Source organism: Mytilus galloprovincialis, chromosome 4 (genome assembly GCF_965363235.1).
Source record: "Mytilus galloprovincialis chromosome 4, xbMytGall1.hap1.1, whole genome shotgun sequence".
In the NCBI taxonomy this organism is placed as follows: Eukaryota; Metazoa; Mollusca; class Bivalvia; order Mytilida; family Mytilidae; genus Mytilus; species Mytilus galloprovincialis.
The window spans coordinates 104,259,898-104,331,986 of NC_134841.1; the positions used below are offsets into that span (position 1 = coordinate 104,259,898).

At 31.5% G+C, this 72,089-nt stretch overlaps 1 protein-coding gene across 2 annotated transcripts; it reads left to right on the forward strand.

Moving 5' to 3' along the window:
* Positions 1-7,182: 7,182 nt before the first annotated feature.
* Positions 7,183-40,901, forward strand: LOC143073718 (uncharacterized). 2 transcript variants are annotated; one of them, XM_076249484.1, is made up of 23 exons: positions 7,183-7,330; positions 11,079-11,234; positions 11,775-11,919; positions 13,112-13,246; positions 13,757-13,838; positions 14,139-14,214; positions 14,743-14,810; positions 15,711-15,789; positions 16,383-16,504; positions 16,990-17,120; positions 19,105-19,151; positions 19,398-19,576; positions 20,039-20,154; positions 20,718-20,862; positions 22,320-22,400; positions 23,182-23,274; positions 25,392-25,499; positions 26,302-26,454; positions 29,435-29,560; positions 30,379-30,574; positions 32,034-32,138; positions 35,115-35,205; positions 40,728-40,901. In XM_076249484.1, exons 1-23 carry the CDS (start codon positions 7,291-7,293, stop codon positions 40,783-40,785), a joined length of 2,532 nt encoding a protein of 843 aa, XP_076105599.1. In that variant the 5' UTR covers positions 7,183-7,290; the 3' UTR covers positions 40,786-40,901. The 2 variants fall into 2 exon arrangements, with proteins under 2 accessions (XP_076105599.1, XP_076105600.1); XM_076249485.1 differs by lacking the exon at positions 40,728-40,901 and adding an exon at positions 35,970-36,066.
* The last annotated feature ends 31,188 nt before the right edge of the window (positions 40,902-72,089 follow it).

Sequence of the window (72,089 nt, forward strand, 5' to 3'; positions counted from 1 at the left end):
TCTTTCTAAGAAACTTTCCCAAAGAGCTATACAATGTACACCTTTCTGGTATTATATGATCAAAACATGTCCAGCATTTTGTACTTATATCTTCTTTATTATTAGTGAGTGGCCCCCTCGTTTAGAAAAGTTGTTCAAAATATAATAAATTTTCCCCCTTTTAATTTGGTTCTTCTTTTTAAAACTAAATGTTTAGTGTTTATTCATTACAATGTAGACTCTAAGATAAGTTTCAGAGAATAACCATAGACAACAATGAGGCAACACTAATCTTATTTAAGGGGTGGGTGGGGGCGGGGTAGAAAAAAAACGAAACTAAAAAATATGTGCATGTCAATTGGCGAAAAAAATAATAAAGAGGCGAAAAATATATTGTTTTGGCCAAACTGGTGGCGAAAAAAATAATTGACCCAAGGGAAACCCTGAGCCAAATAAAATTTTTAATGTAAGTCTGTGCCAAATTGATATTCTGGTTTTGCATTAATAATTAATTTTGCAGCTTATTTTAAGGTTATACCAATATATATAATCCATACTGAACATGCTGAACAGTCAGGTTAAATGCAGTGGATTTAAACAGTTATAGGCAACAGTACAGCCTTCAACACTGAGAAAAACCCATACTGAACATGCTGAATAGTCAGGTTAAATGCAGTGGATTTAAACAGTTATAGGCAACAAAACAGCCTTCAACACTGAGAAAAACCTATACTGAACATGCTGAATAGTCAGGTTAAATGCAGTGGATTTAAACAGTTGTAGGCAACAAAACAGCCTTCAACACTGAGAAAAACCTATACTGAACATGCTGAATAGTCAGGTTAAATGCAGTGGATTTAAACAGTTATAGGCAACAAAACAGCCTTCAACACTGAGAAAAACCTATACTGAACATGCTGAATAGTCAGGTTAAATGCAGTGGATTTAAACAGTTATAGGCAACAAAACAGCCTTCAACACTGAGAAAAACCTATACTGAACATGCTGAATAGTCAGGTTAAATGCAGTGGATTTAAACAGTTATAGGCAACAGTACAGCCTTCAACACTGAGAAAAACCTATACTGAACATGCTGAATAGTCAGGTTAAATGCAGTGGATTTAAACAGTTATAGGCAACAAAACAGCCTTCAACACTGAGAAAAACCTATACTGAACATGCTGAATAGTCAGGTTAAATGCAGTGGATTTAAACAGTTGTAGGCAACAAAACAGCCTTCAACAATGAGAAAACCCATACTGAACATGCTGAATAGTCAGGTTAAATGCAGTGGATTTAAACAGTTGTAGGCAACAATACAGCCTTCAACAATGAGAAAACCCTTTAATGTATAGTTGGCATATATATGTCGTGTACAAGTTGCGATTTTGTACAGGTTATAACATGTACAAAAATATTGTACATGTTATAACTTGTATAATGCAAAAATACAAGTTCTAACATGTACAAAAGTACCCCATACATGTTATAACCTGTACAAAATATTGCTTAAAAATGGGTTTAACTTGTACAAAATAGAAAAATAAGGATATTTTTCTATTATCGCAACAGATAATATTGACCTCAATAACATTTTCATAACTTTTTTATTATTCCTTCATGTTAGTGTGTTTGTCCCTTTTTGCTACAGTTGGGTCAATATCTTTAATTGTTTTTACATAAGCGATAATGGTAACGTTTTTTCCTGTAGCTCAGTCCATATCGTAAACTTGGATAGCTCGTTAGTAAGCTGTGACATTTTCACAAATGTGGTTAAATTTTCGGGGTACAAAGTGAGATTACTTTTTCCGTAAATTAGCATACCCCGAACATTTTTTTGTGATGCGGCTCCTTGTGTTAAAATATCCACTTTTTAACACTATAAGTTCTTTAAAAATTTAATACTTTGAACACATTTAATAGCTCCATTATAGTTTTTACACATTTATTCTATGTTCCTCTACTTTCCTAATCACCACAAATGGTTAAGTTCAGTCATTTGTAAAAAATAGAAACATGTCCAATATCATTACACAGAGATTTTTTCTTTACACGTGACTTTTGAGTTCCTCATTTTGAGGCGCATTAGGGATGTTGTCCCAGTTTATAATGTCCAGGGGTTGGTATTACGAAGCATTCCTAAGACCTGTCATAAGATATATCTTAGGACATGTCTTATGATCCTCTTATGACTATCTATGGACATATCTTTATTTGATGAATTATAATTGTGAGTGTCCACTTTGAAGGCAATAGTAAAATACTTTCATTCTAGTTTACAAATAAAATTGGGAATTGAAATGGGGTATGTGTCTAAAAAAAACCTGCCCATGGAGCAGACAACATCCAAAGGCCACAAATACATGCTTTCAAAGTAGAGGATATATATTTAAAACATATCAAAATGACATTCGCCTCATGCAATGATCTTATAGTTTATAAACAAAAATTGAGTTATAAATTTACATAAGTCATGTTGTAGGCCAAAAATGTTGAAGAGTAGATCCAAAGATATTGATAATGAAGCGTGGTCCAATGAAAACTATTTCAGCTCTCTCTTACTTTTACAGAGTAAGCATATAAGACATTGTTTTAGTCTTTGCATGCTATAAAATCGAGAGGCAGGAGTATAATAATTTTCCAAAATTAATTTATTAGGAAACGTTCTTAAATGTTTTGGAAGAATTTAGTTACTAGTATCTAATGTAATTGTCATTGAGGAATGCAAGCTTTTAGTAAATAGTTTCACACAAAAAGTCTTATTTAAGCCATGATGTTTGCATAAAACATACAATTACATGAAAACACATTTTGCCAACATAAGTCATGAAACATATATTTCTGAAACTTTGTGATCATTGTCCTCTACAGAAAAAGACACGTTCTGGTCTATTAATTGTTGTTCTTTATGCATTGGTGAATTTAAATGTATATTTTACTTTATTTTAAATTTTGTACAAGTTAAAACCATCTTAAAGCAATATTTTGTACAGGTTATAACATGTATGAGGTACTTTTGTACATGTTATAACTTGTATTTTTGCATTATACAAGTTATAACATGTACAATATTTTTGTACATGTTATAACCTGTACAAAATCGCAACTGGTACACGACATATATATATCAAGATTTACAAAAATATAACTGAAACAAATTTACTTCTTTTGAGAGTTGATGTCATTTATTGAATATTTTACCAATATCAGGATTTTTTTTTGAAAGTTAAAGATAAAAAGAACTTGTAAAATAATGAAGAAATAAGAACTGCCTATTCTTCAATGATTGCTTAACCTACAATGATTCTTCATAGAAGTAGATTTTTTACCAATGGTTCAATCTGTTTAAAATACACATCCTGTGTCCAAACTTTTAAAAAGGATCACACTGTTTTATCTTCTGTTCTGGTAATTATTACATCAGCAAATTAAATTGCAGCTTCAAAATTTTAAAAGTGTATTAATCTGACAAAACACAAGGATCTTGGAGATTTAAAAAAAAAGAAAATAGTAAGGAGCATTTTCAGATTGTTGTAAGCAACGCATGACTAGAGGATCTTAATCTTAAGCAGATACTGATAGCCAGAGTTGCAATTTGCATATTTCTTGAAAAAACCTGTTATAGACAGTAGAAGGATCAACAATGCAAAGTACCAAATCACTGAATACATCTTTTGAAGCCATATAGAAGTTGTTGCCCATAAATTATTAGAACATCTATAGTAAAAATCTTTCTACAGCAAAAAAATGTTCAGCAATAAAAGATCTTCAAAAATACCAGTAAAGCTGAAACCATCAACTGACCATTTACATGCCCACTTGCCCAGAAATTGCAATGTTGACTGGTCTTTATAACAGTTTAGGAGCAGATACTTGTGATTCACTAATCATAGTCTCATCATGAGAGCAGAATAATTACAAATATCCCTACAAACTTAAAATAAAACACAATGAATTACTTCAATAACTGAGTAGATAAGATGCTGTTTTTTTTCTGGAAATCATGGAAAATTATTAAATATGAATTATTGTATTTTAAAATAAATGTGCCTGGAACCTGGGACCTAATATATTCCCAGCTGGAAGAGGGAATATATTACTTAAAGACTGAAAACAAGTTTGTTTAATATATTAAGTTGCCAATATCTAATAATTTAATTTTGATGTTGCATAAATAAAATAATAATAAATAGCTTTATTTAGACAAATAAGGACTTGTCATTAGCTCTAATGAGCTTTAAACTGACATTGCAAGACATAAACAAAATAACACATTATACAGAATAAAAATATGTTTATTTCCATTAAATGGGCTCACAAGGAGCATAGAACAATACAAGATATAAATAAGACAATAACAAAAAGATTTCCATTAAATGGGCTCACAAGGAGCATAGAACAATACAAGATAGAAATAAGACAATAACAAAAAGATTTCCATTAAATGGGCTCACAAGGAGCATAGAACAATACAAGATATAAATAAGACAATAACAAAAAGATTTCCATTTAATGGGCTCACAAGGAGCATAGAACAATACAAGATATAAATAAGACAATAACAAAAAGATTTCCATTAAATGGGCTCACAAGGAGCATAGAACAATACAAGATATAAATAAGACAATAACAAAAAGATTTCCATTAAATGGGCTCACAAGGAGCATAGAACAATACAAGATAGAAATAAGACAATAACAAAAAGATTTCCATTAAATGGGCTCACAAGGAGCATAGAACAATACAAGATATAAATAAGACAATAACAAAAAGATTTCCATTTAATGGGCTCACAAGGAGCATAGAACAATACAAGATATAAATAAGACAATAACAAAAAGATTTCCATTAAATGGGCTCACAAGGAGCATAGAACAATACAAGATATAAATAAGACAATAACAAAAAGATTTCCATTTAATGGGCTCACAAGGAGCATAGAACAATACAAGATATAAATAAGACAATAACAAAAAGATTTCCATTAAATGGGCTCACAAGGAGCATAGAACAATACAAGATATAAATAAGACAATAACAAAAAGATTTCCATTTAATGGGCTCACAAGGAGCATAGAACAATACAAGATATAAATAAGACAATAACAAAAAGATTTCCATTTAATGGGCTCACAAGGAGCATAGAACAATACAAGATATAAATAAGACAATAACAAAAAGATTTCCATTTAATGGGCTCACAAGGAGCATAGAACAATACAAGATATAAATAAGACAATAACAAAAAGATTTCCATTAAATGGGCTCACAAGGAGCATAGAACAATACAAGATAGAAATAAGACAATAACAAAAAGATTTCCATTAAATGGGCTCACAAGGAGCATAGAACAATACAAGATATAAATAAGACAATAACAAAAAGATTTCCATTAAATGGGCTCACAAGGAGCATAGAACAATACAAGATAGAAATAAGACAATAACAAAAAGATTTCCATTTAATGGGCTCACAAGGAGCATAGAACAATACAAGATATAAATAAGACAATAACAAAAAGATTTCCATTTAATGGGCTCACAAGGAGCATAGAACAATACAAGATATAAATAAGACAATAACAAAAAGATTTCCATTTAATGGGCTCACAAGGAGCATAGAACAATACAAGATATAAATAAGACAATAACAAAAAGATTTCCATTAAATGGGCTCACAAGGAGCATAGAACAATACAAGATAGAAATAAGACAATAACAAAAAGATTTCCATTAAATGGGCTCACAAGGAGCATAGAACAATACAAGATATAAATAAGACAATAACAAAAAGATTTCCATTAAATGGGCTCACAAGGAGCATAGAACAATACAAGATATAAATAAGACAATAACAAAAAGATTTCCATTTAATGGGCTCACAAGGAGCATAGAACAATACAAGATAGAAATAAGACAATAACAAAAAGATTTCCATTTAATGGGCTCACAAGGAGCATAGAACAATACAAGATATAAATAAGACAATAACAAAAAGATTTCCATTTAATGGGCTCACAAGGAGCATAGAACAATACAAGATATAAATAAGACAATAACAAAAAGATTTCCATTTAATGGGCTCACAAGGAGCATAGAACAATACAAGATAGAAATAAGACAATAACAAAAAGAAACAACAATAGTCTAGTTTACATACAGTTTGAACTTCATCATGTTCATGAACTACACAATACAAATATATATTTTTCTTCCTTCTCAGGTACACCTCTATCTGAAAAATTTCTAAAATAAATTGTCAATGTAATTGATGTTTAGCTTAACTGCAAAAGCCACCAAGGGACAGTGATGCATGGTATATACACATGCAATTACTAGTAGTTACATTACTCAAAAGTTATGAAGCACTATAAGCATGGTGGTAATAAGCAAATTATTAGCACAATATTTAAAGCTAGGTATTAAAGCTGAAAAGCATACTGGGTATTAAAGCTTAAAGTTACAGATATATCTTCTGATTGTCTGAAAGGTTTGTCTCTTAGCTAATAGACATAATTTTGTCATGTGACCTTGACTTCATCAATACTTTTATTCAACCACAAACATTTTTTGTGGTTCGTTACAATGTCGTCATCTGAAGACGCAGTTGGTTGATGGACCATAACTTAGTTTACATGTATGGATCTCTATAAAATTTAAATATAAGGTTCAATATCACAAAAAGGAAGGTTGGTGTAGTTTTAGGGGATATGGTCCCAAGGTTTATGAATTAAGGGACAAAATGGGTCCAAAACAATCACAAGTATTTTGATTGCTCTGAAATTGTACCAGAAGTTCAATATCACAAGTAGAAAGTTTGGCTTCATTTGGAGGTTTATTGACAAAAAAAAAATCATAAAAGGGGGGGGGGGGGATTTTATCCTCAAGATTTTGAGCAATAAATTTAATTGAATGCAAGTTCAAATCAATTAACCAATTTCAAGTTCTTTGACTATATTTATTCTGTGTCAGAAAACTATCATGTGTCAGTTATTTAATTACAATCCAAATTCCTTATATAGAGATTTCATTGTAACAAACAAGGATTTGTATAGTAATACTATACAAATCCTTGTAACAAACAACAGACTGGACTTGCATATTTAATTTTTATACACAATTCCGGAATTAACACTTGTTTATTTCCGATATGTTTTTTTATAATAAAAAAAACGGACTGGTACCTGCGTTATTACTATCCTTACCCTCATTCATTCTTTATGATACCAGATTTAAACACCGATGAGACGCAGACGAGCAAGTGCTTGGTAACGAAAGACGCTTTCTGATTTTCTGTTTTTATCTCAGAAAAATGGAGCAACAAAACAAGATGAAAGGGGGTTATTCTCACGGTATTAGACAATAATTTTAATGATACATAGAAACATAATATCTTACATTGAGCTCGATCATAAGAAATGGACAAACAACGCTGAGTTTACAAGGTATCGGGACCGTTCGCCCTGATTACATGTTCGCCCTAGGTTCGTTCGCACTGAGTTTGTTCGCCCTGGTAATCCGTTCGCCCTATTTTCATTTATGATATGTACGTACAATGTATACGTTACATTAATGAAAGAAATATATATTTATATATATTAAAATTTATGTATATCTATTAAAAGTTAAATACAGAATATTAAATTCTTGGCTGCATTGTTACACTTTATTTTATAATTACTTTTAATTACTGTTGATTGAATTTTGATTGCTGATAATTTGAAATCTTTGATATCACTGATTGTTATATGAATTGTCTTTGATGGATTAATAATGAAAATAACATTTTTCTCAAATAAATTTTTTACAAAGTGATTGCCAAACTGTACAAGCCGTCCGACAACCCACTAGACAATGTTCAGCCGCTGCAGTAAAGAATTTTACATTAGATCAATTAACACTTTGAACTTTGAACACTTTCTTATATATAACTTTAGTGCTCCTAATGTATCATTTTTATTGATCAAATCATGTGTGGAAATGTAAAGTAAAAGGATGTGTGATAGTGATTTCCTAGTAACGTAATTACATACAGATACTAACTTAGTTCTCAATAGTTCGTAAATATTCGGCGAAATTATAGACTGACTTCAACATATTCAATTAAATACACACAACACAACACTATAATAAAAAATAAAAATCAGAGCGAACAGGTATCAGGGCGAACGGTCTCAGGGCGAAGCGGAACTAGGGCGAACAGTAACTAGGGCGGACTGACCCCGATTCAGTTTACAACTGTAGACACTATCCTGTACAACACCGATCCATTTAAGAACTCTTTCTTTGTCAAGAGCATACTACATTGCCAATTTGGAACCAATTAGAAGACAGTATTGTATGCACTAATACAGCTGAGAGCCTCAAGGCTGCTTTCCAACACAATCAATAGGTCTTGATCTCTCCATTTGAGTAAAAGCCATAATAATGGTACATGTACCTTTAACTTATCTGTATGTGTACCTTACACATACAGATACAACTGGATATTTTGAAAGGCATTTTTACGACAATGTCGATGATAAACCTTATCGCTAATCCTGGCTGCTTGAACTGCTTTCATACAACAATCACTTTCCCAATGTGGCGTCAGATATTTTGTTTTATGATGTCAAAATTTTACAGGAACCTGTGTTTTTATGCATTAATGGTGGACAAACAGGTAACTAGAGATATCGGCACCACGACAAATCGGCACCCAAGTCCGAAGACATTTCGGCAACATTTTTGGACATTTCGGGACCAAGACAATCCGGCACCTCGTTTTTAAAAATAAAATTATTATGAAAAATTAAAGAATTGTTGCATAGATATTATAATTTGTATATAAAATATGCATTACAAAAAGAATACTCATCATTTAATTAAACTCTTAATGATTATGTATGTATGAATAAACATTATTTAATTGAATCATAATTAAATCATAATTCTATAAAGTCAACAGCAATCTGAGTGCTATAAAAAAGAAAAAAAAAATTGTGTTAAGTGCCAAAATGTTGTGCACCCTAGACAAGAAGCTTTGCTATGCGATGAATGTCAAAAGTGGCAACATAGAACATGCAACAGTGGTAAGTGGCTTTTAAATATTTTTTTAATTATTATAAATTATTATAACTAAAATTCTCCTTGCATACTTTTCATTTCCATACTACTGGAGCCAATCTCTGATAGAGCTAATAGCATTTGTACATAAGGGAGTAAAGGGAAACTAGCCAAATAAACAGTAATAAAGAAATACCCTTATAAATGCAATTAAAACCCATTATCCATATTGTAACCTGCTTGACTCAAACTTTAAACTTGAAAGACTCATTTTGAACAAAACTTTGATTTTGTGAAAAACTAAGGCTTTTCTACCTCAGGAATAGAATACCTTAGCAAGCTGTATTTCGCAAAACGTATAGGAATTTTTGGTCCTCAATGCTCTTGAACTTCTTACTTTATTTGGCCTTTTAAACATTTTTTGATTCGAGCGTCACTCAGGTGAGTCTTTTGTAGACAAAACGCGTGTCTTGCTTAAATATAAAATTTTAATCCTGGTATCTATGATGAGTTTCTATGCAGCTTCCTACATGTACCTCACCAAAGTCTTGTGATGTCTTACTTAATTGTATATGAATGGTGCTAAAAATATATTTCGATTTGACTGTTGTAATGTTCTTCTTGACATGTTGTCTCTTGAAGTATGTGAAATACTTATTTCCAGGTGTAAAAAATATTGATCCCCCCACTTTGAATTTATAAAACAATTTGAAGCCCCCTTTTCCACATACAGAAAAAAAACTTGACCCCCCCCCCCCCCCCCCCCCCCCCCTGTATTTTGACCAGCCCACCCTCCCAGATAAAAAAGTCCCTAAAGTACTATTTACAATACATAATATGTAGTTTGATTGACGATGATTTTAGGACTAAACCACTTAATAAGATACCTCTTCGAAGATACAATTACAATAGTGACAACAATGTTATAAATAGTGCAGGAGACAAATCATAATTGCTATATATTCACACTAAACATGCTAATTGAGTTCATGCCCTCATACATAAACAGTGCCAGGAAATTTTATAATTTTTGGTTCACTATATTTAGATCAAAGATAAATAATTTATAAGGTGCCAATTTGTCTATGTTAGGTGCCGATTTGTCTGGGTGCCGAACTGTCTAGAATTCCGACAAACAGAGATAAGGTGTATTGTATAATATATCTAGTAGATGTATGCTGGGCCTTAAAACTTTTCCAGTTGCACTGTACTCAAAGCAGACTTTTGTCTATTTGTTATGATATAGTTTAAATTTAAGAGCAATTCATGTGACAAGAATCCACTATAATTCTGCATGTTACAATGCACAGCCATAGCTTGAATAATAGGAGAAATTGGCTGAAAGTAACTGCTTTCCAATGATTTTGTTGTGTCAAAGAAAACAGTAATTTTTTCCCAAAATTGCAGCGATATGAATTTTTACATGTAGTTGCTCTTACTTGACCAATATTATTTAAAGACACTACATAAGTGTACTAAAATTAAAATCTTTTTTTCTGTAGACATAGAAGTGCCAGTAAAATTTTGTATGCAAAACTATGAAATTTTATGTAGTTTTATTTCAAAATAAAAGATATTCCTGAAAATGTCTGATTTGCTTTATATGTTTGCACCATTGTAAATCTCATCTAAAATTCTAAGAAATCACTTTATTCTATAGTATTGGTTACAGATGAATAAAACAATAATACATATCAGGGGTGGATCTACATGTAGCCATTTTTAAAAGGAGGAGCCCGGGGAGGGGGTCCAAAGAGACATTCAAAAGCATTGATCGTCAAAAAAGGGGATTCCAACCCCCTGGATCTACCACTGCATCTGATATAGTATATCAATCCTTGATGTAAACTTTTTTAATTTTTATTAAGCTTTTATTCAATGTTTTTAAAGGCAGAAGTTGCTGCTGAGGTTTTTTATTTTTTAAGTTTTTTTGTCCCAAATGTTAACCCTAAATATCAAATTTCCTTGAAAAAATATATTTTAGTTTATTTCACTTTACGAGCAACATGTGTATTAAATTTCAATTAATCTCGTTGTTTCTTTAATTTTGTACAGTGAATAAGTATGAATTGATGTGTTTGGAGAATCAAGGAAAAGATGGATATCAAAGTTCAGAGAGAATCCTGATGGCATTTAAAGTGTTAGATGACATTGTACCCAAACTTGGAGTGTATGCCAGACTGATGGGTCGTATTAAAGATGATTTACATGGTAACTATGATTAGATTAGGGAAAAAAATAGCTAACCCTATACCAGACTGATGGGTCATATTAAGGATGATAAACATGATTACTATGATTACTGTGGATTCATTTATTTTCATGGGTACCAATTTTCGTGGTTTGAGGAAAACTTACATATTTGTGGATATTTAATTTCATGATTTTGGCAAAGTCAACCGTCATTCCTTTAGAAAATATGTAATTTGTTAAACATTGGAATTCCTGGTTCTCCTGTACCCACGAAATCCATGAAAATTGGTATCCAATGAATATTAATGAATCCACAGTAGATAAGAGAGAAATCTATCTAACCTAACAGGTCTGTCCAGTTAAGACAACTTCCAATAGGAACTCAGTTCACACAGTTTTATTCACTAATGTTAATTGTTCAGTCTTCACAAGTCATGGGAAAACCATATTTACTTCAATAATGTTTGTCTTTTTATAAAAAATAATAAGAGAGCAAAGTTGTGCTGGAATTATTTTCTAGATTTTAATTAAGAAGTGATTTGATTGTATTTTTTTCAGCTTCAGTTTATAGTTCAGAGTTAACAACAGGGCCTGATGGTGTAGTTGTGAACCAGCCATATTTTACTTTAGTTCAGAGGACATCAACAAAGGAAGCTGATAAGATAGATATGTTAAATGAACAGCTAGATACAGTGAAAAGAAGGTGGGTTGTTTATTGATTAAAAGGACTTTTAAATACTCCTCACAGGGGCCCTGATGGTCTAGTGTTGTAAATAGCCAATCTACCATGCATTGACTCTGAACTTAACTGATTAGGGTTGCCATTCAAAAGTCGATGGTTCTATCTAGGTACTGAAACTTCAGAAATTATTGTGTGCATTTATTATTGTGATTTTAGATTTTAAAATGCAATTTTGATTTTTGTGCTTTTGAGTATAATAATGTTTAATTCTTATAAAAAAAAATCAAAATGCAAGTTTTGTTGCGATTATAACCCTGTCACATTTTTCGCAATAATAAAAACATCACAATAATTTCAGAATTTACAGTACTGTGGCTAACTTCACTAAGAAAAAAAGCTGTCAACTGTGCTGAGTGGCATTAAACACAAACAATCAATAAATCATTCAGGACTCCTGGTATTTAACTGTAACAAATTCATACAAAGTTAATATTAAGATACAAATGTATGTCTTATGTACAGTCTTCAACCATTACAATTAGTGATAAGATTATATCTTTTGACAAATATATGCCATGGACAAATATTCATGAACCTCTCTTAAACTATTAGGCAATAGTTCATTTGCCAATTGCTATGAAACAATAATATAGGGTTATTGCATGAATATTGGGGAATATTGTCCCGAGTAAAATTTTATATTGCACGAGCTTGCGAGTGCAATATATGTTCTACGAGGGACAATATTCCACAATATTCATGCAATAACCCTTTTATTGTATAGCAATGTAATATTTGAAAGTAAAAATTGGTTTAAACTAAGATTTTGTCGTTGATGAAGTCATGAATTTTGAAGATTTATTGCACTAGTGCAATATTGGAATTTATTGCACGCTAACTTTTGGTTACTTTCTGTGGGAAATATTATATTGCTATGCAATAATACAAATTATGTAGTGCGGTTCAATACTGGAATTATCTCCAGTCATTTTCATTTGGATTTCATTAATACCTCCCGAAAAAAATGCAGTTAAATTGAAACAATTTGAATAACTCAAGTTAAAGCTATTTTAATCTAAAAATAGATGTGTTTAAATCAGAAAGTTTGACTACGGCCATTGTGAATGTAACAATTTGCGTTCATATATATAAATACATGTTATATTACATAAAGAGCTGCATTTATTTCTATTTTTACTTTCCTTTTGTAAAGATTATTTGAAAAACACAAACAGTTTGAGGAAAGTCAACAGAAAATTGAAGAATTTGAAGAAAATATGGACAATTTAGAGGAAAAATCTCTTGGATTGGAAAAGCTTGTAGCTAATCAAAAGGCTGAAATTCACAAGTATGTATACCATGTTGAAGCTAAGATGTTTGATGCTGAACCTATTTGCAATAAAAAAAAAAAGCAAAAGTTTTGGCTAAACTGTGAAAGACTTTAATAAAGCAGAGTTCAGATTTTATAAAAGTTTCTCTAATTCTTAGCCAATTTATCCTTTTCCTGACCTATTAGTTATTTTATTCAATAAATATTTGTTTCTTTTGATCTCAGTTCTCCATTGGTAAAAATTCAATTATCATGCCAAATTTCCTTGGTTTCTCTGAATTTCCTAAAATATGAAGTTACTAAAAAGGTGTCTGATGATGGCCACGATTTTTATAACTATCTAAAATTATATCAGATGCATTTCACAGCTTTAGAATTTAACTTAACAAACTTAAAATTTTGCATGTTGGATCATATTTGGTTGCGTTAAAATCTTATTCAAATCAATATTACTTTTATGATAAGTATTAGAAACTCTTTTGAATTTGTGCTTGATTGGCTAACAAATCATTCATCGTTTTTATGTAGGCTTGAAGAGGAACTTCGAGATGAGAAAGACAGAGCTGCGGACATGGAGCACAGACTACAGGGAGATATACATGACTTACAGGTTAACTTCTCACAAGATGACGTTGTTTCAGAATAACAATCTGTCTTTTTTTATGTATCAATTTTTAATTTTGTTTATAACTGACTTCTTTTCCATGAAAAAAAACCAATTAATTAATTAATTAAAATAAAATTTTGGGAGGACTTTTATGATGAAGCTCCACAAAGAACTAGCAAAATCATTCTTTATAAAAAAAAAAAAAATCTTTTTGTTCTTTTTTATTAATGAATATTCAATGTACATGTATTTATTTTGTTCATTTTCTTCATCATTATATTTCAAGGTTCAGATTTATTTTAGGATTCAATTGATGAAGGCAACCAAGAAATAGAAACTTTGTCTAGATACAAGAAAGGCTATGATGACTTATATTTAGGTAAACCTACAAATAAACTACTTTTAGTAACAGCTTCAGGTTAAGAATAATAAAAAAAAATAGTTTAAATATACCAGGCTAATAATGCTTGATTTGTTTACCCAAGATTCATCAGTAGTCCTCAAATCAAAACAGTTGAAAGGTCAATTTAAAGAGCATTGAAAATCCTTAAGGTTCCCTAAAGAGTTGTGCCAAATATGGCTATGGTCAGCTATATCTGGGGTTTGATAAACCTTAGAGTTTGCAATAATTCAACATTTTATATCCCTTTAATTTACATTTTGACATGGTCACCAAAATTAATGAACATTCATAAGTGCTTAGAATTGATTGAAATTTTTTATTGATGAATAAATGATTTCTGATATATATAGAAATATCTGTTAATTAATTAGCTCTTATTTCCTAATCTGTTGTCCACATTTTTTTTAAATGTTAAATTATTTGAATGTGCCAGCTAGGACAAGTTGTATGCATGTCATTTTCATGGTTATAATTTACAACAATCATTTTTCTTTATTTTCACAGCCTTTCTAGACACAGCAGAAAATGAGTTCACAAAAAAGAGAAAGCAGCCAGTTATTTCCACAAAAAGGGTAAGCTTCCAATTCTCCCCTCAAAATAGGTCTATAGGTAAGCTTCCAATTTTACCCTCAGAATAGGTCTATAGGTATAAAGGGTAAGCTTCCAATTCTGCCCTCAGAATATGTCTATAGGTAAGCTTCCAATTCTCCCCTCAAAATAGGTCTATAGGTAAGCTTCCAATTTTCCCCTCAGAATAGGTCTATAGGTATAAAGGGTAAGCTTCCAATTCTCCCCTCAGAATAGGTCTATAGGTATAAAGGGTAAGCTTCCAATTCTCCCCTCAGAATAGGTCTATAGGTATAAGAAGATGTGGTTTGATTGCCAATGAGACAACTCTCTCTCCTAGTCAATATTTGTAAAAGTAAACCATTATAGGTCTTCAACACAGAGCCATGGCTTACACGGAACAGCAAGCTATAAAAGGCCCCAAAATAACTAGTGTAAAAGTGTTACTGCATTAAGTTCAATCTCAGTTTCTCTTCCTCTTTCAGCAGTATTTCATTATCAATGGTACTTTGTCAATGTAGTCATAAATATTCTGAGGAGGGTTTACAGTGCATAGAAATTTTATAAAGCAAAAACATGAAATAAACTTATAAATCCACTGTGATCAAGTTCATTAAAATAGAAGTTTGATTGTGCTGTATGTATATATATAAACTAATTATTTTTAGTGTGTTATAGCTTTTGATAATTTTGGACAACTCTAATACATAATAGAAAACAATGATACGTTTTATAACCGTTCCTTTGATAGGGGAAGAACAAGAGGAGTCTGCACCTTAACTATAGATTAAGATGGTTAATGGACAAACTTAATGTACTTTTAACGATTCAATCTTACATTGTATCTGTAATGGTTTCTACTTGTTAACTTTATTTCTCTTATTAAGCCAAATACTTATTTTTAGGCAAATCTGATCAACAATATTGAATCAGCACAGAAACTTGAGGAACAATTACAAACCGTGCTAAATACAGCTGTCGAAGGTAAAGTACTAATTATACCTCAGGAACTTAAAGAACCTTGAATGACCTATTGTTTGTTAGATTCTAATATTTATTAGATGACAACTTACTTTATTGCCATGACAAAGGGTGGCATTGTTGGGCTTCACCTAAAACTATCCTATTAATGGACTACTACTTAATCATAATTTGTTTATAAATTATATTTTTGTTTCTTTTTTACCCTTCCATTTTAAAAGAGAGGGGCGAAAGATACCAGAGAAACATTCACACTCATAAGTTAAAACTAAACAGACAATGCCATGGCTAAAAGAGAAAAAATACAGACATAAAATAGTACACAAAACACAACAAAGAAATTAAAGACTAAGCAACATGAACCCTACGAAAAACTGGGGGGGGGGGGGGGTGATCTCAGGTGCTCTGGAAGGGGAAGCAGATCAGTAATACTGGTTCTCTCTTATAATATATAACTTTGGAGAAAAGTAAGTCTTTTTCTCAATATAAATTGAATCTAATGTTTATAGATATGTCATTATAACTTCTTACAATTATGAATTAGTTCTGCTTTTGATGGAAAGTTCTCTTAAAATACCTTTATACTTCCATTTCAGAATTTGACAAATTTCTAGAAGAACACAAGGATGAATTACAAAAGATAGAAACCGGCAAAGAAGATGTAACTGAGGCAGAATTAGAAATACAAGAGATGGATATAGAACAAGCTGACCAAGAGGTACATTACCTTAAAAAATGATACAAACGACATGGTTTTCAATGGAGCTTTCTGTTTTGGCTGTCCAGAAGCTCCTTACATTTTTACTTGCAAGACATTCTTTGGCCAGGTGGTGGTGTGGTTTCAGTGGGAGGACAATCACCTGTTATGGCTGTGCCTAAATCTGACCCTTGTAATTTGATATGATTTAATCTAAGAAATTGTTACATTATATAAAAATAGGAAAAAAAAGGATAAGATATTGATCCATGCAAGTTTGTAAAATTTGACAAAGAGACCTATAAATCTGTCACTTATAATATAATTTTTTACAGAAATTTCTTAATAAGTTTTTAAGGTCACTGGAGATTCATTATTGGAGAAGACTTAACATTTTGGTCTCTGTAGCCTTTAAAACACTTTCCAGTGAATGATGTGTCTTGCTTATTTTTACTTAAAGACCCGCTTGTTAGTTTTAAGAGTGATGTATTTCTATGTGATTTTAGCTTGAAGCTGTTCAGGAGAGATTTAAAAATACAGTTGGTGATATAACTAATGAACTACAACTGTTGAAACATCACAGTCTTACACTACAAGATCAACTACAGAAACTAGAACTTAGTAAACCATCACATGGGTAAGTCCCCTTACCAAAAAGTGCTAACATGTTGCACATAAGTTGCACATAAGATGCTCACGTTAGAAACTAACATGATTGCACACAAGTTTTTTAACATGCAAATCAGGTGAGCATTTTGTGAGCAAAAAAATTGCACATATGAAACTAACCTAATTTGTATGTTAAAAACCTCACGTGCAACTGCTCATATGAGCTTTTGTTTCACATGTGCATTTTATTAGATTGCTCATATGAGCAGTTGCTCACATGTTGCACACGTGAATATTATAGTTGACCAAAACAAAATGGCTGCTTTAAAAAAGGAATATTTTTCAAATTTAAATGAAAATCTTAAATAATTCAGTTGAAAATAAAATAACTGATACATCATGTTAAAAGAGTTATTCTTTAATTATTGTCAGTTAATTATGATTTTCATATCATATCATTTTCTTTTTTTTTTTTTATTTAAACAATAATCATGATCATGACTAAAAACATAACATTACATTATAAAACTAATAGAGGGACTTGCAAGTTTAGTACACAATGAATGTCTTTGATTAATAAGTACTGTTTTTCAAAAAGTTTAAAAAGGAAAAATCTTTATACATGTAGTACTAATTTTGAAGCAACCTGTATATATATTCCCATAAAGGACTTAAAATTGTAATATATTTCAAAATCTGACACAAAAATGAAAATAATGAAATAGAAATGATAACTTACAAATAATTAACCACAGCCACACTGGTTTTATCAGATTTCAACAATGCCTTTCTTCAAATAGCAAAATATAGGACTTAACATTTTCCATATCCATCTACCTCCATTTATTGCATGCTTTTCATGAATTTGAATTTACAGGAAGTACATGACTGGGCATGTCATTTTGAAAAAGCTCATATGAGCAATGATGTAGGTTAGTTTTGAATGGTTAGAAGAATGGAAAAACTTTTCAAAGTACAAAACTAACATAAAACTAACATGGATGATAAAAGCTCACCTGAGGTTTGAATTGCACATGTGAGCATTATGTTAGATTTTTGTGGGCACATATGAACTACCAAACTGCACATATGAGCAACCTGATTTGCATACAATTCTTACTTGCATCTCATGTGCTTCACACGTGAAACTTATGTGCTTTTGTTAGCAATTTCTGTACGGGTCTCTCATTATCAAATTTTGAAATAACTGTTTTGACAGGATGGTTGCTTTAACAACAAAAAAACATAATTATTTTGATATACAAGATGTCAGTTGTAATCAATAGTAGAATAACAAAAATACTGAACCCCAAGGGAAGGTCAAAACAGAAAGTCCTTCATCATGTAGGAAACTTAAAAGCTCAAACACATCAAACAAATGGAAAACAACTGTCATATTCCTGACTTGGTACAGACATTTCCTCATGTAGAAAATGGTGTATTAAACCTGGTTTTATAGCTAGCTGAACATTTCACTTGTATGACAGTCCGATAAAATTCCATTATATTGGTGCCAAGTGTTTGCACTTTTTATTTCACTAGTCATGTGCTTGAAGCTCATCATTAACCCTGTCATCATAAAATGGCTATTTTATTTCTTATTGTGCATGCACTCTAAGAGGTTTTTCTTGTGCTTTAAAATATTTCCTCATCAAATTCTATATTTCTCAATTAAAAGCTTCACTACATCACTATCACACTTCTGCTAGAATATTTAAAAATTCATGTTTTGTTAAAAAAAAGAAGCTGAGGAAGTGAATATTATTACAGTCCAATACGCTTAAAGGGAGATAATCTATAATTTATGTCAAACTGGTGTCACTGGGGATATAGGCTCATATTCCTTGTGTGTTATTTATATCTCATGAGAAGACAAAGATGATATAGGGCATGGGCAGGGAAAAGGAACCCATATCCCTTGTGTAATCTGTTGATATTCTGCAACATTTCATTGTCATTTAAAATATAATACAAAATTATAATCTTTTTTATATCATTATATATACTTTCAGGAGAAAAGAATTGAAAATATTAGAACCTGAGGGACTCACAAAGGGAGGTAAGTATATGGAAAAAAGATAAAAGTTGGAAATTTTGATAAGTTTAACTGGAATTGATCTATAAGACAATATTCCTAATAACTGTCTCGATAAATAAAATCTTGGTTATTTTTCTTCTTCTTGGCCAAAAAACGATCTTGTATTAAAAATATGCAATAATTTATTACAAATGCATTATGCATATGTCAGAAATTATAACCATAGAACAAATTATAAATAACTAGAGTTTTATGTTTTATTTGTAGATTCCATTCTATCCGCTGGGTTAGGAGATGAAGATGAGAAGAATTCTGAACCTGATCCATTTATTCCTCAGGAACAAGTCTTCAGTAAATATGCTGCTATGGTTTACACGTCCAGTAACAATGGAAAATCATTTGATACATTTAAAGAGGCAGACTTTTGTCCTAGCTGTGGAGAGAAGGTATATTAAGGCAAAGACTTCTTTGCTTGTGTGTTGGTAAATAATTCCACTTCAGCGACCTTGGCTAAAGTATAGCAACCTTTTTTCTGTTGATATGAACAGCAATTTTAAATATTTAAGGTTTCCCTGCCAAAATGGAACTGTTGCTAATGTATTACTTATTGAGGATTTATTTATTTCCCTGGTATCAGTTTTTCATGGATGAAGGAAAAACTATTTTTGTGGATATTTGTGGATATTTGATTGTGTGGTTTTACAAAATAAAATTGAGAATATAAATGGGGAATGTGTCTAAGAGACAACAACCCGACTCACCTTACCCAAGAAATGAAAAAAATGTATCTTATGAACAATATGGAATCCACAATATTAGTTTATTTTAAAATACAAAATGTTTTTAAAATAGACATGAAAATTGGAGGTTGACAAATAAAGATGAGTAATATTTGTATCTATTTTTAGACTGTTATTTGTCCACACAAATTACCTGGTAGTGAGAAGGTCTTCAAGTTACCTCATAGTTGTACCCATATAAAAATTTCACGTCCCAAGGTCAGGGTCAACAAGGATATTATTGAGTAAGTAAAGCTATTGATCATCATATTCATGCGTACTTTTGAAGACGAATAAAAGACTGCTACAAAAACTTATCAAGAATCAAACAAAAGCTTTTAAGCATGAATCAAACCAAACTTCATACTATGGTGAAAATTTCTGAGATAATGAAAAGACTAAAAACAGATGTAGAGTCTAATTTGTTAAAAAGGGAAGATGGATTGATTGATAGATTGACTCAGTGTGTAATGCCACTATCAATACTATTGCAATATTTCATGGTGGTCAGTTTGTATAGGTAGAGGAAGCTGGAGTACCCAGAGTAGGAAACTGACAATCCAAAATTATTAGATAAGAGACGAGAGCACCCACATGAGCCGGGTTCAAACTCACAACCTCAGTTTTGAACAGCTAGTAATTACAATAGTTGAACTACTTAGACGATTAGGCCACCAAGGTCCCTAAAAATTAAAGACTGAACATTTCAAAAACAAAATACAATGCATTTCAATTAACCAAAATCAAATAAATATATACACATCCAGCTGTACTCCTTTGCATAAAATAATTTGATTTTGACATTTAGAGAGATAATGAAACCAGTTAGTCCAGAATACACCATTGATATGGCTCCTAGTTCTGCAGATACATCAGGGTACCAGCGGAGACCAGTCACAGATTCTGCTACCTCTAGAGGAAGTCCTAGTATCATGAGTAGTGAAGCTCATATGGTGAGTCAAAATTATCATCAGATTTTGCTAATAGTATTTTGAACAGAGGAGAACATATATAAACTCAAAAGACTTTTTTAGGTGTAGCTGAACAGTCATTGATATTCATGTATTTTTCAGAAAACAATATAATAGGTATTTTATTAATACACTTTAAAGTTTAAATACAAAAACAGCATATGACCTAAGAAATAGAGAAAGAGTATGTATTGATCATTAATACATGTGTCATCTTTTACAATATTTCTTAGTTCTCTTTGAATAAATCCAGACCTATTTGAATATTTGTCAGAAATTGAATTAATGAAACTTCTATCTTTTGCTCTTTACATCGAAGATTGACCCTATAGTTTGTCTTTCTATGTTGTGATGTTAGACTTTTGTTTCAGGTTGGGTGAAAGTTGGCACCCATTAAAAGGTTTAAACCTGCTGCATTTGTTTGCACCTGATCTAAGTCAGGAATCTGATGTTCAGTGGTTATCGTTAGTTGATGTGATTCATTAGTGTTTCACGGTTCTCATTTTTCATATATATTAGACTTGGTTTTCGGGGTTTAAATGGTTTTACACTAGTAATTTTTTGGGCCCTAAATAGCTTGCTATTCTGTGTATGCCAAGGCTTTGTGTTGAAGGCAATACTTTGGCCTGTAATGGTTAATTTTCCAAATTGCGACTTAACTAAGTTGTATTTGGCAAAACTTTTAGGAATTTTTGGTCCTCAATGCTCTTCAACTTCGTTCTTTATTTGGCCTTTTTAACATTTTTTTATTCAAGTGTCACTGATGAGTCTTTTGTAGACGAAATGTGCGTCTGGTGTGAATATAAAATTTCAATCCAGGTTAATGATGAGTTTATTGGATGGAGAGTTTTCTCATTCGTACTCATACCACATCTTTTTATATCTAATCTCCATTTGAGCAGTTTGGGTAAAAACAACTTGTTTTTTTATTAGTGCTTTATAGAATCAAGGTAAAACTGATTAGATGTCGGCTAGAAATTAGTTACGCTTTTATGAGTTTCATGAGTTTTAGTGTAAAACATCAGAAATGATTTACTAATGATGAACATCTTTTAGTTTGATGCAATTCATTTCTGTCTTTTTGGATAAGTGAGAATAATGATTAACATAAACTGATAGTTGTCGCATTGGCACTCATACTACATCTTCTTATATCTATTAAAAGTAAAAGTATATAAAAATAAAGAGGTGTAGTATGATTGCAATGAAACAACTATCCACCAAAGTTCAAATGAAGTGGATGTAAGCAATTATAGGCAACTGTAAAGCCTTCAACAAAGAGAAAAACCCATATCGTATGGTCACCTGAAATGAAAAATTTGAAACAATTCAATTGAGATAATTAACAACCTATTTTATATCATAACATGTTTTTGCTTCCATTTTAGGAGCATAATTTTTAAAAAACAATCATTTGATAAATATTCTTTTCTTTGTAGCCTCACTCCTTACACAGACTGTTTGATGACTACAAGGACAGGACAAATGTAGAAAGAAATATTCCTCGGCCATTGCCTTTGGTAAACATAACTTTATCTTCATATTTTTGGAAGAACAATAATAGAGATCTTAAAAACAATATTTTTAGACATAGAATTCTATTTTATGAGTAGAATTATTCTGTTGTGTGTATACACTTTTAAAATTGCTGAAAGTTGAACATCACAGGCGGTCCTGTAAAATTATGATATAGCTAGAGAAAATGTCTAATCCAAAACACCAAAGTAAAAGTAATGGAAAGCTTTGATACTTATAATCATCTTTGATAGAAAATAAGTTACAGAGTTTATGCTATGTATTGAAACTTTGCTCTGTCACTATATAAACTATAGATATCCTAAACTAAGTACATGATATAATACTGAAGTTGGTCAGAATATTATTGGATGTTTTAGAAATGGAGACAATAGAACAACAGAAAATTTGATTGAATTTGAACATTGCCCATGATTGAATAGACTTAAAGGGTTTCTCCTAATAAGACACTGACCTCATAAAGCAATAAAATTTTAAAAGACGTCTAAATTTATAGCCAACAATGTACAGCAAGGTGTAAATTATTTTGAATGTGGAAATTCAACATTGACTACACAATATGACAACATCACCATATTATCAATGGACAAATACATGTGATGACAGAAGCAACCACTTATTAGATTCATACCCTCCCCTTTATTTAACCTCAACCAGTGGAGGAACAACAAACAAGTCCAGTAACAAAATTTAATAAAAAAGAATATTAAAATTCTGAGGTTAAAGAGGTTTCCAATAGGTTTGATGACAGTATTTTGTTTTTAGGATAGGACTTTGTCACAGATAGAACAGTTCTGGTCTTTTCTTATGTGGACTGATGAAAATATTGATGAAAAGACAATCAGGAATTCTGTATTGGTAACTATAGATGTTAAATAATCTCCAATTACAACAGGTTTTAATGATCACATACATTATTGAAAATACCTAAATAGAATTATACATTGTAAAATTAAAAATGGAAACAGGGATTGTGTCAAAGAGACAACAACCCCACCAAACAGTAAAAAACAGCCCAAGGTGAGCAATGGGTCTTCTACACAGTGAGAAAATCCCACCTCAGAGGTCAGCTTCAGCTGTCCCCTAAATAAAAATATATTCTCAGATATTGAAGTTACAAAATAATGTTATACATGTACTTATTACATAACTTGTGCTGGAATCCAATATCAATGATGTCATTGTTAAAGTTATCTTTAAAATTGGAGTTATCTTCCTTTGTCTATAAATGCTTTATACAGACATGGGGTAATCGTAATCAGTAATCGTAATCAGCTGTAATCGATTACATTTTGCAGTGTAATCCTATGTAATCAGTAATCATGCAATTTCTGATTACATGTAATCGTAATGTAATTGATTACATGGCAAAAAACAGGTGTAATTGTGATTACTTTTAGATTACTTTAAGATTACATTCATATGATTACTTGTTGATTACAAATCTAGTATATTTATGAAAAATAATTTTTGATATACAAGATGAAAATAAGAAAATGTAAAGCTTGAATGAAAAATCATGGAACTAGTATTCCCAATGATGGAACCTTGTTTCATGTGATAAATTGTATAACAAGTTTGTATAACCAAGTGTTTTATTTTGTTAACAGTTTACTAAAGAAAATTGCCTCTCCAATATTTCTTTGTGAGATTGAGCTCTTATGATACAAGAATATGCCTTGAAAGCATTTATTTTCTTTGATTGAAAACTTCTGATATTAACTCCAATCTCATAAAAGTTTACCCAATATTTTTACATAACTACATTGAAATTCAAATGCAGAAAACATTTAGTTCCTATTTGACTTTGATGGTCGACATAATTAAATGAGCCCACTTAATTCAAAATGGAAGTTAAAACCAGATTTCATTTATTGATTTTTTTTTAGTTTTCCATTAATTTGTGTATAATATGTGCTTTCTAATTTTTATTATTTATTAACTTTGAGTGTAACGGCTCATCAGTATATTAAAACAAGTACATGTTCAGTATATACATATGACATAATATTACAAACAATATGCATAGTAAACAATAGGTGATGTCAGAAGTTTCATCAATACAAAATATCTTTTATTACTCTAAACTGTTTCTTAATTTAAAGAGAAATGTATATACTTTCCAAGTTAAAAAGCTGTTTTGTGCTTTCACCTGACAATAATTCTATTAATTAGATTAAAAATTTAAAAATTTCAAAGAAATAATGACAATCAAGCACTTTTAAGTTTATTGATATTGTTATAAAGACAATAAAATTTTAATACCCAAGCTCACCTATTGTTTGTTAAAAATTAGGAAGTAGTGATTAACACCTGTAAAAACATTCATGGATGTGTCAATTATGTCCCAACAGACAATAAAACTATACTTAATTAATTTTTTCCTTATTTGTTCAAGTTTTTTGTTAATTGGGGAGTAGGTTAAAATTTGTAGAAAAAAAAATCAAGTTATATCTTTTACATAGAGAAATGACACTTGTCTATAGCTATTTTATCAAATACACATGTTACACTGTACTTGTCTTTATTCTTTTAAATAAGATGGCTTTACAAAAATCACCAAAATTAGCTTTTTTGTGAGGATAAAAAGTTATAAAAAAACTTTGTTATTGGCAATATACAATGTAATCATAAGTAATCTAAAGTAATCATGATTACTTTAAAGAAAAGTAATCTAATGTAATCGATTACATATGAAATAGGGTGTAATTGTAATGAAATCTATTACATTTTATTAGCAAAGTAATTGTAATTTAATCGATTACATTTTAAAGTAATCGACCCCATCCCTGGCTTTATACCACACAATGTTAAATTTTACTTTACACTGATGAATTAAAGCAATCTTTACCCTTCAGTGCTTACAGGTTCTTTGATTATTTAAAGCAGGCAGTATTTAAACAAAAATCCAGATTAGATTATGTAAAGAAAGGTTTTATTTTACCGTTATAAACATTTTACTTTTTCATTTACAGGATTATTTATACATGTTTATGAAAGAACGTTACATCATTGAAGACATCATGTTTCTGTGTACACATGATTTCCTTTCATCAGTAGCTGAGCACTCTGGAAATGACAAGGTATTAATTCCTGTAAATTTTTCATGCTGTCTTTGCAGCAGTGGAGGCATTTAAAAGTGTTACCCTTGTCCCTCTGTACAAATGTTGCTATATACCCCTAAAAATAAGTTTTTATTTTCTAAACTTTGGGGCTGAGGGGGCATTAAGTGGTTCCCTTGTACATCTATACATAGTCCGTATGTATGTCCCAAAATTAGTTTCCATTCTCTAACTTTAGTTTGCCTCAACCAAATGTTATGTAACTTATATATTATACAATGTTTATTACCACAAAACACAAATCAAGTTGGAATTTGGATTCTGTCATTTGTACTGATCTGGAGATATGCATTGGTATATAAGGAAAATTGCTGAATTTTTTCGTTTCTGTTCTCTAGCTTTAGTTTGCCTCAAGCAAATGTTATTAAACTTATACACAATACTTATTACCACAAAACTCAGATCAATTTTCGAATTTGTCACAAAATTTCTGAATCTGATCCAAAAAAAATAATTGTTTTATTCATTTATAAATAAATATGATTAAGGTAAATATAAGTGGATATCAGCCTAACTACAAAAATCCTAGAAGACATCTAGTAGTAAAAATTTGACCTTCAGTGGTTGACAGGCTCGTTGTTTGAAATTTAGACCAACTTGTAGACGGTTAATCCCCTATGAGGAATTTTAGACTACAAACTTGTGTTAGGCAACATTTTAGCTGGTAATTTAAAATGAGCCTGGTTTGTTTATTTCAGACTGTATAAGTGTTTGGGAACATTTTAGCTGTTAATTTAAAGCGATTCTTGTTTGTATTTTTCAGACTGTACAAGTGTTTGGGAACATTTTAGCTGGTAATTTAGATGGAGCCTGTTTCAGATACACAATGTTACTGTGTGATTTTATTGATCAAGTTGAATGGAAAGAAGTTGAAGACTTCAGAGTATTCGCTGGTATAGCCTACAGAAGTATGGATGTAAGTTACATTATTATACCCCCGCTTTAAAAAAGTGGCGGTACACTGTTTTACCTCTGACTGTCTGTCAGTCTGCCCATCCATCCATACCATGAATATGTTCCTCACATTTTTCTCAGGAACTACAATACAAGGATTTCTAAAATTTGATTTCAGGGTTTATATAAGTCAGCAATAACATGTGATGCATTTTCAGATTCATCCCTCAACAACTCCCTGTTTACCAAACTTCTTGTATCATTTTACACATGATAAAATTGAGAAAGGAAATGGTGAATGTGTCAAAGCGACAAAAAACCCGATAGCCAAGTTTTCAGATTGATCACTCAACAGTTAACTTCCTGTTTACCAACATAATTGGGCAGGTTATCATCAATAAGCAGTCGCTTGTAGTTTCACTTGTTTGGTTTTGGGATAAGGATAAAGCTTACAGAAGTATGGATGTCACTTGCTTTGTTAGACTTTGGGATAAAGCTTACAGAAGTATGGATGTCAGTTGCTTTGTTAGACTTTGGGATAAAGCTTACAGAAGTATGGATGTCACTTGCCTTGTTAGACTTTGGGATAAAGCTTACAGAAGTATGGATGTCAGTTGCTTTGTTAGACTTTGGGATAAAGCTGACAGAAGTATGGATGTCAGTTGCTTTGTTAGACTTTGGGATAAAGCTTACAGAAGTATGGATGTCAGTTGCTTTGTTAGACTCTGGGATAAAGCTTACAGAAGTATGGATGTCAGTTGCTTTGTTAGACTCTGGGATAAAGCTTACAGAAGTATGGATGTCAGTTGCTTTGTTAGACTCTGGGATAAAGCTTACAGAAGTATGGATGTCAGTTGCTTTGTTAGACTCTGGGATAAAGCTTACAGAAGTATGGATGTCACTTGCCTTGTTAGACTTTGGGATAAAGCTTACAGAAGTATGGATGTCAGTTGCTTTGTTAGACTTTGGGATAAAGCTTACAGAAGTATGGATGTCACTTGCCTTGTTAGACTTTGGGATAAAGCTTACAGAAGTATGGATGTCAGTTGCTTTGTTAGACTTTGGGATAAAGCTGACAAGAAGTATGGATGTCAGTTGCTTTGTTAGACTTTGGGATAAAGCTTACAGAAGTATGGATGTCAGTTGCTTTGTTAGACTCTGGGATAAAGCTTACAGAAGTATGGATGTCAGTTGCTTTGTTAGACTTTGGGATAAAGCTTACAGAAGTATGGATGTCAGTTGCCTTGTTAGACTTTGGGATAAAGCTTACAGAAGTATGGATGTCAGTTGCTTTGTTAGACTTTGGGATAAAGCTTACAGAAGTATGGATGTCAGTTGCTTTGTTAGACTTTGGGATAAAGCTTACAGAAGTATGGATGTCACTTGCCTTGTTAGACTTTGGGATAAAGCTGACAGAAGTATGGATGTCAGTTGCCTTGTTAGACTTTGGGATAAAGCTTACAGAAGTATGGATGTCAGTTGCTTTGTTAGACTTTGGGATAGAGCTTACAGAAGTATGGATGTCAGTGTGATATTGACATGAAAATAATCTTATTAATATGTCATAGAAAAACCTCTGGGTGTATTCACTTTTGATTATTTGACTCCAGCTAGTTCAGTTTCTCTTAAGGTCTCAAGTACCATTCTTTGATATGCATGCCTGGCACAAATAACAGCAAGATTATTGTAACATTTCAACATTTGGCATAAAATTATCATTGGTATTCAATTATGGATAAGTATATATGTGTTATATACTAAGCAAAATGCAGTTTATCAATAATTGGTTATTAAGTTTTTATACGCCTGTCAAAATTTTGACGGGACGTATTATGGTATACAAATGTCCAGGGTCGTCCGTCTGTCTGTCCATCTGTCCGTCTGTCTGTCCGGTGTAAACATGTCGCACAGTAACTTGAGAGCTACTTATCCAAATTTCATGCAACTTAATATAGTTGTTTCTTATGATGGTCAAATGATCTGTATACTTTTTGGTGAAAATAAGATTCAACTTTTTGCGTTACGGCACTTTGTAACCAAAACAGGGGTGTGTTTTTTTCACATGTCGCACCGTATCTCAAAAACGATTCTTGATTATGGCTTCAAACTTTAAACACTTCTTAGTTATTTTAATCTTAATATCTGTATACTTTTTGGTGATGATTCAAAATTTCATTTTTTGAGTTATTGAGTATTTTGTAAAAAAGGGGGAGGGGGTTTTTACATGTCGGGCCATATCTCAAAAACTATTTAAGAATATTGCTTAAAATTTAACACATGTCTTTGTTATATTAATCTAAAGATCTGTATACTTTTTGGTGATGATTCAAAATTTTATTTTTGAGTAATTGAGTATTTTGTAAAAAAGGGGGAGGGGTTTTTACATGTTGCACAGTATCTCAAAAATAATTTATGATTATTGCTTAAAACTTTACACACTTCTTTGTTATATTAATCTAAAGATCTGTATACTTTTTGGTTTTGATTCAAAATTTCATTTTTGAGTTATTGAGTATTTTGTATAACAGGGGAGGTTTTTTTTTACATGTTGCGCAGTATCTCAAAAATAATTTATGATTATTGCTTAAAACTTTACTCACTTCTTTGTTATATTAATCTAAAGATCTGTATACTTTTTGGTTTTGATTCAAAAATTTTTTTTGGTGATATTTAGTTTTTTGTAAAAAAAAAAACAGGGTTTGGGGTTTCACATGTCCGGCTGTGTCTCAAAAACAATATATGGTTATTGCTTAAAACTTTCTCAGAAACTATTTATGATTATTGCATAAAACTTCCACACAAGACATCGGGTGTATCATGCGCTCATGGCACAGCTGTTTATTGTATTAGTAAGACTTGTATACTTACTCAAGTTAAAATCAAAAATCAACTTTCCTATCCCATTCTTTGAACATTGTTGAAAGGATGAAATGATAAACACCAATACTTTTATGTTTGGTCCACTTATACTTAATGTATATAAACTTTATGTATATTTATAGGATGAAGATTTAGAGACATTACAAATGACATATACATCGTTCAGTGAGAATAAGATCTCTGGACAGCTTGTTTGTCAGTTTATTATGCATTTGATCCTCAAATGTAGAGAACCAAGAATGTTTGATGTAAGTTACTTTAATTCAGAATTGCTGAGCTTAATATTCATGTTATACAGTGTAACCTGTGTTTTTGGACACAATGGGGGACCAGTAAAAAATGTTGGATGGAGCAGTGTGTGGGAATACTCAGGTTTTTTCTGCAAGAATAGACATATATTCTCGGATCATGAAAATGTGTCATTTAAAGCAGGATGTTGGAATACTGGGGTGTCAGATTAGGCAATTTACTCTGTATTTGTATAATTTCATAAAGAAGATTATGATATTATTATTACGTAAGTATTTCTGTATTGGCCTTCTTATTGGTCCTAGGCTTGCTGTATTGGCCTGAGGTGAAGCCGAAGGCAAATACAGCTAGCCAAGGACCAATAACAATTAAGGCCAATACAGAAATACACGTATAATATATTCTTTCCCTTTTGGTAATTCATACTAATGCATGTGTTTTGTTTGAGCTTAAGATCCTTCAAACATTAATATGATGGATATATTAAATAGCAATTTACTAAAGAATGGAGGTGTTTTACTTTCCAAGTTGTATTCTAGTGATATCAATTAAGCACTAATTTTCTGTACACTCTCCTTTATTTATTTTCTTTACATGAGCTATTCAGACTTCCAGTTTAAACAAACACAAGTTTCTAGATTGTTTTTTTACTTCGCTTAACAATCATGAACTGTTAGAACATTTACTTATACTTTCATAATACCTGAATTTTAATGGCGAGAAGAGGATGCGGACAATTGACCAGTGCACACTATACAATGCAGATGAGGGTAAATGTTGATACATATCCACCTAAATTAATCAATTTGTCTTTCAGTTTGAGAACAAGTTATTGCCATTTAAGACTCATGATGCAGGACAACAGGTGCTAACAGAGAAGGAATTTATGGACGCCATTGATCAGTTTGTTCCTCTGTCCAATGAAAAGTTAAGGAAAAAGCTTTACTGGGAATCAGAAACTGCTGTCAGATTTGATGGCTTACGTGATGTGGTACCAATATCAAGACTGGCTCGTATCCTTTAATGTTATTTCTGTTATGAAATTATCGTTCTATCTGAACAATAAACTAATATGCCTTCCAGAAATCTGTGATGTTACTCCTATACTAATGACTTGTAAGTGATTATCAAAGCTTTAAAGTCTTGGATTTTGACATGAAAAATGTCTACTGACTATAAACCAAGTTTCAAATTTTTGGATATCTGACATAAAAATGTTGTTCAATTGAAAGTTAACTAAAGTTGACTGACTTTTGCCTAGGATTTTATGATAAAAATATTGTACTGAACAAGTTCTATCATGTATAGAGACTTGCAAAATGGTAATATATGAATAAAATCAACAATGAAAGATATTTTTTGTAAGTTTATAATGTTAATTATATTTTGTTAGGTTTATATAAAATGTGAGAAGAAGATTTGTTAAAAACTTTTCGAAACAAAACAAAAAAGGCAACTTTTCTTTTTATCTTGCAATGAAACATATTGTTCTCTATTACCAAATTATCTGAGTTATCTCCCCTCATAATCCAAAATTTATGATTCCAGTAAGTTTTGGTTCTTATGAAGGTAAAAGATACACAAGGGAATGGATGGGGTGTCCTTTATTCTTTATTCTTCTTTCAGAATATTTTTCCTTATTCCTTATTTATTTTGTCCATTTTTCTCTTTTCTTTATTCTTCAGTCCCCATTATTCTATATTCTTTATTATTATTGCCAATTTTTGCTCTATTTTAGATTTAATTTTGCCCTTTATTCTGCACTTTTTGCCCATTACCCTTTAAACCCCATCCTGACCTTCATACATGTATGTGTGATCTTTAAACCCCATCCTGACCTTCATACATTTATGTGTGATCTTTAAACCCCATCCTGACCTTCATACATGTATGTGTGATCTTTAAACCCCATCCTGACCTTCATACATTTATGTGTGATCTTTAAACCCCATCCTGACCTTCATACATGTGTGTGTGTGATCTTTAAACCCCATCCTGACCTTCATACATGTATGTGTGATCTTTAAACCCCATCCTGACCTTCATACATGTATGTGTGATCTTTAAACCCCATCCTGACCTTCATACATTTATGTGTGATCTTTAAACCCCATCCTGACCTTCATACATGTGTGTGTGTGATCTTTAAACCCCATCCTGACCTTCATACATGTATGTGTGATCTTTAAACCCCATCCTGACCTTCATACATTTATGTGTGATCTTAAATTCACAGTCTTACTTCAATCATGAATGGGCTGCAAGACAAAGGGTCTCCTTTAATTAACAGAAAGAGATGTTGGTACATATCTTTGTCCTAATTAAGATGGTTGCAGATGAGTCTGAATAAGACAAAGGATCTCCTTTTATTAACAGAAAGAGATGATGGTTATTATTTTTTGTCCTAATTGAAAGTGTTGCATACAACTCTGAATAAGACAAATGTTTCATTTTTCTTAACATTTGCTACAGAAATCACTGCCTACCTTGATTTAGCTGAGTCAGCAAATATGATTAAATCAACAATTGGAAAGAAAGTAGAGGAAGAGAGACAAAGACCAAAGTCTGCTGGTTCAGGTATACTTAACTGCCAGTGATTTCTTAAAACTAAGGTTTTATTGTATTTTCCACAACTTTACAATACGACAAGTATTACAAATATTACAAACATATATTACCACAAAATCTTTTTCTTTCATATTGTGGAATTCTGAATTTCAAATTGTTTTGTTGAAATGTGAGAAGAATAAAAATCGAAACAGATATTGATTTTAGTAGAATAGGGCAATTATTAAGTAAAGTTATTTTGGTAGTAAAATTGAAGATAACAGCATTTTTTTTAAATTAAGGATTTTTGAAATAAGAGAATTTGTAATGCATTAAAGGTAAGGAAAATATAGAATAATTTAGTCACTTAATTTTTGGAAATAAGGATATTTAAAATACTAGATTTATAGGGTACAAAACAATGTCCCTGATTTTTCATATGAAAAGTATAGGAAGTTAATGAAATAACAAACATGTAAGGACAATAAATCACCGGTGTCAACGTGATGATCGTAACTGCAGTTACAATCATCCCAATATGGCGGACACAAATAAAGGGAAATTTTATCAGGCTGATTTCTCCACTTTAACAGCTTATTTTCAGATATATATTATGTCAAGAAACATCTTTATAAGCATTGCCATAGAAATATTTTTTCGGACCGGATGGAAGAACAACAAGAAGAATGAAAATTGAGATACAAAAACTCACAATGATGATCGTAACTTTTATTTATTTTTATCAACGATGATCGTAACTTTTACTTAAGATGATCGTAACTGTCTGTTCCAACGAAGCATTTTCTGATAAATAAGGACAAATAAAGCTGTCTAGAATGCGAAAAAAATGTACGTTATCAGCTGATATTGTGATAATAATGAGAAATGATCACTGAGGGGAGCGTAACGTTCTATTGGTAAGTGCACAAATGGTTATGACTTCGCGAGATTTCGTATTTATTTTTTATCTAGTTTAATATTAAAATGCATTGGGGGTTTACAACTTTATATTGATTTCATATGTTTTATATAAATAAGGTATTGGACAGTTCATATTAATGACCAGTTTGTTAAAATTGGATTTTTTTTCATTTTTTCCCCCTACACTTTATAGGGACAATAGTACCTTTTGAGGATCTGGTATTTTGGGGGAATTCAGACTATAGTTTCTCTTATTAACAAATTTACGATTTTAAAAGAGAGGTTGAAAAAATAAAGCATTAAGAAGTGTAATCATATCTGTTGAAAAAAAAAAAACCAATGAAACCGTCAATAAAGAGAGCTACTATTTGATTTTAATTTGGGGGAGGGGCTAGGATGAATATGTCCTGCATTTCTAATGTTGAAATCTCTATCCTGCGTTTTTATTTTTACTCTATTCGGTCCTGTTTTTTCATCCTGATTTTTTTAACATAATTTTTCATCCTGCCTTTTTGTTTGGCTAAGATGTTCATCCGGTCTTTTTTTACTCAAATCTCCTGTCCTGCCTTTTCGGCCAAATTTCGTTCCCCCCCTTATATAAAAATCAAATGGTAGATTCCTTATTGATATGTTTGGCTTAACACAACTTCTTCAACTAACTTCAATAATACATGTCATATACCGTAGAAATGTAAGAATTTGTAGCTTGAAAAATCTTATTTGAACGTGTATACCATCTATTTCAACTTGTCCTTCTTTACATAAATAGCCAACCCATGGTAAATATAGGCAACAGTGGTCCAGTGGTGTATTTAGAGGTTTTCATAAAGGGATGGGGACTGGCTGCCTAAGAGTAGGCCCGCTACAGTCATGCTGCATTGATTCCCTATACAATCAACCAAATTTCCCCAACAAAAAGGTGATGCGAGCACCTTGACCCTCCCTCTAAATCCGCCTCTGTATAGTCTACCAATGTTTGATTAATTAGTCATAGTTTGATTAAGAAAAAACAAGGCCAGGCAACAATTTAAAACAGATAGAAAGTCATCAAAATAATGTAACTTCATGTCTTCCTTTACTTTATTCAGTGAAAGTTTTGGCCTGTATTCTGAAACTGTATCGTGAGAATGATATTTATATCAACTTCATATCAACGTAAATCCATTTTGAATATTAACTAAATAACTCATAAGAAAATAATATTGTGGACATTTGCATATAAGTCTGCTAATCCCCTTATGCCATTTCTTTTTAGAAAAGCGGTTTTCATTTATTCTGTTTAATTTTAAAATCATAACATTTTTTTTTTATCGTGACTGCTAAATAGGGTGTTCATTGAGTGAAAAAAAACCATTCATAAATTTTGAGATAAGATCATCTTTTTATAAAAACAAGTCAAAGTTACGATCATCTTTAGACGAAGTTACGATCATCATCGTGATTTTTTTAATTTCGATTTTCGTTCTTCTGGTTGTTTTTCTATAATTTATGAAAAACACATTCAATGGCAATGCTTATAAAGATTTTCTTGATATAAAACAAATATGAAAATTAGCTGTGAAAGTGGAGAAATCAGCGTTCTAAAATATCCCTACATTTGTGTCCGCCATATTGGGATGATCGTAATTGCAGTTACGATCATCACGTTGACGCCAGTGATAAATAACTGATTCCAATTGTAAGTTAACAGTTGATTAGCAATACAAATAATAAACAATTGGATAAATTTAGTCATAGTTTTTCCACCATGGCATAATCTGCAGGAATTATTTCAGCAATGATTAGTAGCTATAGAAATATTCACACCATGTGTCAAGAAAAGGTGCTATCTGACAATGCATCATTCTTCTGCACACTCAATAAATACATTAATCTGTCTGGTTCTACTGTCCAGCAGTGAGCTGAGGATCTAAGACCAAAGCAAATTGAAGAAGCACAATTCTTTACCTGGAATACACACTTGCAGTATCTTCATAAATGTGTAATTCAAGAGGTGGTATATTATTTAGATAAAGGAGGATTTTATCTGATTTTAATTACATGACATAAGATTTTTTTAATTATTATTGGTTTAATATATTTTAGAGAAGGGTGTCCATGAATCTCATGTAGTTCCACCAGGAGAGCCATTAATTAGCATGACATCTGTGAAAAACCTGGCTGTCAATGTGTCCAGGTAAAAACAATTATTTATTATTTCTCAATTATTAAATAATTCTTCATATGACCTGCGTCAGATAGAAATAAACCTTGTACAAATAAATAAAATACATGTAGTACACTTTATTTGATGTAGAAATTTGCATGCAACTGTATGAACCATTTTTACATTTTGATATTTTGTAAAAATCTTAGAATTCAGACCAGCATTGACCTGAAATATCAGAACTGAAGGTTGATTTCTATTTGATGCAGCTTAATTATAGCTATAATACTTCTTCACATATATATTTTGCCACCAAAGTTGTGATACCCATTTTACCTTTCTCTGTAAATATTGTTCACTTATTTGATATTCTGATTTGTATTACCTCATTGATTTCACCTGTATATATAATGTATCACTAATCGATTATTCTGATCCTTATGAACTTGTAATGAATTAGCTTTCTTAAGATTACCCGTTAATCAGCTTTATTAAGATAACCCGTTATTTAAGACTAGCTGACATGTTATTATCATTTAAACCACATGGCTGAGAATTGATAAAAGTACCTCAAATTTGGAGATATAGATTTCTCTTTTAACTTTCATTTTAAAGTAATAGACAAATATCTGGTGATAAAAACAATATTTATTTAACTTCTGAAATAGTTGAGATCAAATCATGTCTAAGTCATTTAAGATTTATGTTATCATGTTATTATGTTATATTTAGGATAAAAAACATTAATTGAGTTTTTTTTTATCTCTGGAATAAATGCTCAATTCTTTTTCTAGGATGAAGTTCTACCGGAAACAAAGGCATACATAAAAGTTGTATGTTAACATGTTTTTGGCTATATGTAATAATTTGATGTTTTAGAAATACAAAGCTTCTTAATAAAGTTTTTTTTCTACATGTAATAATTTGCTGTTGATGTTTTAGAATTACAAAGCTACTTAATAATGTTGTATGTAAACATGTTATTGGCTATATGTAATATTTTGATGTTGATGTTTTAGAATTGCATAGCTACTTAATATAGGGTTTATTTATTTCATTGGTAACTGAATTTTCATGGTATGTGAAAAATTATTTTCAGGAATAGAAAAATTGGTAGTTTAGTTACCAGATCTTCTGAAATAGGTCAAATACATTTGTCAGACGATAAGATTAAGAGGAAACCTTATTTAGCCACTGAATTCTCACTTTTTTCAATTCCCAAAAAGGACAATTCAATTTGAAAAAGCTAGTTGCAAATTGAAATCATATTGTCACATTGTGATGTAATATTTCCTTCTACAAAATCAACAAAATTCACATGCTTACAAGACAAACATATAAAGAGTACAATATAACCTTTACTTAAATTATTCTTTTTTTTGCTTTATATAAATTTTAGGCAAAAAATCCTTTTTAGAGATTTTGAGACAGTAAAGTTATAAGTTTCTAGTTTTCAGGAAACCATGAAAATAATGAAATTTGAAAAGTCAGTATCCAATGAAATTCATAATAAATCTACACTAAGTCTACAGTAAATTTAGATTCACAGTCTCCTCCTTCTCTATATATAGAAAGGGAGGGAAAGTGAATTTTGAATTTTTTAAGAGGTTCGCTTGTTGTTTTTGGCTGTAATTGCTAGAAATGAAAAAAAATGAAAGTGTGAAATGAAATATCAAATTATTTAATAACACCTCAAGGATGGATGGAAATCTAGAATTAATGTGACCTTATTAATTTTCTCTCATTATCTTTAGCTATATACATGATATAATGATGATTTCTGCCACAAAGGGCTGATTATCAGCTAAACAAGCAAAACAACTTTAAATAAGACTTAAGTTAAAAATATTTAATCATAACAAAAACAGTTATTGGCTTATATAAGTGTGATTTTGGAAATTCGTTTCAAATATTTAAATAAAATCAGTATAAAATAATTTCTTTAAAAGATCATTGACGCTTGAAAGTTTGATTTAATTAGAGAAGAATTTATATGCATTTCTCTTATTTCTATAGTACTACTATTAAGTTTTTGTTTGTTTTAATGGTTATTTGATATGCTTTACTTCTTTGTCTGGATTTTAATGAGTTGAAGTTTCCTAATAATACAGGTTTGTATAATTTTTGATATAAAGAACATTTTCAATCAATTGCTAAAATATTCCTCTGTTCTAAGTCATTCTATTTGTTTGAGTATTAAACAAACAAAACTGCACTCTGGTTAACCAATTTTCTCAATAAAAGTTAATTTACTTCTTTGATAGAAAAAAAGAACTCTGTATTGGAGGCCGTAGCTTGACCTATAATGGTTTACTTTTTTAAACTGTTACTTGGATGGAGAGTTGTCTCATATATAATGGCACTCATAACACATCTTCACATATCTAATGATTAAGTAGATGTAAGTAATACCCTATAAAGAAAGCTGGTAACTAGGTCAAAGCCATGGCTGATGGATGTTTGGTTTCCCAAGGGTATCACCAGCAAAGTAGTTAGCACTACTGTGTAGACATGAAATATGTTCATTGTATGTGAATATGATGCCAAATTGTAAGAAACACTACAACTTTTGCACTCCCATGTATAGTAGATTACTTAAGTTGTAATTTATCAAAACTTAGCAGAATGTTTGGTTTTTAACTCTCTCTAGCTTCATATTTGATTTTGACTTTCAACTGTTTTGTTTTAAGCATCACTGCTAAGTCTTATGTATATGACTTACACATTTGTTTTATGTTTTTTCTTCTCTAAAATTACTGTATTTTACTTAGGACTTCATTATAGAGGTCAGAAAAGAATACAATCCCCCTTTTTTCACAGACTTACAAAATGGCAATGATAGATCAATCCTGATTGAATGTTCAGTAAACAATACATTTATGATGAACTTTCAGAATAGTGGTTGATTGCCTACACACATATAAAAGGTGCAACACATATTAAAACTAGATGTGTCAAAGCGACACGAATGGCCCCGTCTCAAAAAAGTTGAAAAATCTGCAATTTCAATAACATATGTGGACACAAACTTGATGGTGGTCTCACATATAAAAAATCAGCTCAAAATCTGGAGGCGTATAGAAAAAAAGTCTGTATAACTGTGATTTAAAAAATTTAACAAAGTCCAAAGCCTGTAATTTCCGCAAAAATAATCGGTGTGGAACGAATCTGAAACTTGATATGTAACTCATCATGAGTAACTAACATACCAAAAATCAGCTCAATATCTGAAAGCATTTAGAAAATAAGTCTGTATAACTGTGATTTTCAACAATTTAACAAAGTCCATAGCCCGTAATTTCGGCAAAAATTAGCCAAGTGTAACAAACCATACACTTAATCTGTAACTCATCTTGGTTAACTCACATGCCAAAAATCATCCCAATATCTGAAAGCTTTGTTGTAACATCTCACGAAGTATACCAAACACCTATTTTTATTGATATCTTAAAATTGGCATTTACTTCTGAATTTAAGAAATTTATACATTTATAAAATCCTTGCAGTATTATGGAAGTTGACTCGTACAGAAATTTAAGATAATGTCTAAATAAAAAATCATCTGTCAACGACAATCCAACTTTAATTTATTGAAATATTGATAAAGGTTTTTGTCGAGCCTGCAACTTTTGGTGCAGAAAGCTCGACATAGGGATAGTGATCCGGCGGTGGCGGCCGTGTTAGCTCACTTCTTAAAAGCTTTATGTTTTAGAAGGTGGAAGACCTGGATGCTTCATACTTTGTATATAGATGCCTCATGTTACAAAGTTTCAGTCAGTCACATATCCAATGTCCTTGACCTCATTTTTATGGTTCAGTGACCACTTGAAAAAAAAGTTAAGATTTTTTGTAATGTTGAATTCTCTCTTATTATAAGTAAAAGGATTACTATATTTGGTATGTGCGTACCTTGCAAGGTCCTCATGCCCGTCAGACAGTTTTCACTTGACCTCGACCTCATTTCATGGCTCAGTGAACAAGGTTAAGTTTTGGTGGTCAAGTCCATATCTCAGATACTATAAGCAATAGGGCTAGTGTATGGAAGGACTGTAAGGAGTACATGTCCAACTGGCAGGTGTCATCTGACCTTGACCTCATTTTCATGGTTCAGTGGTTATAGTTAAGTTTTTGTGTTTTGGTCTGTTTTTCTCATACTTTATGCAATAGGTCTACTATATTTGTTGTATGGAATGATTGTAAGGTAAACATGTCTAGCGGACAGATGTCATCTGACCTTGACCTCATTTTCATGGTTCAGTGGTCAAAGTTAAGTTTTTCAGTTTTGGTCTTTTTATCTGATACTTTACGCCATAGGTCAACTATATTATATTAAGTGTATGGAAATGTTTTATGATCTTTATATTAGTCGCACAGGTTTTATTTGACCTTGACCTCATTTTCACGGTTCATTGCTCAGTGTTGAGTTTTTGTGTTTTGGTTCCTTTTTTTCTTTAACTATAAGTATTAGGTCAACTATATTTGTTTTATGGAAGCATTGTTAGCTGAACATGTCAGCCTGGCATGGTTCATCTGACATTGACCTCATTTTCATGGTTCATTGGTCTTTGTTTAGTTATCTTGGTTAATGTAACGTCTATGTGACAGTTGTAAAAAAGCTTTATATACTAGTATACTTAGGACTATCAACATAATATCAATGATTAGTAAAGAAGGCGAGACATTTCAGTTAGTGCACTCTTGTTAAAAGTAAGGATATTGATAATGTTCTATACTCAAATCAGATATTGTTGCCATTATTACTAAAACCAATACTGTAAGCTGATATGAGACCAATTTACAAATTTGAAATAAATGTTATGAATCTTTATATTGGATTATACATCTGTTTATGAAATAATGACCAAAGTTTAAAGTTTTGTGTGTTCAGTTCATGTCAGTGGCTGTTTGTGTGTTGTTGTTTTAAAAAAAAATTAATATGCTAATTTAAAAATGATGATTTAATTTTTAGATGCTTGCTTTTTATTAAATAAGTCAAACATGTAAAACAAACTACACAAATGATTTGGATTTCTGGGACAATAGACTGAAACAAATTGATAGCTATAGAAAGATGTGGTATGAGTGCCAATGAGAAACTCTCCCTCCATGAGTTTGTAATCACCCATTCATGTCAAAATACTGCTTTCCTTTAATTAGTTTTAATATGAGATCAGATGTGGTATTATATGAAAGACAACTAAGAGAGAAAATTTCAGGGTTATGTTATTTGTCATTCAAAATCAAAACTCTATAACTACTATAAAGCATAGAAATCCTTTTCTCACTAAGTATGCCTGATATTAAAATACCTTGTCATAACCCAAGACTAATAAAATGATTAATATACATTTTAACTTAAACCCAGAGACAAAAGGGTAAAGTTTGTCTAAAGGAGTACGAGTTTTAAGTTGCAGTTATAGTTATGAAAACGGTTTTTTAAGGCAATTAATTTGTACTTAACTGTATCTAATAATTCATGCCAATGTCAAAATATTCGTTAAATCTGCAAATTGTATTCTCATGGAAATAATTGTAATATATTTATTTTCCAGAAGGAATATGATAAGGAAGGAGAGATATGAAAATCAAGATGAGGGCGACTGGTATTAATTAACAGTTCATTCAAGAATTGATGATTGTAGGTTATAGAACTGTGTGATATATGAATTGTTGTTGACATGATTAAAGATATGAGTTTTATCAATAACATTTCTTATTGTCTTTTTTGTTTGTCTTTAAGAAGTTGTAATGCAAATGAAAAAAATACATCTTAAACTTGGCATATCCGAACCACTTTTCTGGAAGTTTATAAGGAATGTTCAAAGTAAAAAATATGAAAAACAAGAATGTTTAAGAACTTTAACATTTCACCATGTGCACTCTTGGTACATGTTTTTTTTTGCATTTTTTGACAATTGAATTTTCTTGTTATCTGTTAATACAGATATATAGTAACCTTAATAGCAAAAAGGGTCAGCATGACCAGATCTACAATAAGTCAACATACCTCTTTTTGTAAGTTGACCTTATACCTGTGTTATATCTCCTTTTTTTTTAAATTGTCTTATATTTTTGCCTATTATCTTGAAAACTACAATAGATAAAAAGTAACTTTAGAATAAAAATTATCAGCAAGACAACCTTCAAAATAATTCAGCAAAGTTTAAATTGTTTGTTGTCTTGTTATATTACTTATTACCAATAAATGACAACATATACACGTTTTATATTTCTGGCCAAAAAATATAAAAAGATAGAGATACTGTACACAAGAAATGATCAGCAATTCAAGATCAACAAAAAAAAGATTTTTGCCCTGAATTTTATTCCTGTCTATGCGGTTGGAAAGTGTCATTAGTTTTATTTCAATAATTGTTTGTCCACATTTTATTGTTATCTCTCTGGTTTTGGCCCCATGAGAGCTTATGCTATCACTTGGTGTCCTTTTGTCATCTTTATTCTTGTTGTCGGTAACTATTTTTAGAACCTTCTCTGAAACTACTAAACCAAATACCATCAAATTTTAATTTATGGTATTTAGTTTATAAATTGTATCTGAAGTTTTGATCCATTGACCAACATGGCTTCACTTGCTTAAAATAGACCATAGGATCAAGTGCAGTTTCGTCTTAATCTCAAAAACTAAAGCATTTTGAGCAAATCTGACATGAGGTCAATATGTTCAATAGGTCAAGATCTATCAGTGGTGAAATATTTAGACCAAGGGAGCAAGCCATTGTTAGGTTGCTGCCACTAAATAGGTAATTGTAAGGAAATTTTGCAGTTTTTAGTAATTATCTTAAATAATATTATACAGATAATCTGTAACATCAAAGGAAGATCTTCAAAAAAGTTAGTAAGACCAAAATCGTCAATTCTTGCCTTTAAGGAGTTATTTCCCTTTAAGGACGATTGTTCACAATTTGTTCATCATGTTTGCTAATATTTAAAAATCTTTATACTTCTAAAGTATCATTTGAATGGCGTATAATTCCAATTCTTATTGTCCAAATGCCTTTTCTTTTCCTCGATTGTAATATAATAAGGCTTTCAACTTTGTAGCAGGAATGATCAACAAGACATGTGTCATTGAACCAGTATTTACGCACTATTCTGGTACAACTGATATCACTTACAGTTTTGGAGTGGGTTTCTTGTTCTGTATTCGTTTTTTCGTGTATTGTCATTATTTTGAAGGTCTCTCTTTGAATTCTGAGTTTTGATTCTCCCTTTGGTATCATCGCCTATCTTTTTTTGTTAAATTTGTAAGAATTAAATAGTTTATAGGTCTTTGTTAAAAATGATGATAATAAGTAGGCATATGCAAGACATACATATGTAAATGTGATAGCCTGCACTGTTAATATCTTTTAATTTATCACCTCTAGGTCGGAATCTTTTCTGGAAGCAGTACTGTCCTTGCTAATTCCACCATCCTGGTTAACTTAACTGCATTGTGAATTGTCACTAAAAAAACAATAAACCAGGAGGTGTTTGACCCATAATTAATAAAGTATCAATCAGATACTAGTATTCTAAAGCGCACAACTATTCCGAGTGAAATAGGTGTCCAAAATGATCATCTAAAATACTTCTTGAAAACTGCCTATAGATTCTTCTTTGTAGTACAAATAAACTCATCATAGATACCAGGACTAAATTTAGTATATACGTCAAAAGACTCGTCAGTAGTACAAAACCTCAGAAAGTTTATTTATAATAGACCATCTACTGTACAACTTTCAGATATATGATATTTCAATGACAACATTATTTGATTTCTAAATGTAATTTTAGGAAAATAAAAAAAAAGACAGTAGTAGTATACCGGTGTTCAAAAGTTATAAATCGATTGAGAGAAAACTAATCAGGGTTTTAAACTAAAACCGAGGCAAACACATTAACTGTTAAAAGAAACCAAAAGAACAACAGTAGGACTGAATACTAGCGTCATTATAAATAAAACTAGTAGCTTCATTTTGTTTTTCAATTTCCGACTTGGTGAAGGTTATTTTAAGACAAAAAGGTGGATCGAACCTGGTTGTACATGAGTTTATCCCGCTTTATGACAATGTTAAAAATTATCACTACAATGACAACACTACGTGACAGAAATTCAGCACAAACACATGCAAGAACATTCATCACAGAGAAACGCACAACCATAATATAGTAGTCGACACAGCATGTAAACCAGAGAACACAACGACAATAAACGACAGTCATATCATGATATCGGGGACGCGCTAACGTAACTAACATGCAATCTCGAACTATATACAATTAATTTCACAATACTCGTCTCAACAATTTTCATGACAATGATGGTATTGAAAGGCAATTTTATAATTATTTACACTACAAACGATAAGACATTACACATTATCCAACCGAAACCATAACAGAAATATCCAAAATGAATACCTGCATGTACTATGTTCCTTTGGAATTACAACTAAAGATGAAGAACTTGATATTCCATCACTATATTGTATTCATAAACTTCATACGTGTCCTTACAATCAACGGTATATTGCTGGATCTTCCAAGTGTTCCACGAAACCTCTTCCTGAATTATTAAAATCTATTTTAAAAGCAATCAAAAACCGGGCATCAAAAGTTATTATGAAAATTCCTATTCTAGAGGTGACGTGAATCAGATGCGGATACTAAAACAAAGATCTTTTAGAGTTCATACGATCTAAGACTCTTTCATCTTGCAATATTATTAAAACATTTGACTGTTCTATACTTTACACAAGTATTCCCAATGCCTACATAAAAGACAACTTGAAAGAGTTGGTATTTCTTTGTTTCATAAAAAAAGAATGGCCAACGTAGATACAAGTATCTTGTCATAGGGAGGGATAAATAAAGGATCACTCTAATTCAAACAAAAAATTCTCTGAAACTGACATTAGCAAGATGCTTGATTTCTGAATTGACAACATATTTGTAACGTTTGGAAGGCGTGTTTTTCAACAGACTGTCGGCATTCCAATGGAAAACAATTGTGCCCCTCTCTTTGCCGACTTGTTTCTTTATTATTATTGGGCTGACTTCATACAAAAACTTCTTCGGAAGAAAGATAAGAAGTTAGCAATATCCTTCAACTTTTATACTTTCCGCTATATAGATGATGTTTCACTAACTAATTCAAAATTTGGTGATTATGTTGAACGCATCTATTCCTTCGAACTAGAGATTAATGATACGAATAAACACATCATAGATACCATGAACAACATTAAATATTTACGCCAGACGCGCGTTTCGTCTACAAACGACTCATCAGTGACGCTCGAATCAAAAATGATAACTCAGGTCAACACAGAAGTGCTGACTACTGGGCTGGAAAATAAATCTCCAACAGCAGTGGCATCGACCCAGTGGTTGCAAATAAACTCATCATAGATACCAGGAATAAGATTTAATATTTTTACAGATACAGTTAAGTCGGCCTCATATTTTGACTTACATCTAGAAATTATCAATAAGGTCGGTGGAAAACAAAACCTTACGACAAAAGAGATGATTTCAGCTTACCAACTGTGAACTTTCCATTTCTATGTAGCAACATTCTAGTCCAGTCAAACTAAGATTTAACCTTAAACTAATTGCAACAGAAAATGTTTTAGTTCTAATCTATAGCATTATATCCTTTATATACACAGAAAAAAGTCCCATAAAATCTAACTTGAGGAAAACTCAAAATCAGCATTTTTAATTTCCTATGTAAATTAACATTGGAAGGGGAAATAACTCTTGCAAAAATGAGGTTTTTTTGTCAGCTTTTGGTTGTTTTTCTTGATTTTTTTGTAAAGTATGATGCTTTGATGGGGTTATCAGTTTGCATTTGAAAAAATTATATAATTTTCTGCTCATGAAATGTTCAAAACCGAAGTGTTATGGGTATTTTTATTTTTTTCATGCATTTTTCATTAAAGAAATTGCAAATTTGAAGCTTTGTAACCATTTTGAAAAAATAATGTGAAAATTTGGTATCGTTGATATCTGTATATTATATTTTTTCAGCAGCTTATTTTTCTAAAGAAACTTTAAACCACAAAAAGAAGAATAAATGCTTAATTATTTTTATTAATTTGAGTTTCTTTACCTTAACATGTGGAAAAATTCAATAAATGGTCAACTTATGAATTACCGTGAAATTCTAAATCATATCTCGATAAATTATATGAAAACACCTTTAGAGTTGTTTGTTATACTCTACAGACCACTAAAAATTCAAGAATCAATACATTCTGATGAATAGAAGCGGTAAAGTTATAATTTTGTATCAATTTTTATTGATATTTCTGCCTTTTTTGCAAGAGTTATCTCCCTTTTCAATGCAAATCTCCATAGGAATTTTAAATTGTGATATTTTTAGTCTTCCTCAAGTTAGATTTTATGGGACTTTTTTCTGTGTATATTTGGGGTATAGTGCTAAAGATTAAAACTTAAAAATCTTCTGTTGCAATTACTTTCGGGTTAGGGTCAAATTTATGCTAGATTGACTGGACTATTCCAGCAGCACCTGCATACACAATATATATCTCCCAATTGATACGATATTCCCTGTCTTGTATTTCCTATCATGAATTTCTTGATAGAGAGTTGCTGGTCACAAGGAAGCTATCAAACCAACAGTTTTAAATGGTGAAGTTGAAATCATTCCTTCGTAAATTTTACGGACGCGATCATGAGTTGGTTGACCGTTATTGAATAACCGTTTCAGCGATGATATCGGATATGTTCCTTATATCGAACGACAATACCCTTCCCTTTTCATGAATGTGACCCATCAAATTAGACTATTAACAGGGTTTGTATGAGTAACACGACGGATGCCACATGTGGAGCAGGATATGCTCACCCTTTCGGAGCAAATGAGATTCCCCGGTTTTTTGTGGGGTTCGTATTGCTTAGTCTTTAGTTTTCTATGTTGTGTCTTGTGTACTTTTTTTTGTCTGTTTGTCTTTTTTTTTAAGACATATAAACGTTTTATTCCTAAATATTTTCTGTGTACAATTACCTTAGTCGTCCAGGATCAGGCTAAGGGTCCCTGTTTACAAAGTGAAACCATCTATCCAGGGGAAATAGAAGGCAATAAAAAAAAAGTAGTCCACTTTTAACCTTGGATTTACACTTAGTGTAAAAAATATATCCATATAATGTTAGAAGCATCTAACAGTTCTATAATTTAATTTCAAAATAGGAAGTAAAAAAGTATAAGATACCCACATAAAAGATGTGCATTTACTACAATAACCATGATAGGCTAATACTTTTTTATCATTTTTTTATACAATCATTATTCTTATACTATAAACCATAAAAAATGTACTTTGACTCAAGCTATATTATACTATATAAAATGTCTAATTTTTCATTATTACAGAGTCCCATTTTGTCTTATCAATGATATCAACGCCTTTCAAAAGAAGAACAAATTTTAGATTATATTTCAAGTTTTGTTTCCAGATTTTATAAATATCTTGTGGTGTTTTAGGCGTTTTGTTAAATTTTATTGAATTCCTAATTTTCCATAGTGTCCATTAAAAATATATGATAATTATGTTTAAAAAAATTATCATATTTTAGTTCTCCCGTATTTTTACCCAATAGAACCTCCTTTTCACCAAAAGGATTATTTATTCCTATGTTTGATTTAATAAGTATTTCTTGGAGGTTTTTTAAAATTAACTGTGATGTACTACAACTGAAAAATAAATGTTGCAGGGTTTCTATATTATTGTCATTTTGACAAATGTGGCATTTTCCATTTGATATCTTCATTAACTTTTAATCTTTCTTCAGTATATAAAATATTGTGCAAGGATTTCCATTGGAATTCTTTAACTTTATTTTCAATTTTCAAATATTTTAATCCCGACCACATATTTTCCCAAGGTAAATTTGTTTCAAATATTTCCTCCCACTTAATTTGACATTTTGGAGATACATCTTTATTAAAAACCGTACGAATATAATTGAGTTTTAACTTCGATGGTTTGATTTTTTGGTTGTTTAAGTTAATGATCTCAAGGTTATTTGATATGTTTAATTTACTTTCATAATGGAAATTCTGGTTTCCGTAAGATTTCAAAATTTGCACGAAGTCTTTAGGAATTGCCTGTTTAATTTTTGAAAATTCAGAAATACAATTTCTCCGATCAATCAGCTTCCTATAAATTTTATTACAGCTAATGAAATGCGTAGTTTCTAAATTCCAAATGTCCTGGATAGTTGTGATACCGCTTTTGAAAAAAGAAGAGTAGAACAATGGTTTATTTTTGAAACGAATAGAAGAGTTTCCAAATATCCTTATATTTAAAATAGCACTTTTATATGGAGGTATTTCAACATTTTGAATAAATCCTGACCACGTATTTATAATTTTCTGATAAATTTGTGGTAGTTGGTTCATATTTAAACCATTTAAACTTGAACATTTACATACAACAAAAGCATCATTATATTTTTCTTCAAATTTCCGAAGCCAATACTTACCGATCGCATCCCAGCTTTCCAATGGCTCATGAATTAAACGATAAACAAGTTATATTTTTATAATTGTATCTATACTTACCATTCCCATCCCCCCTTTTATTTCGTCCAAACAACAGACATTTCTATTTACCTGGTTCACTTTTCCGTCCCATATAAAGTTCCAAATTATATTATTTAGCTCTTTAGTATATTTATCCGGAATTCCTCGTATTTCGCAGGGGCGGATCCAGGATTTTCAGTTAGGGGGGGCGTAAAGTTTTATTTTCGCCGAGAGGATCGAGGCGAAAATGTTTTGGAGGTTTTTTTAGGTAAAATTATTGAAATATTCTTCTAAAGGGTTGAAATGTGAATCTCGAACTCAAGTGTGTTAAAAGTAGCGAGGAATTAAAGTTTCAAGCTGAAACCGCCTTTATCCACACCTGACAACAATCAACAGATAGACGGTCGGACAGACAGACGCAAAGTGAGACGAGACAGATCACAATTGCTCACCTGACTAATATATTTTTCAAACGAAAAGTTCTACTTTTACCAGCGATTTTTAATTGTCATTTCATACTATCTGTTTTTTACTTTTTTGATTTTCGGAGGTCGTGCTAGACTTTATATACTGTGTTCGCCACAAACAACTAAAATCAGAATGAGATGCATTTACGCAGTCATATTCATTTTCTTGGGATCCCAAGCATACAGTAATACGGTACAGAATTCGGCTAAATATTTAGGGTGCAAGTGAGAAATAAATAAAGACACAGAGATACAAATTCAAAAACTAACCTTTCGCTTGAAACAGTATTTCTATCTTTCATTACGGATATCATAAAAGAATCTCACCTGTCGACTGTTTTCTTGATCGTGTCATGATGAAATTGTGAAAGTGAGTAAGGGATGTTTTGGAACTTTGATTATCAAACAAATTGATTATAAAAACCTTTGAAATTATTTATAGAACTTTAATAAAGCTTAGATCAGTTGATTAGTAATCACGTTGATTCTGTTAAACTGACTGTTTTATATACTTTGAATGTTAAAAAAGATTGAATGGTCTCATCTGATACTTAAATATGTTGAAGTCAACCCATGCTTTGCAAATTATAGGGGGGCGCACGCCCGCCACGCCCCCGCCTAGATCCGCCCCTGTTCAGTGGTTGTAGCTTGTTGCTGTATATCATCTTTATTTTTCGGTCATTTTATTTATCACATAAGTATCACACAGTAGTATACCGCTGTTCAAAAGTTATAAATCGATCGAAAGAAAACAAATTCGGGTTACAAACTAAAACAAAGGGAAACACATCAACTATAAGAGGAAAAGAATGCAACAACAAGAAACACTGAAGTACAACAAAAACAAGCGCCAACATACACAGAAACGAAATATTTGATAACAACTATCATATTGACTTGGTACAGAACATTTTAAGAAAAAATGGTGGGTTGAACTTGTTTTCATGGCTAGTCATATCTTCCACTAATAGGGTTATATTAAAAATTATCGCTAAAATGGTGACACTACGTGACAGAAATACAGCACAAACGAACACAAAACCATATATGTTAAACCATACCAGTAGTTTTCCAGTTTGAATTGATTCACATTTGTCCTTTCGTGTACCAATTACAACCTGACATATGGTAGGTTATTTGGTTTCTGGTTACAACAGACAAGTAGGCAAATAAGTTTTTTTTGTTGCCTTTTTGTTTGTTTGTTGAATAATAAAGGCAATCGAAATAGTAAAATATTTTTTATTTGGCATAAGGCAAAATTCATAACAGTATGATACAAAAAGCATAAAATGAAATACAACTCGGCTTACTCAAACGATATCCAAATGTAATAAAGGGAATCGACATAGTTATTAACTCGATAAACAACGTCTCGTCTCACTGATTTTGTTTCTGTGATTTTTAAAAGAAACAGACAAAACGAAATATTTATTTAAACTTTCATCTTAACTTATTTCGCTCTGCATTTAGAATTTAGCGGGAAATATTTTAAAACTTTTTGAACTCTGGAAAGTGAATCTCGCAAATATGAGGTGACAATTTGGAAAACATGGTTTTTAAGAACAATTATTAAAGTATCCTCGTTAGGTTACGGATGCTGTTTGTGCGTATTTGTTTAAAGATTCCTTTCAAAAACCAATTAATGTAAATATGTCAGAAACAAAATATAATATTAGAAACTTGTCAACTCCTCTATAGAGGTTGGTTAATTTAACTTATTTGAACCAAATACAAAATTCCACACAACTTTTGAAAGGAAAAAATGCTGCTAAGTTCAATATGTATTTTTAAATTTTCGCTAATGCTTATCCCAGGTTTACGATAAATGAAGTTTGGTTAATTTATTACTAAAAATTCAATTTTTTAAATCTTAAATGTAAAAAACTAAAAATCAACAAAATAACAAGCATTTACAATTTGGAACCTTATTTTTACTCGAAATGAAAAACGGAAACATATGTTTTAATTTGTGATATTTTTTTTTATATCGAAAACGACAATATATAATGAAAATGAATCGACTCCACTGAAATTAACAAAACCGAAGACATTAGTTTAACGGAACAAAATTTGAAACATTATAACGTTGCCTAAACCATAACCTTAGTCATTAACATTTTTCGGCAGATTAAGGATGTTTTCTACTCTTGTTTTGACTCTTTGTCAGATACATCCTCTGGTTTTATCCATGTAGTGCCCTTAAAAATTTTGTTTGCTTACCCCTACGTTTCTTTTCTTAATTTTATAACTAATAGTTTAAAAAGCCATATTTAAAAATATTATAAAATCCTTGTTATATTTTATTTGGAAGATAGTTGCCAATTTAAAATGTATGCAACAATCGAGAGAGAATCAATTCCCAACAAAATTTAAAAATTTCAGTTTCGAAAACAAAGACACGAACTCTTCAGTTTGTCTTACTTTTTTAGTTCTATTAATTTTGAACTATTGATTTATTACAGTCTTTTTAAAATCTTGTTTTTTTTGTTAAAGAGTAGCGAACATCCTTAATATAACTTTGTAAAATACGTTTGGTTTTAGCAGATAATGTTGACATCCCTAAATACATAGGTATCCAAGTCAATAACAGCTGTACAATATGTATTAAACAAGATGACTTAAAATAGATGTTGGGACAAAACAATTCAACAATAGAGTTAATAAGATATAAATCGCTTGTGTCAAAGGAAACAACGTTAACTATCATTTATTACTAAGGTTGATGACAGTTATAAAATGAATAAAAATGTCTTAAATACTTTTATAATTTCTTTGAAACTCATGAATAAACTTTTATTAAGAAACAAAATTAGAAAAAAATACATTGATGAATGATTAATTTAAACCTTTGGGTACATACATTGATGAGGATCATATATTTGTTTAAAAGGTGAAACAATATATTGAAATTACAACACATGAAGAATATGTGTAAAGTCTGAACTGCACTCTTTCAAATATCATTAATGTTACCCGAGATTTTGCGCAGGTCATAATGAAGGATGAAACCAAAAATGTATAGATGCTAACCGGAATAATCAAGTACATGCAAGAAGAAAATGTAAATTTCATGGGTAAAACTTGGAATACCTTACACAACTGAATCAAATTCCTTATTGGGCAAGAGTCAATTTGTTTTATAAATCCAAATTTTATGTCGTGTCAATTTTGTTAATTAATGTGCATCAATGCTATTAAAAGAATAATTCATGTCAAGAATGTGCATACCTACACAGCTGAATTAGTTCTGTAAGTGTGGAGGAAATATTGGATCTGGACACAATGTTGAGTGCATTCCATTAAAATTAAGTATTTAACATGTTAAGGGTTATTTCAACTGCAAGCATTGAAGTATAAAATCGGACTTTCAATCGCAATATTAGCACACATTCTTCGGATTGTATTCCGTTTGTGAGGGTTTGTCGACTTTACAGTTCTATAAATTACTTAAACACTTTATAAGTATACTAATTCTAAAAAAGACAATTCTACATGACCAATATAGGCGATAGATATAAGATACACAATCGTCCCAACGCCTTTTCTAAAAACAAACAAAAAAAATTGATGAACGCACAAATAATGGTACAAAAAATATTAAGTAAATCATAGCGATGACATGATAAAGCTTACATTAGAAAAATGTTAAAAACATTGTAAAGATTTCTGCGAAACCCTATTCCTCGCCTGCTATTGCTGCTGTCAGTATGAAGTGTAATGTTGACTTCAAAAACTAGAACTGTTTATCAGGAAAATACGCGAACAAAAATTAAAATAAAATATTATTCTTTTTTTGTTACTTCTTGAGGAAGCTTCTGTTCCAAGTTTTGAATAATTCCAAGGTGGGTAACCAAAGTTATTAATGTTTAAATTGTTTAATTCCTGACAATTTGTTAATGTTTACCGCAAAAATTGTTTATTTATCAGTATCTACAGAAAATTGTAAATAGTAATATGTCTTGATTAAACATAATCTCTTAATCATAAAATACTTCTGTCAGAAGTTTCGTATCTTCTATTAGGATTTGACATATAATCAGTTTATGAATTTGTTTTTATTTGAAACTAACTGTATTAAAAAAACAGTTTGCCAAAAAATTAGTCCAATAATCAGCAAAATACGATTTTTATCTAAAAAATAGAAAAAACCATAAGTACAAGTTTTATAGATTTCATCAGGTTTGAAAAAGTTTTTAATGAACAGAGTGAACCTTAGTTTTTACCACGCTGCTGACAACGAAATGTAGATCGCTATTTTTCTGTCCCTAGACTGTCTACGCAGACTCAACAAAAACATAGAAAAATAAATTAAAAGGTTCTATTAGAGGCAACTGTAAAAATCAACTTTATAAACGTTTACTGGGAACTCCATTTGACTGTACAGTATATCATTAATAGTTTTCTTAATTGTCTATGTTTTTCTGGTTTTAAAAATTAAAATTTTAAACCTGATTGAATTTTGATTATATATCAGTGTGAATTTTTTTTTCTGAATGTAAAATTTGAGGGCGATATCTTTTTGCGCCAAAAAGTAACTCATTTGCGCCACAACTTATTTGCGCCAATACTTCTTTTGCGCCAACTAATTTTCAAAACCATAGGTATTATTTGCGCCAATAAAATAATCATCTTATTGCGCCAATTCTATTTATTTTTATTCATATATAACAACTAAATGATTGACTAGGTACCATCAGCAAACAATCCTCTTACATTCTACAAAGAAATTTTAAATTAGCCTCGCATCCTAATAAAATCATCCCGCTTTCTGGATCGTTACACAATACAAAGTCATCATCTTTGTTTGTAACAACACCAATATTATCCAATATTGTGTGAAATTCTTCTTGGTTTTTAGGTTGAGCCGGATGCAGTTTTCTTCTCTCTATATACATTGACTGACGCACATATTTTAAATCTTTCTTTTCTAAATTTTCTTTTTCAATTTTGAAGAGCTCTGAATTTATTGTTTTTGAAGGTCGCCCTGACAACATATCGGTTGCTTTTGTTTTGCACGAAGTTCTTTCTTTCTTTTTACATACTGCCAAAATATGCTATGAAATTTTAATAAAGCGAAAATGTATTTTATACTCATGATAGTTGACTTGTATTTGTATTATAATTTTAAGAAAAATTGTTTTATAGTCTCTCAAAACTCTTTATTGAGTAGCTCTTGTTGTTAACTTGTGTTTTAAAAAGCTGTATATTTCATATGTACATGTAACAAGTCACGGTGGTGAGAGTATTTGTCTTGTCTTGTCTTGTCTTGTCTTGATAGGTAAAACATGTACAGGTATGATATAGGTAAAACATATTAACAGGTAAATGTGGCGCAATTTCATTTCATTTATTGGCGCAATTAATACTATCAAAATAAAAGAGAGTGGCGCAATTAATACCTTTTCAAAACTGCAATTGGCGCAAATTGATTCTGCCCAAATTTGATTTGTTGTACAAAAATAACACAAAATTTTAATCAACGAAACAGGTTCCGATTTTTTGTAGAATATTTTGTTTACATGTTCTTAAATTTGAAATTAAAAATCATGCGTTTGGTTAAAACACAATTCGTTCATTGTTTTTATATTGTATTGATTACAATGTTTCAATGACAAACAATGATATTCTGCAGTATGGTGAAGTTATAAATTATAGTTTGTTTGGTAATAAATTATAACAGGAATACTCAAAATAGAGAAATACAATTTTGTAACACCTTGATGTTTTTCAAACCTCCTAATATAAAGAGTATGAAGTATTACACAATTTTGCCGTAAGAACATATATTTTTTGGTTATAAACAATCGAAACGATATATCTTTTTTAAAATTAAGTAAAGATTGTTTGCTCTAACACAAAATGAGATGATCATAAAATGTACATAAACAGCAAATAAGCCACAAAATAAAACTATTTTTACAAACAAGCAAATATCAAAAAGTTAAATGCAAAATATTTACAACAGATTATTTCAAATTCCAATCCTTATTTTTTAGTGTAATGTAATTACAAGATTAATTATCTATCTAGTTTTTAATATGAATTCTCGTAATTTATAATGGTAATAACCCTAACAAAATAACAGATTTTAAAGATTAAAAATTTTCCTGATTTCTTGGTTCAAATTTAAAAGAATTAAAGTCCTCTATATCAAATGTACTAAGAAGTATACAGACTTTTGAATGCAGCGTAAAATTTTTAAAATAAACATAAAACAAATTTAAGTCTTTTAGAGGAAATGATTTGCAATTAAGCTTCATCGAAACATAAATAAACTAAGTTAACATTATCAATACTTAATAAGTAAAACTAGAGGCTCTCAAGAGCCTGTGTCGCTCACCTTGGTGTATGTGCATATTAAACAATGGACACAGATAAATTCATAACAAAATTGTGTTTTGATGATGGTGATGTGTTTATAGATTTTACTTTACCGAACATTCTTGTTGCTACAATTATCTCTATCTGTAATGAACTTGGCGCAGTAATTAGAGTGGAAAATATTTTCTAAAAATCTACAAAAATTTATGAAAAATGTAAAAAATTGACTATAAAGGGCAATAACTCCTAAAGGGGTCAACTGACCATATCGGTCGTCTTGACTTATTTGTAAATCTTACTTTGCTGAACATTATTGCTGTTCACTGTTTATCTCTATCTATAATATTATTCAAGATAATAACCAAAAACAGCAAAATTTCCTTAAAATTACCAATTCAGGGGCAGCAACCCTACAACGGGTTGTTAGATTCATCTGAAATCTTCAAGGCAGATAGATCTTGACCTGATAAACAATTTAACTCCATATCAGATTTGCTCTTAATGCTTTGGTTTTTGAGTTATAAGCCAAAAACTGCATTTTACCCCTATTATCTATTTTTAGCCATGGCGGCCATCTTGGTTGGTTGACCGGGTCACCAGACACAGTTTTTAAACAAGATACCCCAATGATGATTGTGGCCAAGTTTGGTTTAATTTGGCCCAGTAGTTTCAGATGAGAAGATTTTTGTAAAAGATTACTCAGATTTACGAAAAATGGTTAAAAATTGACTATAAAGGGCAATAACTCCTAAAGGGGTCAACTGACCATTTCGGTCGTGTTGACTTATTTATAAATCTTATTTTGCTGAACATTATTGCTGTTTACAATTGATCTCTATCTATAATATTATTCAAGATAATAACAAAAAACCGCAAAATTTCCTTAAAATTACCAATTCAGGGGCAGCAACCCAACAACGGGTTGTTCGATTCATCTGAAATGTTCAGGGCAGATAGATCTTGACCTAATAATCAATTAAACCCCATGTCAGATTTGCTCTTAATGCTTTGGTTTCTGAGTTATAAGCCAAAAACTGCATTTTACCCCTATGTTCTATTTTTAGCCATGGCGGCCATCTTGGTTGGTTGACCGGGTCACCGGACACAATTTTTAAACTAGATACCCCAATGATGATTGCGGCCAAGTTTGGTTTAATTTAGCCCAGTAGTTTCAGAGGAGAAGATTTTTGTAAAAGCTAACGACGGACGACGACGACGACGACGACGACGGACGACGGACGCCGGACGCCAAGTGATGAGAAAAGCTCACTTGGCCCTGTGGGCCAGGTGAGCTAAAAAAGGTTAACATTATCAATTCTAAAATAAAACCCTATTGTTTTAAAACGAAAACGTTGATGTATGTGTTTATAGATTTTTATGGATATATATACATGTATCAACTTGATATCCGATCTTGTAATGTTAAATGAGGTGTTATATCCCAAATAGTCATAATATAAAATAAAAAAACATGGAGACATCGAAATTGAAAATGAAAACGCCTCCGCGGCCCCAAAAACCAATACAAAAAGAATCATACAAATAAAAACAAATACAACTCAAAATAAAACTAAGCTCAAAGCAAACTAAAAATAACGAGAAATGTATTTTACAAAATAGTAAAGTTAATTTTTGCTCCCACAATTGTCTTTGGTTTGAAAAAGACGACTACTCCATTTCTGGAATTTGTGAAAGCACTTATCTCTAGGGAACCTAGAATGTTATCATGATCATACAATTAAAAGAATAAGAGCTTGTGTTTAACAATTAGGTTAATGTTTAAATGCGTTTTTCATTTAAAGTTTTCGAATGTCTTCAAAACATGTGACGCTTTCAATTTCAGGACTTGTTTCCAAAACAAGGTAAGGAATCTTTTTTTGTTAATGAATTTCTGTTAAATATAATTACATAGCTTATATGTTTTATGAACACATAACATTGTTGCGTCTGAAATAATAGCTAACACATAACACTTTTCTGCAAGGAGAAAACTGTTGCTTTAGTTTTAATTTTATGTAAATGGAACCTGGAACCCTGGTTAGACACTTTTTGGTGAAATCATATCAAACAATAGGTATTGAAGTTACCACATTAAAAACTGCATATATAATAAACCGTGAAAAAAAATACTAAATCCTAAAATTTCTTTTTCTTTGTAAATACTAAAGTTTGGCTTTACACCTTTCAATAGTTTAATCATCGGACTGTATTTATATTTATGAACTTCCAAAGTGGTGTTCCTAGCAAATGAAGAATGAGAGAAGTTTCTGAGAACTAACCAATAGTTGACAACATGGAATACAATATAAAATATTTCTTCTACATAGAAGCGGTTTGTGAAAAAGCTATAATTTTGTAGAAGTATAGGAACTTCTTTAGACTTGTTAAGAGAAAAATGTCCATCACTGGCCACTTATTTGACTAAAATAACTTTATAAGTTTTGTACTTTTTTTGGTTCTAAAATCTTAAGATTGTCGGTGCTATAAATTTAAATCAATGAATTGCTCTCATGCTTAATTGTTTTGCATAGTATACACAAAATTGACGAAATGAATTTTACCAGCTAGATTGGAATTAAATGAAAGTGATTTGTTATGATCCATCAATAAATTGTGATAACATATTGCATACAACTGACTTACATATTTTTTACAGTTATTCATATTACAAAGGTCTGTTCCGACATTAAGATTCATTTTCCAGGGAGATTATGTGGACCAAATTTGATAAAACTGTAAATAGTGCATTTTTTTTAAATTTGTTAAATATACAGCAAAAAATTACCCTTTGATAAATATGAGTTATTTCTGAATAAAAAATGCATAAACTTTTAGAATACTTATAAAATACAGAAATTACAAATTATTTAACAAAACAATAATTGTGTTTATCTTTCGAAAGGAAAAATACGGCCACAAATCCGAATTTTTAGCCAATATACAAAATTTCGTCCTCATTTAACTCAAAAAGTAGCACATGGAGGTATATATTTTTTATTACATATTTGATTTAATTAGGCAAAACATAGCCTATATGGAAATTTTCATGAAACTGTAAATACAGGATCAAATCTTATGGTATGCCCTTAACCTTCTTATACTGGCAATATGCAATCAGATAGTTGCAAAAGCGTACTTGAATTCAACATCAAAGTGTTTTAATTTATACCCAATAATGATCTGAAAATTCATTTTCGATATAATTTGGTTTTGATTAAGAAAATCATTTGTAAATTTTTTTATTTTAAATTCTCAAAAACAGAATAGACATTAAAACATCGTTATCATGTACATTAAAGTAAGAAGGGGGATAATTCTTGTAAATTGCTCTGATGTGAAATCGAATGAAGAGAAATTGGCCGTATCTATTTTGATAATTTGGCCAGTAGAGAAACATACCGAAAAAAAAGTTTAATTTGAATTTTTTTTTAAATATATACTAGTCAACAAAAGAAACCATACAAGGCAATGTTTTTTTCCCATATATAATGAAATTGGATACACTGTACCAAGGTCAATAATTGCCCAATTGAGCTAATTTTTAAAGATTGTTATTTTTTTTCAAAACCATTTATTTAAGGAAAAAACGCAAAATTGTTTTTTTTCAACCAAAAAATCAAACCGTATTCCCCCCCCCCCCCCACCCCCCACCACAACAAAATCGTATTTTTACCAAAAAATTCAAAAAGCGAAAATAACCAATGATTAGTTTAGTTGTATTTGATTTGATATATATTTAGGAGATAACTGTATTGTATTTTAAGCTCCGACGGCATCAATTGGGGATTTGATGGTCGCAAATTAAGTTTACTGGCGACGCGTTAGCGGAGACAGTAAACGGGTATTTGCGACCATCAAATCCCAAATTGATGCCGTCGGAGCTTAAAATACAATATTGTTATCTCCATTCTAATGAAACTGACAGAAAACAACGTTAAAACGTGTATTTAAAATATGTCATATGCCGTCTGCGCTTGCGCGTACGTCCCATAGCATCAATTGTCAATTGATGCCATGTAAGAAAGTGACGTTATCCAATCAAAATGAACCTTACAAACGTTGTTGCATTAGAATCTTATTAATCATGTCCCGAATATATGATATAATATATATGAGTGGTCAATTTTTTAGGATTGATTTTTTTTGTCATATCTATCTAATATGAACATTTCATCAGAAACTTTAATGTCTATGTCAGCTTTTTCATTAATTTTATTACCAATTTCTAAAATTTGTAAGAAGTCGATTGGAATTGAATTTTTCATTCTTGAACATTCCGATATACAATTTCTTTTATCCAATTTTTTTTTCAAATATATCATTACAACTGTAAAATTCGTTGCTGTCTTTATTCCATATGTCTTTGATACATTTCATGTTACTTTTTAGAAAGGAAGAAAAAAAAACAATGTTTTATTTTGGAGTGAAAATTTTGAATTACCAAATAGTCTTATATTAAGATCATAGTTCTTTTGGGATTATCTTCAATTTTTAGAAAACTAGACCATGTATAGATCATTTTCTGATAAAATAAAGGAGTATTTTTAAGATTTAGTCCGTAACTAATTAAACGTTTATATAAACGGTCAGAATCTTTTAATCATCTGCATTTGATTTGTAAATGAATGTTTTTCATTGGATAATTTAACAGTTTTCCTATTTGTATTTTTTCATGATAAATTAGAGTTCAAAATTGTGTATCGTTTCTCTTGATGACTAGTAATTTTTTAATACTTAAACGATGTTAAAGCAGTTGATAAATAATCAACTGACTTGACACCAAATATTTAGTATAAAATTGTTTAATTCTATTGTTCTCATATACTGGTCTCTGGGTTCTTTTGTTTTACGGGCTCAACAGCCTCGACCTCTTGCGGTGGTGCGTCTGTACTTCTTCCTGTTTCCCTTTAAACAAAATTTATATAAAACCATTTTGAAACGAAAATGTTTGGTGACAATGAACTAAAACAATCATGATTAAGTGAAAAAATTTAGGAGAGTCTTTTATAGCTATCTATATGGTATATATTTTGTTCATTGTTGATGGGCACATGTTGACCTTAAGATGTTGTATTCCTCGTCACTTTGTTTTTCGTGAATATATATCCATACTATATTGCCTCATTTTTATATTTAAAAAAAAATTAATCGATGACCAGTAATGAGATATACAATTATGCAAAGCAGCCGGTTTATTTTAAAATAAGAAAGCATTATTTTATACATTAATCGCAATAGCTCTAACAGGGTATAGAGTGTATGTGTATTGGATAAGCACAGACTATATAATTAGTAGAACTTGAATACAATCAAGCGCAATTTTTTGAAAAGTACAATTTGAAGAAACAGCTTAAAATTTGTCATTTACTAATACCTTTTAGCTTGAAATAGGAAGATTCATTGACGTACCCTTTTCCGCTTAATTTGGTTTGTCTACTTAAAACTGCTGTTGTTTGTCAAAAAACATACCAGCATATGAATAACAGGAGAGGTTTCTGAAATGCTCTCTTTCATATTCATTCGCGAATAGAAGTATTAAGAAAAGCATAGTGATCACAGACAATCACGGTAAAGAACTTCTTCGTCATTTGTTTTACCAGAATAAACGTATAACAAGATTACCGAAGATCAAGGGGAAGACTATAAAATCTGTCAAAATCAAACGTTATCAACCAACGAATAAAATGGAAAACAAATGTCACACTCCTGACTTGGTACAGACATTTTAAAAATAGGTGTGTTAAACCTGGTTTTATAGCTACCTTAGCCTCCCACTTGAAAAGAGATTGTTTCTAGTTCCGTTATTTTGACATAATTCGGTCACCGACCCAAACAGACATCATAGGTTAATGTGATAATAATTGGGAACCAGCAGTGAAGACTGTGTTTACATACATCACATATATACAACACAAATGTCTAAACAATTTAAAGAAACATACAATTGAATATAACCAAGACGCCAACAATAATTTTGTAGTTAACCAGTAAAACTTATATAATTATAGATTTTACATAATGATTTAGAATATCCAGAATAAATGCGTCTTAGTGTAGTAAAGAAGTAATTATTGTTCCTAATTTTAAAGATTAATTATATACGATATTTAAACCAATTATTTCAAATTTTCTACTGCAAATACGTCAACATAGTTGTAAGAGGCTCGTGGCAACTGATTCGTACTTTATTTCATTGTATAAACATCTGTACCGATCTAGTTGTTGTTATATCACATTTATATTGATCATCTTTGTGTAACGGTTTTTGTGTACGGATGATACATAATACAAGAAGTTATGTGCAGTTGAGAGAAAATGCCTTTGCGCTTCAAAAAGGTTACTTCTAAGGTAGACTTAACTGTGTCTTCGTCATTGTATTTTCTATGTATTGATGTTTATTTACCTGATTTAATAAATATTGAATATAATATCAACTTACAGTGGAATTATATTCCGTCTAGCTGTAAAGAAAAGATAGAAGATTAACGGAATTTACAAGCATTGTTCAAATGAAAGAATAATACGTCTTTTTGTTTGCATATACCTAACGACGGTTTATCACCATAACCACTTTGTATGCCAATTATTTGTGTTAGGTAAACAAATATTGCTGGTAATTTTAAAAAGTATTTTGTTAATAATAAAAATGTTTCATAGCAGACATTTCCTCTGTCACACTATGTTTGAATAAATTAGGTGGGATATATAAAAGCCGTTAAGGAATATTCAAATCATAAGACGAAGAGAAACTGACAAATCCAAGGAAAATACAAGGAATAGACAAAAGTCTACAAATCACTCAATTGAAACTTAAAACTGGGCATTGCCGATTCAGGTGGTGTGCTCGCAAGTACTCCGGAAGGATAAGCCAGTCGTGCTCCAATAGTGACTTCCGTCATGTTGCTTATTATAATAATAAATTAGTGATCAGTCTCATTCGGTGCTGTCACAATCGAGAAGATGGACTGGGTTGTGGGTGCTACATATGAAACACATTATTTATGGTCATCTGTAACATAAATAGTTCATAATGATCAACTAACGCGTGTAAGGAAAAAAAAACAGTACCATGGACCAGAAAACCGGCCGAGGTCTCCAATGGGTCGTCAACGCAGCAATTAAATCTCACATATATGGGTGGGCTTCAACAGGCCCCTAAATCATCATGTTTACTAGTTTAGTGAAATAGACGCCACACTAAATTCCGAAACATATAGATGAGCCAAAAAATACACAAGAAAAACAAAGGCTTTTTGTTGTATGACTCTTGACGTGGCTCGGTATTTGTACATCCAGCTTTCGGGTTTTTGGCTTTAATTGTTTGTTGTGCAGGTGGGCCCATAAGTTTGTTTCGGACGCATGAGTTTTTTTCCAAGTTTTCATTTTGTTTACCCTTGTTTTTATGTTTCACTTAGTTTGAACATATATGGAAATTGTTTACAAGTACAGCATTATGTTTAACTTTAAAGTATGTAATTTCAACTACAAAAACCTCTTTTGTTAGGGTCAATTTCGGATTTATTTCTATGTTCATAAAAATAAGGTGATGTGCTATGATTGCCAATGAGACAACTATCCACCTAAGACAAAATTTAGTAGATGTAAGCAATTTGAAAATCATCAGTTGCATTGTATGTCTGTATGTAAGACCTTGTTCACGCTAGCATATTTTTTTTATCGATCTAATTTGAATCGATCTAAATAAAACCAGTTAGCGTTCACATTATCTTTAATCATATCAATCGCTATCGGTCTAATATGAACCACTGCGTTCACACTACAATTAAAAACGCAATCGATCTAACCTTTTTGCCCGTAAAACTGTAAACACTTGTGTATAAATAGAACTGATTTATCAAATTCATGTGCTGATACACTGATACACACACTTGGGGAAAAAATGGATAAAGTTATTGTTTCTCTTGAATCACAATTTAAAATTATGATACTGGGGTTATTGCAGTTTTCTATAAATTTTGAAAAAAATAACTGTAGCAACGAAGTTACAACACGACGCCGGAAATACTGCGGTTCCTGCAAAGAAAAAAAATCAACATAAGAAAAGAAGACACAGATTTCGCAAATCTATGCTATGGCGAAGACAACATGTTTACAGTTTGTTTTAAAGGTCTTTTAACAGAGAGATATGTGTTAAACAACGAACCTCTGGGATAGTTTTGCCGCTATACATGCGCATACGTTATTTTCGATTCAATCGTACTAGTTTAAACCGATCTCTGCGTTCATATCTAAAGTAAGATCGGTTTACTTTAGATCGATTCAAACTAAACTACCTCTTTTGGTGTTTTAGTTTAGACCGATTGAAGATCGATTCAATGCGTTCACATTAGCCCTTAAACCGATCTAAAGTGAACCGGTCTAGTTTAAATCGATAAAAATGTCCTAGTGTGAACGGGGTCTAAGTTTGGCTGCTGGATTCCAATTATTGTCACATGAGCCGATTATAGTTATCTTGGGTTGCGCAGCCAATTTGTCAATTTAACGGAACTATAAATAGCTGCAATACAGGTTGAAAGTTTAGCTAGTAGGTTGTTTTACCCACCATTTTCTCCGGAAAAAAGCCTCTACCAAGTCAGGAATATGACTGTTTTTTTTTATTTGGTCCATTGGTTGATATGATTTTGTCAGATTTGATAAACTTTCTTATTTTTGAATTTTTCTTTCAGTTCGATGTGTTTCTTTTTTTTTTTTAAGTATATCAAATCAAATTCAGAATCGTAAGCCATTCATCACCCACTGTTCTCAACAGTTTTCGTTACATTTATATAAACTCACTTCACGTCAATTTCGTAAGAGGAACAGGGTATTTATATTTCATATCCAGCAAATACATATTTTATACTGATGTGCATGAGTATTAATAAAGTTGAACATGTTTTTCTACCTCAGGAGTAGATTACCTTAGCTGTGTAATGTTTATTGGTTGTTAAGGTAACAAACAAGATGAATCTTGTTGTATATATATAAAAAAGAAGATGTGGTATGATTGCCAATGAGACAACTATCCACAAAAGACCAAAATGACACAAACATTAACAATTATAGGTCACTATACGGCCTTCAACAATGAGCAAAGCCCATACCGCATATAGTAAGCTACAAAAGGCCCCGATAAAACAATGTAAAACAATTCAAGCGAGAAAACTAACGGCCTTATTTATGTAAAAAGATGAACGAAAAACAAATATGTAACACATAAACAAACGACAACCACTGAATTACAGGCTCCTGACTTGGGACAGGCACATACATAAATAATGTAAATATATGCATATTTCACGCAGAAGGAAGCGTTGTGTGGATTTAGACGTTTGGTGGGAAAGTCAGTGGTTGAGTCCAAGGGTATGGGGGTGTTTGAGAGGAATTCGTATGTTCGGTATCGGGAACATTTAGAGAACACCTTATCCAGTAAATAGTGCATTCGCCCTGGAGCATATAAGTGGGGTAGTAATACAATTCGGGTTCTGTTGATATTCTTACAAAAGAAGACCAGCTTACAATAGTGAGTACGTTACATAGCTGTAAGTTAGATAGAACAACTTGTACTGGGTACAAATTTTAGAAAATATCCTGTGCGTAAAAATACCTGCATTTAGTCTCCTCTCTTTCAATTCACGACAATAAATCATCACAAAAAATGGGAGCACGAAAACGGTGGTGACAGCAACAAGTCCGATTAGAACTATCTTCGTTGCATCTAATGCACTGTGATCTACTGAAATGTAAGAAGGTATTACAGTATACATTAGAAAATCATAAAAACGATTAACTAAATCAAAGATATTTAAATGTTTGAAATGAAGTAAACAGGTACAATTTTTTTCATTTTTAATCTTTTATGATATGTGTTTGCAAGTCTGTTTACTATCAGCAAGCTTCTTTTAACTATGTTACCACATTATTATAATGGCTCACCAATCCATAAAATCAATTGATCAAATATTTAAAAACATCAAAACCAAAAGGACCGGATCATAACAGCATAAGGGAGTTGCAGTTTTATACCCGTTCACACTATGCTGTTTTTATCAGGGCTCGAAAACTAATTAATGAATCTGAGTTAAAAGTAGAAATGTAGGAAGCATGACGACTTGACCCGGGGCGAACCCGGATTTAAATTACCTCTCTTTTTTAGGGGTAGTTAATTTTGGCAGTATCATGATTAGTTCTATATATGACCGTTAAGTGGAGTTAATGTGAGGTTGTTTGTATCGTGAAATATAACGTTTGTTAACCCTCTTGCTGCCAGTAGTTTTTAAGGTTGCATTTTGTGTGCCAGAAAATACAGCTCGACGTCTGTGACGCCATATGTCCAACAATGACGTCATTAGATATATGGCGTTATGCCCTAATGATCTTTGAAATATTAGTTATCTAAACTTTAGTTTACTTGAAAACAGTAAGCTTCTCTCTAACTTTCCTTTGTTTTCTCTAAAGTTTTAATATAAAAACAGAGAATATATGATTGATGATCATCTTTTGATAACCTGATCATTACAATATCTTAAAGTAAATGTCAAAGATTCATAATCGATTCTAATATGGCGTGCTTCTTTCGCTTTGTAAACAACAGCGTGATAAAATTCTCGATATATCTCAGTCAGTTCAGTTTCTTGAATGATCCTCCATAATACACCTTAAAACACAAGGAAACATATAAACTTTTATCATACCTCAGATATCATTTTCTATATAAAATAAGTACACAATATTTTCACTATTTTGCAAATTACAAGCTTTAAACTATTGGACCGCTCAAAAATTTCCAACTATTGGACCTGGATGTGGAGGTAACTCATGCTATATTTCCTCCATCTGCAAGCGTCATTATATTTTGCGGAATTTTAAATAGCTACGCGATTGGAGAATAAAATTTATAAATAATAAGTATAATGTTGAGGTGTAAGAAAAAGTTAAGCAAGAACTGAATATATTTACAGTCGGAAAGCAAGCCCTTAGAAACGTCCGTTGTTGTTACTTTCTGAAGACTTCAATGAGACTGATATTAAAACCCGCCATTCTGAAATTGCGTTAATTTCGCGGAAAAAATAATTTGGCGGCAATTTGGAATTTTGCCTTTTTTTTTGTTTTCAATTTGCCATTAGGGTCAGAAATAGATATCTTTTGATTTTTTAAAGCATGGTTCTTCTTATTAAAGAAAATAATACTTAAACGTGTTAAATTGGCCGTCTTTTATCAATTAATTTACGTAACGTCGTTGATCGTCGTTTATAAATTATACGAAATTGTCGGTTATTTTTCTTCTTATTTTCACAGATAAACACAGATTTTACATAGTATATAAAAGATTACTAAATACGTATCTCAAAGTTAAAAAAACAAATGGAGTCTTACGTTCTATCACCCCTTAGGAAACCCCGCTGGAACTAAATTCCGAACGAAAGACATTTTTTTAACATTGTAGTTTTTTTGTTTTACACATCGATGTCAACTGGCATCTGCACACAATGTACACATATTGAAAAAAAAACAATGGCGATCTCAGCTGTGCATATTTTGCTGGATTAATTATCATCTTTTAGTCAGTGAAATGTTTGACGTAACTAAAACAAGGCAAGGAAATCTTATACTGTCTTTGCACAACCTTAACTGCTTTTAAAAGGTGACTAAACAAAACTCATTCAGTTTATAATATAAAAAAAATTGTGATGAAGAAATCCTGCAAAAGAAAATTAAAAAGTCTTGTCCTAAATTTGAACTTAAAAACAATCTCTTTCAAACTAGCATTTTAATCACTCTTATTTAAAGCTTGTTCATACTGACAGGAAATGTGATTTACTTATGACTTGTGATCTGAAAGAGGGACGGAAGATACCAAAGGGATAGTCAAACTCATAAATCTAAAACAAACTGACAACGCCATGGCTAAAAATGAAATAGACAAACAGAAAAACAATAGTACACATGACACAACATAGAAAACTAAAGAATTAACAACACGAACCCCTCCAAAAACAAGGGATGATCTCAGGTGCTCCGGAAGGGTAAGCAGATCCTGCTCCACATGTGGCACCCGTCGTGTTGCTTCTGTGATTACATGATTGTTGACTTAAACGCTAATAGCACTCAAAAATTGCCCTGAAATACTTTTATATAAACATAAAAATGCATAGTTATTATTTTTTTTTAAACAGAAGAAGAAAAATATTACACCGAGTCTTATTTGTTCTTATTTATTTTCAAGTTTATGATTAGAACCATTTATTAATTTTATTGGTTTAGTTTTGTTGTTTTTTGAGTCCATTCATTAGAAATTGCATGGAATCAATGAGACAAAATTTATTGTTATATTCAGTTTGTTCATACAAGGATTGCAAACTTATTTCCTTTTATTTCAAACAATGAAGAATTTACTTTCAGGATACTTTCATTATGGTCTCTTTTAAGTTTAAATGAAAAAAGATAGGACCAGGTATCAGTATATGAATTCCTGTTTTTTTTCTTCATTTTAATCCTGTCTTGATCCATTATTCATGAAAATTTGGCTACCCCTTGTATTAATGTAGTAAACATTTATTTCTGTGCTGAAAAAATTTGGTTACAGCAGTAAAAATTCTTACCAAAATATCAATATTAAATTAACTCTTTGAATAATATATATTATTATATGTAGTAAAGGTGCAATAATTTGATATACCTTTCCTAATATGAGATGTCGTCTTAGTATAATACACTGTCAGTGCAGGAATTCCAGGGCTGGAGTTCACCACAACTGGGTCGTCTAAGCTCCGGATATATTCTGCGAGGTTGCGCAGTAAATACTTAATAAAGTTCCGGTATCTAATCTGGTTATGGCAATGACTTTCCGGAGCTTTATTACATTCCTCCCTGTCTTATTAAAATGTCAGCCATCAATGCTAACAATAATAACGATATATTAACATACGTCACCGAACAGAAAACAAATTCATAACTGTCAATCAATCAATAAATAGCTTAAAAGCATATATACAGATCTCCTCCTCCTGCGTATAATCTATGTTAAACAGTTGCCTGGCATTCCGAGTTGTCACCCTAGCTTTTCCCCCAGAGTGGACATCGAACATGGATGCGAGCTTCCAGATAATTTCTTTTAGTAGTTCAGGAGATGCCTCATGGTATCCGTGAGGTTGGAGATAAGGTGAGTCGATCTCCAAAACTAAATCATCCAACTCCTTCTCACAAACGGTTGCTCTTTAACCTGGGTATTTGTTATCCATGAGTAGGAATGAAGAGATGCCAAATTTACCGTTTGGAAACATTGTTTTGCATTGCCTGTATTCCTCCGTGTCACCGTTAAAACAATGCCAATGGATTGGATGGTCTTCCTCTATGAAATTGGATAATGAATCTCTGCACATATTCTTTATCTTCTTGTCTCCCCTGCAATGAATAACCACCGGTAGAAGTTGCCTTTTTGCTATTCTAAGCTGTTCTTCGAATACGTGGACCTGTTTCTTAAGTTCTTTGCTATTTGGTTTATCAGAGGAGTCTAACCCACATTCCCCAACTGCAATCATTCTGTTCACACAGATTAGCATATCTAAATCTGTAATCCACGAATTCAGGACACTCATCTCCTCCCCTTTCACTATCCGTGGATGTATACCAGCACTACTTCTTATTCGTCTATCCTCCCTGATTTCTTCCATCTCTTCTATTGTTGGCCAAAGTCTTTGGAACGCATAGTTTGCTACCAGGTGTCTTATTTGGTATACTGACTCTCCATTCTTCCATTTATAGATCGGCTTGTTGTTTCATCTTGTCCAAATGAAAATGAGAATCAGTAACCATAATAGCCTTTTGAATACTGCATTGGTAAAGGGATATTTTCTTTTCATATGTAATGAGGTTTTCTGCATCCTCAGTTCCTTTTAATAATAAGGTCAAAATTTTCCAATGTACCAGAGAACATATTGCAGATGGAGGAAATATAGCATGAGTTACCTCCACATCAAATCTGTTTGCTTAATGTAGAAATTCAAAAAAGGTATATCTGTCCAATGGGATGCAGCTGATTGACATTGTTTAAAGACAGCTTCCGTTCGTACATAATCCACCAGATGGTCAAGGGTCTTTTTGTCATAGCGCTAGCAAAGTTCCAAAAGGAGACCATTTATCAACTCTGTCCATACTGACTGGTATTCTTCTTGGAATATATTATCAGCAATATTGCAGATGTGGAGTTCAAGGCAATGATTTTCAAACATTTTGTTCTGACCAAATTGCTTATGGCAAGTCCAACATGCAGTTAGTGGATTAGTATACCAGGGCAAATGTTGGTGAAATACATGCCTTCTTACATAAGTGAAACGACCTGGACATACCGGACAGAGTCTTGCCTTACTCAGATTCCTACTACTGCCATTAAACCTTGTATCTTCCTCCAATCTTTCAGGAATTTCACTATCAAATGGACCATAATCAAGCTCATCAGCCATACTTAAAATAAATTAACAAACATGTAAATATGTACATAATAATCCTATTTACACTATTTCAAAATATCTACTGTACATAATCATGCAAGTAATATGGCATTTGTCTTTTGCGCCTACCTGCTTTTCCCCGTTTGGACCCATTATCTAATGTATCTGTATCACGATTTATATCATCACTGTTCGGAAACAGCGAATTTTGACTCAAGTCATAAACGAGTGTTGCGTCTGAACCAAAATGGATGTCAATTAGCGAATGAAGATATTTAAGAATTATCCGTTCATTTTTTGAATCGGCTGTCAGAGAGTCTGAAACCAAGAAGAGATCATTGTTATCAAAACCGTAAGTGAGAGATTCTGACAGAGAGTTCATATTATTTTGAGTATTCTGATTCTGATTCACTAAATAGAATATCTATATCTCTGTAACCATAGTGGTATTTCTCTGTCAATGCACAGTTTGAGTCCATCATGATGCACAACTTCCTCTCTTTTCCTGTCTTTAATCTTTAGCAATGTTGGAGACTTAACTTCAGTAACCACATATGGACCTTTCCATGGAGCTTTTAATTTTGGGAATATCTCCACTTTCCTGGCTGTATATAATTTTAGTACAATATCTCCTACACAATATTGTCTAACGTTAAAATTTAAATCATAATCTTGCTTGTGACGTTTCTATGCAGATTTCAGATTATCTCTGGCGATATCATGAACGTCCTCTAAAGAATTTCTTAAAATTTGAACATACTTACAAATATCGTGATCCGGAAAACGTTCCTTTATTTGTCCAAAAACCAGATCAATAGGCTGATTTACCTCTCGTCCAAAAACCATGAAATTTGGTGTAAAAACAGTCTGTCGATTCTCCGTTGCTCTGATAGCACCTCCTAATTGTTGTAGGTGTATATTCTATCTGTTATGAGTCATGTTTAAGAAACAATGGATTATTTGAGTGATTATTCTGTTGTATCTCTCTACCTGACCGTTGGAAGCAGGATGATGTTCAGATGTTCCTGTCTTGAAAACTTCAAGAAGATCACATAGTTGTCTCATCCCATATACATTTTTGCCTTGATCTGTATGTAGTTCCATGGGACAACCAAATCTAGATATAGTGCTATCCATTAAAGCTTTTGCTACCACTTCAGCGTTTTGGTTTGGCAAGAGACTACATTCCAACCACTTGGTAAATTTATCTATGATCACTAAAACATACTTATTATTTTGTTTAGTGACTGACAATGGTCCAAGTATATCCAAATGAATACGTTCAAAAGGAACGCCTGAGTGGTACCTACCCAATTCCGTTTTGGGTCTCTTCAGAGTTTTTTTTTGTATCTAATGCATATCTGTCATATCGAAACATAAAGTTTACAGTCCATTGTCATTCCATACCAGTAAACTGTGTGTCTTAATTTTGCCAAGGTTTTATCCTGTCCTAAATGTCCTGCGGATCGTAAATCATGACAAATATGAAGCATTTCCTGTCCTAATTTCCTTGGTGTTCTAAACAAGAGTCTTGGTGCTACCGCATGATCCCAAAAATAGTAAAGTATACCGTTTCTAAATTCAAGTTGAGATTTTGACTGCCACAAATGCCTTACAAATGGGCTACTCATCTGTAGATCTTGTTTTGAAGGAGAGAAATCAGTAGATAACCAGGCAACAAAAGTACTCAGATCTATGTCGTTCTTTTGTGCGTCTCTCAATTCGGTTTCAGTATAAGGCTGTAATATCTTCTCTTTTGTGGATGTGACATCTTTAATGCTTACAGCACGTACTGTTAGTGGTTTAACAAAGTCTTCTTCTTCTTCAAATGTAGACCACTGATTGCGGGCTCTTGTACAGTATTTGGTCCGAGACCACAATTATTGCGTAGTGCATTTCTTTTAGAACATAAATGAAAATAAAAAAAATCCCACCTGCGCTTTCTCAAAACCACTTTTACAGTGTGTTGTACTACTTTTGGGACAAATTATATCAAAATTATAGAAAACTTTATCGGCTCTAACTCAAAATATGAACAATTTTATATTTAGGGCATCTTGAAATCTGTTGACAGCTTCCGAAGTGCTAATTTTAAACCTTTTTCAGCTGGACCAAATCACCACTTTCCTTTAAAATTCTGGACCCAAATTTTTTTAAAAGTGAAATTGGACCCCCTGCTTAGAATTTGAGGCATTAAACATGGAGAAATAAATTCGGAAGAGGTATAAAAATTAATGGCAAGTAACCCAATGTCAACACTAGGGACTATATTTGTGAACAACGAAAATCAAGGGACGACAATTGTGGTCTCGGACCATTTACACCCTCCACATGGAAGATTATTAAGTGGAATAATTGGCAAGTACGAATTTCATGCATTAAGTGTATCATGGATTCGTGAAAGCGCATCTGCGTTTACCTGTATTTTACATGGTATATGTTGAACTATCATGTTGTATTGTGATAATTCCTCAGTCCATCGAGCCAGTTGACCTTCAATATTCTTGAAATTTAACAGCCAAGGAAGACTATTATAATCTGTACGGACAACAAACTGGCTACCTAGTAAATAATGCCTATACTGCCTTGTAAAAGTGACAATAGCTAATAACTCCTTTCGAGCTGTGGAATACTTTTTTTGAGCTGGTGCTAAAACCTTACTTGAAAAGCTTATTGTTCTTTCTTTTCCATCTTGTAGTTGGCTAAGTTCAGCACCAATGGTTTTGTTCGAGGCATCAGTATCGATTATGAAGGTAGCTTCTGGATCAGGATAGGCTAAAACGGAAGAATTTACTGTGATTTAATCATTTCCTTCATTTGTTCAATTTGTTCTTCTTTCTGTTTTTTTTATAAACGTCTCTTTGTTGTTCAAAAATAAGTCTCTGTTCTTCTAGATGTGCTTTACTCTGTTCAAAAATTTTCTCTATATTTGTTTGTAAAGTCTCTGCCATATCATCTCTGGACTTTTCCACCGACAAAATATTATGACGTAATGACTAAATAGTGTTTTTCAGGACCTCTTGACCTTCATCGGACTCTTCTGGGTCTTCTAAACAAATTATGTTCTCATTCAACAGTGCAGTCCACAATGATTGGGGTATTTCTGAAATCTCTTTTAAATTA

What these genes read in the sequence shown, in the direction of transcription:
- LOC143073718 (XM_076249484.1), top strand. Translation starts at nt 7,291, where the DNA reads ATGGAGCAACAAAACAAGATGAAAGGGGGTTATTCTCACG. An exon ending in CAGTTATTTCCACAAAAAGG is followed by an intron (nt 14,811 to 15,710) that starts GTAAGCTTCCAA and finishes ACTTATTTTTAG; the next exon opens with GCAAATCTGATCAACAATAT. An exon ending in CTGGCTGTCAATGTGTCCAG is followed by an intron (nt 35,206 to 40,727) that starts GTAAAAACAATT and finishes TTTATTTTCCAG; the next exon opens with AAGGAATATGATAAGGAAGG.